The sequence below is a fragment of the Gossypium hirsutum genome, chromosome D03, assembly GCF_007990345.1.
Source record: "Gossypium hirsutum isolate 1008001.06 chromosome D03, Gossypium_hirsutum_v2.1, whole genome shotgun sequence".
In the NCBI taxonomy this organism is placed as follows: domain Eukaryota; kingdom Viridiplantae; phylum Streptophyta; class Magnoliopsida; order Malvales; family Malvaceae; genus Gossypium; species Gossypium hirsutum.
The window spans coordinates 3,335,757-3,391,944 of NC_053439.1; the positions used below are offsets into that span (position 1 = coordinate 3,335,757).

Below are 56,188 nucleotides of genomic sequence, written 5' to 3' on the forward strand. Positions count from 1 at the left end.
ATCCTATTATTAAAGGATTGATAATATTAAAACTTAGTAATAAAAGAATGTGTCACATTAGTCAACGAATAAGCTAATTAAGTGATGTCAATTCATGTTGGAAATGTTTTTATTTCAAATGGGTTAAATTTTTTTTTAATTTGAGGGTTATTTTTATATTGGTATCTGATTTTTTTTAAATTGGGTTGAATTTTTTTGTCTAAGTTAGTTCACGAACTTGGTAATTGTTCTCATATTAGGGTTATATTTATTTTGGTCCAAGTTAGTCCTTGATTTCCTAAAAACGTTACAGTTTAGGCTCCAATGTGGAAATACTTGTCAAGTTTAAGTCATAATATGGAAACAATTGTCAAGTTCAGGAACTAATTTAGACGAAAAAATTTCAAACCCTAATGTGGGAATAATTGTCTAATTCATGCCGCAATACGAGAACAATTACCAAGTTCAAAAATTAACTTGAATAAAAAAATTCAAACCCCAATATAAAAATTACTACCAAGTTCGCCCTAGAAGAATAATTTAACCCTTTTCAAAAAGGTTGGCTTATTTCATTTTGGAGCTAAGGACAATATACTAATAAGAAATTTTCATTTAATGAATATTAATGGCGATTTTTTTACTCTCTAATTTTATAAAAAAGTTATTTTAGTCATTTATTTAATTTTTCGTTTCTTTTAACTATTGAATTTATATTTTTTGTCAACTCATCCAAAAATGAATGGAAAAGTTAACATTTATTAACTTTGTCGACGTGGACATACCATGGATTGTCACGTAAATGATACATCAACATTTAATTAATTTTTTAAAATTTTAAAAATATTAAAAAATTATTTTTAAATAATTTTAATGATTTTTAATTTTTTTAAAATAGTTTTTTAAAATTTTTTAAAATTAATTAAATACTAATGTACCATCCACATGACAATTAACATGTATGCAATATCAATAAATTTAAAAGACGTTAACTTTCTCAACTTTTTTAGACAAAAAAAATGCAAGTTTAAGAAATAAAAATGATAAAAATTTAAATGAAAAACTAAAATAATTTTTTTAAAGTGGAAAGACTAAATAAATCATTGTACCTATATTTATTTATTAATTGGGTTTGAAATAGATTTAATACTCATTTGAAATAGATTCAAATTTAGGAATTCATCTTTTCGCTTTAAACCCAAATTTAATCTAACATAATATGACAATAAAAAGCTAATGAACTAAACTCAAACTTAAATTGTGTTGAATTCAAAATCTTTTAGTGTTGAATTGCTTGTCAATTATATGTTAAACTACAACAAAAAAAAAATTAAAAAGTATAAAAAAAGAAAAAAACAGAGATGGTAGCACAAATTTGTCATGCAATTCGGTACTCTTTTTAAGTTTATAAGAACTTATTTAGAGAGTCTTAACGATATAATATTTGATTTAATTTCGAACTTGGTCTTTTAAGAAAACATTATTCCTTCCTACATGGTAGTCGAATACATTAAAATTCTTGAAAAGTGGTAAAAAGTATCATAAAAATTTTTGTACTAAGAATCGAATTATATTTTGATATTTTATTTAAAAATAAATAAATTAATTTTTATACATTAGATCAAAGATTAAATTGATCTTTTAGTAAAAAATTTAGAAACTGGTATTTACATATTAACATGATGTATAAATAACATATTATATGTAATTATTTGATTATTCCTAGCTTAATTAATTTTTATCAATAAAAATAAATAAAATTTTAACAATACGGTGAACTTACTCTTTGATTCACCTTAATACTAATCCAAGTCAAATCAAATCACTATAAGAATTAGGCACCATAGTCTTTATCAAGCAAAAGTTCTTTGGCAGGCAATCTCAAAATCCCTCAATTCCTTACTCTTCACCCGCACCCCCACCAGGCCACCCCCACCGTTCCTTGAACGTATCAATCAATCCCTCGACGACAACACAACAACAAATGCCTGCGGACCTGCTGGTTCCCTATAACTCAATAGCTTCCCTCAACTCAAATCCCGTATAGTCACCATCCATCCTTACCCACCTAAACACACGCTTCTCTTTCTCTCTCTAGCCAAACCCCATTTGCCCCCTTTTTTCCCGTTACCTTTTTGTTTCTTTACATCTGCCTATAAGAAAAAAGTTTTCTTCTTCATAACCAAGACAACATCCAAAGAACCAAAGTTCAAACCTTTAATCTCAAAGATCCCCCCCCCCGGTTTCTTTTTTGTTCTTTCATGGGGTTTGTAATTCTTTTGCTGCTAACCTTTACTACACTTCCATTATCTTCCTCAGATCCAAACGACGAAGCTTGTTTAACTCAATTAAGCCAAACCTTGAAAGACCCTTTAAACAACTTACAAAACTGGACCAAATCCACCTTTGCAAACCCTTGTAGTGGTTTCACATCTTATCTCCCTGGTGCAACTTGTAACAATGGTCGAATCTACAAGCTTTCCCTCACCAACCTCTCTCTTCAAGGCTCTATTTCCCCATTTCTTTCCAATTGTACCAATCTTCAATCCCTTGATTTGTCTTCAAACTCCATTTCAGGTCCTATCCCTCAAGATTTACAATACTTAGTCAACTTAGCAGTACTCAACCTTTCATCTAATCGCCTTGAAGGAGAGATCCCTCAACAACTTGCATTATGTGCTTACTTAAACGTCATTGATCTTCATGATAATTTACTCACTGGTCAAATTCCTCAAGAATTAGGCCTATTAGCACGGTTGTCAGCTTTTGATGTTTCAAGCAACAAGCTGTCAGGTCCAATACCAGCATCATTAGGTAATAGGAGTGGGAATTTACCAAGGTTTAATGCCACATCTTTTGGTGGAAATAAGGATCTTTATGGATACCCTTTACCACCTATGAAAAGTAAAGGGCTATCAGTTTTGGCCATTGTTGGGATTGGATTAGGAAGTGGACTCGCGAGTTTGGTTATTAGTTTCACTGGGGTTTGTATTTGGTTGAAAATTACAGAAGAAAAAATGGCTGCTGCTGAAGAAGGAAAGATTGGTCAGTTCATGCCTGATTATTAAAAAAAAAAAGAAGAAGAACAAATATCATTGAAGATCATTGAGCTTAAATTCAAAAAAGAAAGAAAATCCCAGGTATGTTTTTCGACTGATTTTTTTCTTCTTCAACAATGTATATAAAGTAAATTCAAACATGATCCTTTTTTTCCCTGTACTGTTCAATTATGGTGCCAATGGCTTGAAAAAAAAATTTTGGTGGGGACTGAACTGTAAAAAAAATGAAAATGAAGAGTGAAACATGATTGCATTTATTAAAAAAAAATGTAGTTTTAACAAGTTGGGGTTACTTGTGGGAGTGTAAATGTGTGAGCTGGTGTGCATGGTGGGAGACCAGACCAGGCCAGACCAGCATTCTCTTTAATCACATGCCTATGTGAAAATTTGTCTCTATCTGTTATTTTTCTTGCAACAAAAGTTAACTACTATTATAGCTTTTGGTCAATGGCTTAAAGCCAACATTCTGGATATTGGTTCTTTATGAAATTCAATTGCTTCATGGGTTTGATCTTTGATGCTTCAACATTGATTCAAAATTGAAATATGGCAAAATATTTTTTATTATATTATTATATTATTATTAATTATTTTTTTTATCATTTGTCAAAATATGAAGTTGTCAAATGCCATCACATTATTGGTTGTTAATGCCACAATAGCATATTTTAATGGTGTTAGATAATTACCAAAAATACCAATAAAATCACAGGTACTAAATAGAAACAAATTCAATGTCCTACTATTGAAAAGAAACAAAAATGGAGACCCTTTTTTATTTTACATTTGCATAAAATTGGGAAATTCAACCTGAAGAAAGAGGGAAAGATATTATGGAAAATTCATATTCCAAGGCGTGTGAAAATTAAGTTATAAATTTTATTATTTTTTATAAGGATTAAATTATAATTTTATTATTCTAGTAGGGTTAAAGTATGAATTTACTACATGTTACTTAAAAATTTCAATTTTAAAAGACTTAAAAAGAAATAATTTCCCAAGGACCAAGCTTAAAATTTTAAATTTTTTAAAAAATATTAGGGGCGTGCGAAAAAAATACTGAATTGAAAAACTAAATCTTTTCGATTTAATTGATTTATTCTGTTAATTTTCGATTTTGACATTTTAAATAGAATAAACTGACCAAGGCCAAACCCGCAAGGTCATAAATTTATAACTTATTTATATATCTAAGCTCAAATTTAAATCTTAAACTCAAATATCTACTAAAACTTAATACTTTTAAAGTAGAAAGCCATTAAACCCAAACCAAATTGTATTTAATTCTTTTTATAATATTTATTTTAATTTTTATTAATTTATAGCCAATGGAAACACAAGTAAGGATATGTTGGACATATAAGAAAATAAATATTTTAAATATTTTTATAATGAATTTAAAATTAAAAAAATTAAAAGTGATACGATATAATAAATTGAATAAAGAAGATAATTATATAAAAAATTAAAAGAAATAAAATATAAGTAGCTCATTTAAAATTTATTTTTAATTCAAAAATAAAATTGAAAAATCGAATCAAATTAAAATTAAAATTTTGATTTTGATTTATTTGGTTTTACTCTCTAAATCGATTAGATTAATTTAATTTATTCAATTTTGAATATGAAAAAATTCAACCCATACAATGCACACCTCTAAAGAAGGCATGTATTGAGTGTATGTAGGAGTAAAATTTGTGTTTTCCAAGGATGAATCAAGAAAAAAAATGTTGAAATTAAAGTTAAATATACTTAATTATGGCTGCTTTTTAAATTTCTTTTTCTTAAGGTATTTGAAAGGAATTGATTGGGTTTCGAAAAAATTGCAGTGGCACCAAAAGCAGCAGAGGGATGGATTGGTCAAATTAGCTTTCAATCCTCTCATTAATGGGGTCTTCCAAGAATCGCATGCATCTCATCATCATTGCCTGGACCCCCTTCTTTGCTTTTGCTTTATGTTACTGTTGTTTGGAATCTGGAAAAAAGAAAAAAGATAAAAAGGAAAATTATTTGTTTGTTTTTCTCTTTGATTCATTTGAATCCATTGTTTCCCCATTTTAATTTTTAGTCCCATGAAAGTTTTTTTATTAAGAATTAGATTATATTTTGTTTTTTTATTAAAAAATAACATTAGATTAAAAAGTAAATTAATTATTTTTATTAACAATTTCATTCAATTCTACTGTTAAACTTCGACGTAGCTGATAACTACATAATCACGTGTACCTCATGCTAAGGTACTAACGGTAATAATAGATGAATTTTTTAACAGAAAGATCATTTTGCTCTTTAATCTGACGTATATAAACTAATTTACTCTTTTTTTAATAAAATAAAATGTAATCCTACTCCTAATATAAGGTCCTTCATGATAATTTTACCCTCGATATTATTTTCCAATCCAAAAGATTTTAATATTTGGTAACCACATTGGGTTAAAATCAATAAAATAATGAAATTGATTTTTTTTGTTTGATTAGTTTTATTTTTCTTTTTAAGATTTATTTATTTGTATAAAAAGTTACCATTGTAATTATAAAATTTCATGAGTTGATGATGCAACTATTTTCTATTTTTTTCCTATTTTTAATATTAATTGTAGTTTTTAATATTTTTATTGGGTATTTATTTATTTGAGCTTATATATTGAGTTTTTTTTTAAATGATATCATTATAGGTTTTGATCATAACTGTTTTTTTTTCCCTAGAACTACCCATAGCCCCTCCTCAACCCATAAATGGGAGGATAATGCATTTAAATGTACTCAAACTCACGTCTTCTTGCATTGACAACAATGCTCTTGTCAATCGAGTTAAGACTCAACCGGCAATTCATATATTGAGTTAAGTTGGGATTTATATGAGCATTGGATTTGGATTTAAAATTTATTAGTTAAAAAATAAGTTGATTTATTTAATTTAAAAATTCAAAAATTAAAAATTAATCAAATGATGTGAAAATTTATTATTTTAATCGAATAAAGTGAAAAATCAACTCACAACTTCGCTTAAATCAATTAACTAATTTTTTAGTCATCCCTAATAATATCCATATTCTTTCGTAATTTGTTAATTATTGTTTTTTTTAATTTAATTATTCAAACAATTACTATATTTTTTTGGGGCAGCATTTTAGAAGAACATGTTAAATTTTATATCAATTTTAAGTGTATGTAACAATCCTAAACCCAAAAACATTATTAAATTATTTTTAATTCAAAACATTGGACTATGTACCTCAGAAAAATTGATAACATTGGGCTGTCAAACTCAATAAAAATAAATGAGGCTAAGACCCTGAAACAAAGCCCTCATATTCTCAAGGATTAAATTGAACCAAGAACATAAATTAGGTTTGTTTTATTAGAATGCTTAAAAAATGATAATTTAAGTTGATTCAACTATAAATATAATGATAAAGTTAACATCAACTACGAGTAGGTCAATATCAAAGGGTGTTTGGTTCACAGAATTTAACTATCTTAATGGTAAAGTAAGATTTCGAGAATATGATTATCATGTTCGAATTTTAACTATTTTCATGAAGTAATAATCTCATATTTTTAATAGTGTCAAGATTATGGAATACAATGGGTGATTTCAATACCATACCTTCCTTAAATAATCTTATATTCCAATTGGAATTTTAGGTTGTAGATAATTTTTTCCTTTGCTTTTATTATTTTAATCAATTTAGTATTTTTTTTATGTAAGAAAAATATAAGTCTAATTAAAAACACAATTTTTAATGAGGGTTTCACTTTCATGCAGTGTTTTGTCTATTTATATATTATTAGTTATTATATTACTTAAAATTATTATTTTGAGTTTATAACAATATTATGTGTGAACTAACTAGTGAGACAATTACTTTTTATGAATTATTATAATTATTATTTATAAATTTATTTCAACATCATATATTTACTTATTAATATATAAATTGTAATAAAATAAGAATCATCATAATTTATCATAATTTTATGAAAATTGAAATTAAAAAATATTAAAGTAATTAAACTTGTTTAAAAAAATAAATTCATAATTTAGTAAAATGTATTTCTAAGTAATCTAACATTTCATCAACCAAACATTAATATTTTGTATTCCAACCAAATGAATCAAATAAAGTAAAGTAATATATTTGATAATATACTAAGAGTCTGTTTGGATAGCACAAATTAATTGAAACAAAATGTAATTGTTAGGGTAGTAATTACACTCTCTTGTAATTGCAAAGAATTGTAATTCCCTGGATATGTTTGATTGACAGAGTGTAATGATAAATTCTTTATGTCATGTTTGGTAGTATAAATTGTAATTACATAATTTAGCATAGTGTTTATTTTTCCTACAATTTATTGTTGTTCTTGTTGTTAGTTAAGTTAGTTATTACTGTAGCAAGGGTTAAATTGCACTTTCAATCCATTTCTTTACTTGTATTGACATTTTCATCTTTGCTTAATGTATTTTCAATTCTCTCTAGTTTTAGTTGTTAAAGCTTTTACCTTTCATGCTTCTTGCTCCATATTTTACTATTACATGTTCATATTTACTTTACTTTTAAGTTTTCGTCATTAAAAATCTCAACTTTTTTATTTTTCTTGAGCTTTCCTTTAATCGCTACCATGTTTGTTATTCTTATGCTGGTTCATTTAATTTTTAGCATGAGTAACTAAACTTCTATGTGGGTTGGTTGGTAGAGATGTGGGTAAGTTGATATTTGGTTAACAAACTAAATTGCAACAAATTAGACTAAATTGAATGAACATAAAAACTTAGGATTGACGACCCTAAGGGAAGATTTAGGCAAGTCAGACTGAGAGGTAATCTTATTGAGCATCAATTCTTGAGTCCCGGGTTAGCCGGCGAGGTTGAGAGATAAGTCAGGCTAATTTGTCTAATTTGGTAAAGTTGAGACCAAGAGGTAAAACAGAGCCACTTTAGGAGTTTAAGCAATTTGGAACATTAATTAAAAAATTAGTTAACCACATCAAAGTCAACCAACCACCATTTGTTAGTTAAATTGTGAATTTCATATCTTTGCATCCTTTTATGATTTAGTCATTTAGGTAGTTAATAGATAATTAGCTTAATCACTATTCGTTTCATGATTTGTCGTAATATAGCTTTTAGCGATTAGTTGTCTAGACTCCTTCTTTGCATGCGCTTGGCCAGGAACTGTTCAACCGCCTCCTCCTTTGGGTTCGATCTCTTGGAATACTCTATGTTCCATTGGAACTATAAATATTACAATTGACACTATACGCTTGTAGTTAAAACCGCTTTTCAAAAATAGTTCATCCAAAATCATTTGTTTTAACGCACATGCGCGATAACGGTCACTTACCTGCTTGTAGATGAATCTCCATTGGTTTTGTCATATATCTACTTATGAGACAAGTAACAAACATCACGTTAGACCTTATAACGGTGAGATACATCAAACTTCCAATTAGTTGTTTGTAATGAGTTTCATCAATAGAGATTTCATCTTCATCTTTGCTTACTTTAAAGCCTGGAACAATTGGACTCCCTACCAAATTACTTTCAACCATACAAAACTTCTTCAAAATTTCCACAACATATTTTCTTTGACATATAAAGATACAATTAGATTTTTGCAACACCTCAATTCCAAGAAAAAAAATTATCTTTCCCAAATCAGTCATATTAAATTCTCTCAACATAGAGTTTTTAAATTCAGACATCATAACTTCATCATCACCAGTAAAAATTAAATCATCAATGTGAACACTTACAATGATAACTTTTCCTTCGCTACTTTTCTTTGTGAATAGTGTTTGCTCACTGTTGTACATTTGAAAACCTTTTTTGATAAAGTGCGCTTCAATTCGACTAAACCAAGCTCGTGGAGCTTGTTTTAATCCATACAAAGCTTTGTGAAATTTGTAGACTAGATGTTCTTTACTTTTCTTTTCATATCCTCTTGGTTGTTCCATATAAACATCTTCACTCGGCTCACCATGGAAAAAAGCTGACTTAACATCTAGTTGAAAGATCTTGCAACTCTTCTGTGCAGCTAGAGCAATGATCATCCTTATTGTATCCATTATTGCAATTGGTACAAAAATTTCAGTGTAGTCTACTCAATGTTGTTGAGAGTACCCCTTTGCAACCAAATGTGTCTTGTGCTTGTCAATCTTTCCATGTTCATTTTACTTTGTTTGGAAAACCCACTTCACACCAATTTCTTTTGCTTCAGTTGGCAACTCAGTAAGCGTTCATGATGTGAGCATGACCACATCATGTTACGATGCAATTCGACAATGTTGAGATTGGCCTAAGCATAAGGGGCCCAAGTGCAAAATGAAACATCTCACAGGCCTAGTTGATTATTGGGCCAACAGTTTTAAAGACTTTTTAATTTAATTAAGTTTTATTGCATTTAATAAGTTTGCATATTTAATTATGACTTGCATTATGTGTTCTGCATTTAATTAAGTCATGCATTAAAGCATCTCATATGTTCATAAAGTTTGTGTTTTAATTATGTCATGTATTAAGTAACTCCTATATTAATTAAGTTGCATCTTAAATTATGTCATGCATTATGTAACTCATTTGTTCATTTAGTTTGCATTTCAATTAAACCATGCATTTCAGCATCTTATTTATTAATTATGTTTAAGCACGAGTTAGTTTCATAAGTGTGTAAAGTGTTTCATTTATTTTGGTTGTTACTTTTTAATGCATAAGTTAATAGTGTGTTTATTTTCATAAATAAATATGTGTGTCTCTAGTTAATTGACAAGTTGAATAAGAATGTGAAAAGTTTGCAATGTTTAATGTATCTTAAATAAATTAATTGTGTGTTCAATTGTTTGTCCTAGGAAAGTCCAAAAGGCTGGTCACATATTTTAAAGCTACAATAGGGTTGTTCGTTTGCAAAGAAGAATCAAATGTTGTCACATTCAAATTACTGTTCAGTTTTGGCATAAAAGTGTGCATTCGGTCACTTAATTGCTGGTGCATAAAAGGAACGTTTTTGGTGGATAATGAAGCACTTAAAGCTCATTATGGTGGTTGTTCAAATGGTGACTATTCATAAGACCAATGACTTTTCAAGTTTGGACGGTTTCAAGCATTCAAAAGTTTATTATGGTGGCTGTTCAAATGGATCAATGAAGACTTTTCAAATCTGATCGATTTTTGTGCCTTCAAAGCTCATTATTATGTCATTTTAAGAGGTCTTTGTACAAGTCTTTTTGACATTCGATTTTAAGGGAGATAAAGTGACACCAAACAATACATTAAGGGAACATTAAGTCATCAACAAGTGAAGTGACATGTCTTTTCAACTACACTTGAATCAAGTGAAAAGACATGACGCATCGGCTGCCCAACATGAGTTAAATCAAATTTAAATGCTTGTATTAACAGCTAGTTAAATGTTGAATTTGAAAGGTCCTTTATAGACATTTGAATAGTCATATTAGGCCTATAAATAACTTGTAAGATGACATTGTTTTGGTTAAACTAAGATGAATGAATATACATTTTGTGAGAATTTTCTTTTGAGTTCTTTAGAACATCCAAACTGAAGTTATCAAAGCTTATTGCTTTGTGATATTCTTCTTTCTTTTCTATACCTTCAGTTCCTTTTTTTAAACAATGGATTGGGGTCCATTAAAATCTATTCTTGTTTTCGATTATTTGTCATCTAGAAAATGGGTTACGTTCCAATAACACTGGTTCTTTTCTTAAACAAGTCGTTGATTCAAGATTCCTATCCTATTTCTTTTATTACAAGTACCTATTTAGAAACGATAGGGGCATTCGAATGACTTGTAATTCTAAATCGATTAGGAGCTCACATTAATCCATATTTTGTTCTTCTCAATGGATTTGATTTCACTTTCCATGGCCATTTTCCAATTTATGCTTTCACTGCTTCCTCAAAGTATAATGGATTATTTGATACTACTTGAGCCATATGAACCTCATCATTAAATAGGCCCAAAACCTTTGCACTAACATAATCACCCATTCAGATAGGAGGTCTCCTAATCCTCTTTTCACTCTCACTAGAGCTATCTTCCTCTTTTCACACTTCCTCACTGTCGAAACCATTTTTATTTTAAAAAACGGGGTCGACTTTTAAAATGAAAATAGAGTCGCCACCAATCTTTTTTCGAGGTGTGATCGGGTCACCTTGAGATTAATCATTTTGATAAAACATTTTGATTTGTTAAAATAATAATTTTGGTCTACAAAATTTGAGAAAACGGGCTCGAGAGTCGGTTACACACGAGGAAGGATTAGCACCCTCGTAACTCCCAAAAATTGATACCAAATTGTTTAATTAACATCCTAATGTTGAAAATTTGAAAAGATTTTAAAATACGATCCTCTTTAAAAACCTAAATAAATCGAATTGGATGTTAAGACCTCCTTGTCCCGAAGTAATAAGATGTCACATCTAGTAAGTTAGGATACGACATTTTAACCCTCGAAACTAAGCTTGTCTCATGCATTAAAGTTTAACAAGGATATTCGGTTATTTGGATAAAAAATCGAAACTCATTAAGTTAGGGAACGATCTTCTCAAAGCTCCAAAGTACCGAATATTGCCTTATTTTTAAGAGTTTTCTTTTTTTTTTAAATTGGGGAAAATTGACGCAATATTAAAAGGATGTGTTAAAACTTTGATAAAAAAACGACAATATGAAAATACAAATAAACAATTTATAAAACAGATAATGGAAATTATTTAAATACTAGCATCAATAATCAAAGACCAATGAATTTAAAACAAAGAGTATAAAATAAAAAATATAAGGCAAAATAAAATATAAAAAATTTAAAAATAATGAATTTGAAAATGAATAATAAGGGAAAAAGAAATTTGGAATCAACAATATACAAATCAATAAATAAATTATATATATATAAAAAGTAGGTAATATATGTAATAAGTTTGGAATAAATAATATATAAAAAATGAAAATAGGTAATATATAAAGTAATAATATATAAATGAGTTTAAAAATAAATATTGTGTAATAAAGAATTTAGAACAAGTTATACACAAAACATCTTAAAAATAAATGGTATATAAAATAGATAGTATAAAAAAAATTGCAATTGATAATATATGGAAAAAAAATTTAAAGCAAATAATCAAACAATTTAAAATGGATGATTTATAACACGAGTTTTTAAAAAATAAACAACATGTGTGACATAATATTAAAAAACAAATAAAGTATATAATTAATGGAAGAAAATAAAAGAATGATAAGAATGGTTAAATGAATGAACAATATGTAAATAAGAAAGTTGATGGATAAATAAACGAATAAAAGTATAAGAATAATTAATGGTTAAACAATTAAATGGATAAATAAAAAAGGTTAAAAAAACGCTTAAGTCAGCCTAACTCTCACAATATGAAGATTCAACGAAATTCCTCCACCAAAATCCAACTCAAATGAAAGCAACTTAAAAAGAAACGAAGATGAACGGAGAACAAAATAAGAACAAGCCATAGAAAATAAGAACGCAAGAGAGGACGAAATTTGAGTGAATGCTCTTAAGAATTATTATTGCTCCAAACTCCAGTGTTTTACAATGAAGGGAGAGGCCTCTATTTATAGTTGAGCCTCCCCAAATCCAACGGTACAGATCAATTACATCAACGGCTAAGATTAAAGGGTATCTACAAATTAAATCTCTAAGATTACAAAATCATATCTTCTAAGATTGCATATAATATCTAAGATTGCATATCCTTGAAGATTATGTTTCCATATGCGTCAAGCCAAGTAATGGGTCATTCCGGACGGGCCAAATGATATAATTTTGGACTGGACTTGGACTTTGTTTTATTATTTTGGGTTTTTTTTGTGAGCCCGGGCTAAATTGGCCTATTACACTTACCACTCACTTCTTCATCAGTACTAACTCTATTCTCATTTTCACTCACCCCTTCTTCATTCTCACCCCATTCTAAGTCTACTACTATGTGTTTTTTATGACTCTCATTCCAATCTCATTGTTTACCCTGGTCAAAAGTTACATCTCTACTCATAATGACTCTTTTAGTAATAAGATCAAATAATTTGTAACCTTTTAATACCTCACTAGCCCCCAATAGCACATAAGTAATGCTTCTATTGTCAAGTTTCTTCCTCATTGCTTTTGGAACATGATCATGTACTATGTAGTCGAAAACTTGAAAATGTTCTACTGGTGGCTTTAATACACTCTAGGCCTCCTTTGGTGTAACGTCTTTGACCGCCAATGTTGGACACCTATTAACGACATAGATAATCCAGTTTACTATTTCTAGCCAAAATTTTTTGGGAATACTTTTGTCAAATAACACCGATCGGACCATGTTCATGATGGTTTTATTATTTTGTTTAGCTATGTTGTTCTGTTGTGATGTACCAGCGATGGTCAATTGCCTCTTTACTCCATTTTTATTCACAAAAATCATTGAACTCATTTTAATTAAATTCACCTCATTTATCAATGTGTAAACACTTGATAAATAATCTTGTTTATTTCTCAACCGTGTTCTTAAAGCATTTAAAAGTATTAAAAGCCTTTGACTTCTCTACCAAAAAATACACCCAAGCTTTTTTACTGTAATCATCAATGAATAACAAGATGTACCTCTTATTGTTATTGGAAGTAAGAGTGATTGGACCGCAAATACTCGCATGAATGAGTGCCAATTTTTTAGTTGCTCTTCAATTACTTTTATTTGGGGTGGGATCACGCCATTGTTTTCTATTGATACAATCAGTACATGTCACCTTTAAGGTGGTGAATTGACGTAGTCCATGTACTATGGCTTTGTTTAGCAAAGTTCTCAAACCTTTGGAGCTTAGATGCTCATATCTTCTATGCTAAAGATAAGTCAAGTTTTCAGCTTCTGTGTGAAAGCACTGATCAACTCGTGTTGGAGAAGAAGTATGTGACTGAGTTAGTGGAATAAACATTCTATTGGTACTAATATTGGTTTGAATAATCAAACCCCTCTCTGGATGAAAAATCTTGCACATTCTATCTTTGATCAAAATAGCCAAGCCTATTTTCTGCAACTACCCTATGCTCAAAATATTATTTCTTAATTCAGGAATACAATATACCTCAGTAACATGACTAACTCCATTTAACAATAGTTTCACACTTCCTTTTTCCCATCACATTCATCTTTGTGTTATTCTAGAGTTTCACCAAATGTCGAAATCCTTCATCAAGTTCACTGATCATATCTCGATCACCACACATGTGATTAGAAAACCCGAATCAAGGAATCGTGTATCTTCTTTTCTAACCCCATTTGGCTTCAGAGAAGCCATTAGAAGCATTTCATCTTCATCACCAAATTTTGCATAGTTTGCTTCTTTATCCTCAGTGTACTTATATTGAAAATGTCCAAGTTTATGACATTTGTAACATTCCTCTGTTGCTTTTTTAAAACTTGCTCGACCTCTCTCTCTTCCTTTTCTATAAACATTGCAACCACGACCTCTTCCTCCATCATATGTCACTTTCAAAACCTACTCTTCTCCATGATTCCTCTGAAATTTATGTTAATGTACTATTAATGAGCTTTGTAATTCATCAATAGTGAGAGAATCAATGTATTTTGATTCCTAGATATAACAAATGACATAGTTAAACTTCTCAGTTAAAGAGCGTAGAACTTTTTCGGCCACTTTAGCATCCTGCATATCTTCTCCATAAGTTCGCATCTTGTTTACCACTGCCATGGCCCTTGAGAAGTACTCTGTCACTCCTTCATCATTCCTTATCTCAAGCATTTCAAATTCTTTGCGGAGAGCTTGAAGATGGGATCTCTTGACCCTTGCATTTCCTTTATATTTCTTTTTTATGGCCCAGTGGGGGCTCGAATACCAAACTATTTACCGAAAATAAAAACTATTCACTCAAATCAAATTAAAGATAAGAGATAATAGTAATATAGAATAATTCAAATACCAATATCCCTATAGAATAGGAACTTATTCTAGCAATAAAATCTGCAAAAGACTCCTTCCATATTCAACAAATAGAATTTTATTTTTTAATATTCATACATCAAATTATTCGCCGTGGTTGCTTTCCTTGATTGTGTCTTCAAGGACAAATCCCACCCAAGTTTCATCACTTTCGACTCTTGACTAAGCCTAATTGGGCAAAAATTATCATTATGACTTAAGTGCCCACACAAGAATCAAAATAGGGTTAATCTCTCATACGTAAAATTCACATCAGTGAACTTTAATGGTGAAATCATAATTTCCTTTCTTTGCTTCAAAGGCCTCCCAATATCCACTTGGACCCGTATACGTATATAATTCTTCAATCCCCTGCTTAATTGTTTCTTACCATATTCCAAGATTTACCTATAAAATTCCTCAATTGTATTGCCCCACTTTCCAAAAAAACCCCCAAGTGAAGGTTATGGACTTGAATTCAAAAAGGCGAAAAAAATCAGAGCGACCTACATCGGATCCTCATTTCCCCCACTCGATAAACGACCAGAAGATGATTATTGAAAGTCCATGGAGTCCCATTAATCACCCGTTCAATGTCAATCTCATGATAAAATTTGAAAAGATATCTCCTTTCTCTTATATCTGAGATCTGGACTCCCCCTAAAGGGTGCCACAAATTTGCCATTATATTTTTGATGGCTGAAAAATGAACCATATTAGCCGTAAAAAAACAACCCACCAAACACAACTCATATGTCATTGTGTGGGATCCAACATCAATCCGCAATGACAGCACCTCCTCTTTTCCATCATCAATATTCAAACCTGCCATCTCCTCCTCCATAGCCATAATATTCTCAAATAAAACCCCTACCTGCCCAATACCTATACCCAAAATGAGAGAAAACAAAAATTGCAAAAAAACTAAAAAAACCAAATAGAATAGAAACGCGCTACCTTGAGCAAACATACAGCCTGCTAAATAGAGCAGACTCACAACGTGAAAATGTTTATTCATGTGCTTGATTTTTTGTTAAAGTTTAAATTAAAAAATTTCAACCACAAAAACCAACTAATGAGTGCCACAAATGAATGGAACACGTCACTGAATCAATTCAGTGGTAATGGCTACGTCTAGTAATTCATTTTTTTTATATTTTAAAAACTATTGTTATTTATACACAAATGATAAGATAGTCCTCACTGCCAATCTTTTTAAATAAACTTTAGAGTTTAAATATTATAGATATAAAAACACAGTTTTGACTTTTGAGAGCTTTTTGATTCATCTTTTCTTAATTTCAAATTTCATCAAGATTTAATACGACTTTCACACATCAAAAGTAAGGTAGTCGTTGGATTCCTTACTTAATGCACGGTTGGCAGTCTTTGTCTTTAATCCAAATCTATTAAATACGTTTGATAATGAAATATAACATCTCTTTTTGTATGTTTCTTCTACGTTTAAATTAACATGCGAACTCATTTCTCCTTGTTTTCCAACTTACGTGTAAATAAAAAAAATTTATTACCCAATTGAGTTTTAATTCGATTGGTATAGATATTGTTGTCAATGTAGTAAGACGTAGGTTCGAGTGTGTTGTAGCGCATTTCCTCCTATTTATGGGACTATGAGTAATCCTAATCATTATGTCAAAAATAGCAAATATTATTAGAACTTATAATGAGGTTAACAACTTCTATAATAATCAATTTATCTCCGTTAACAACTATAATTTTCATTTGATAATTTCCTTTTGAAAATAAAGGAAATTGCTAAATTAATCTTTTTTGTAAAATGTAAAAATAAAATGGGTCTAATTATGGATTTAATTTTTCTACTTTTAATTTCGGAAATTTAATTTGTTAATTTATTTGCTTTCAAAAATCAAGATCCAGTTAATAATATTGTTGATTGACTTCTATTAAATTAGAATATACGTTATCAGTTAGACTACTTTTGAATTTGAAAATGATACGTTCAAATGTAAGTTAATAAATAACTAATTTTGAAATCAACTAAATTGATTTAATTGAGATAAAAATGATATGCACATAACCAGATTTAAGCTTGAACAAATCTAAACAAAATTTATATATAATACGAGACTCAAATCTAAATGGCTAAGTTGAAGTCATTGAAGTTTTGGCCGTGTTTATTGATTAGGTTAGATTTATACATGATATTAATATTAGTGTATTTTATATTTGTTTAAGCTTAATTAAGTTTAAAATATGAGTCTAAAATTTTATTCAAGCCCGTTTAAAATTGTTTTAGGCCCACTAATAAATTTTAATTTAATATGTAATATTTTTAATATTTTTTATTTTATTAGAATTTTAAATATAAACAACGTAACAAAAAATTAAACATATATTATAAAAGTATAAAATCAATTCAGCTTAGACTTTGAAATATATTATTTTAAATAAAATTAATTTTACTAAAATTCTACATATATTTTTATCTAAATCCTTCTATATTTCGGATGTAAGCAAAGAGAGAGGGATGGAGAGACAAGAGACCATCTTCTTCTGCTATTTGCTAGCAGCCAAAATCATGGTATTGGTCGTCGTCTTCCCACTTCAAAGACAAGAAGTTGAAAGCTGTAAATTTTAAGTAAATATATATATAAGTGAAAATGCGACCCTGTTTTTAAAAAAACTTTAAATATTATGATTCAATGTTCTTCAATGCTTTAGCTTAACTCTTTTAACTACCATATTAGTCGCTGGTCCCATACGTACAACACACCTCCATTCAGCACCACATATCATACTTTCTTCTACATTTATACTTCACAAAGCACCATTTCCAAAATCTACCACATTGTTGCATAAACCTACAACCTTCTATCTCTCTCTTCTCCTTCATTCCCAAATTTGAAAGAAAAAAAAAATGGAGATGTTTTTCGATAATTATATTGTCGGCACGTTCTTGGTTTCCCTTTTTGCCTTCCTTTTTCTTTTCATTTTGCGGCGCTATAATAATAATAATAATAATGATAATAACACCAGGAAGAAGAGATTCGAGACAGGGTATTCTAGGGAAATTAAGACCCAAACCGGCGCCGGCAAAGGAGAATGCTCGCCTGGAAATGGTTCCGGCGATGAAGTCATCATCGTCGGTGCCGGTGTTGCTGGTGCTGCTCTTGCTTATACCCTTGGCAAGGTAAAATTTCTAATTTTCGTACTATGTAATGTTGTAATTTTTTTCACAGGAAAAATGAGATTTCAGTGTTGATCAAAATCTGGGTTTTCATTCATTTTGCTTTTGCTTGAGATTTATTATTATTAGTTTTTTGCTTTCACGTAAACAAAACTGGTTTGGACTTTGACTTTGTTGACCTAGTTGCCGTGAAAAAGATAGTTTAGCATATATAATATATAGATTTTTCTTGGTGATGACTGCAAATTTGGATTTTCTGCTAAACAAACTATTAACAGATTGGTAGCTGAAAGAAGTTTTCGAAGTGTAATCCAGTCTTCAATAATATTACTTATTGTCCTTGTGGTTGTTCTCCGACTTTGTGGAGAGCTCGAGAGCCTTATGAAGTCTGTTGTGGGCTTAAGTTCAGTAATAAGCGCCTTGATTGATAGAGATATAACCTGCAAAGTTCAGAGGAGAAATCGGTATTGTGTGTAGTTAATTATGTAATCATTTATATGCAGGAAAAATTAAACCTAAGATATATATGTCATATATTTGTAAGTATAATACCACCTGAGTTACATCTTATAGGTTATATTTTCGTATCGCAATCAATCGAGGCACTCTTAGATATTAGTAACATATAAACGGTTTGTTATAGAGGTTGTTTAATACATAATTTCTGAAGCATTAGAATCATTAAAAGTGCTTGAACTTTTTGAGTTTATTTAATGCTATATCGAAAATAACAACCATTTCCAGGATGGAAGGCGAGTTCATGTGATCGAACGAGACTTGACCGAACCGGATCGGATCGTTGGAGAACTGTTGCAGCCAGGAGGGTACCTTAAACTAGTTGAATTAGGCCTTGAAGGTATATGCATATGGTTGAATCTGTTGCCCATGATTTCGAAATGCAACTTGTTAAGTTCATGTACTCTTGATTTACAGATTGCGTAGAGGACATCGATGCTCAGCGTGTGCTCGGGTACGCTCTCTTCAAAGACGGGAGAAACACGAAATTGTCATATCCCTTGGGGAAGTTTCAGGCAGATGTTTCAGGACGAAGCTTCCATAACGGCCGTTTCATACAAAGGATGAGAGAAAAAGCCGCTACTCTTCCGAAGTAAATCTTTTTTGGTTCCTCGGTTTAGTACTGCAGCATTGTCATATAAACTTAAAATTGATCTTCTTTCACCATTGTTATGTATAAATTTTCAGTGTAAAGCTAGAGCAAGGGACAGTGACATCTTTGCTTGAAGAAAAAGGGACAATTATAGGGGTGCAATACAAAACTAAAGATGGTGAAGAACTAAGAGCTTATGCTCCTCTTACGATTGTATGCGACGGTTGTTTTTCGAACCTCCGCCGGTCTCTTTGCAACCCTAAGGTGAAAGTTGTTGTCTTATAATTGTTCTATAAAGTAAAACAACCATGGCTAACATAACGGGTTCTTTTGAACTACAATCCAATATGCATATGCTTGTTTTGTTGGTGATGTTCTATAGGTGGATGTACCCTCTTGTTTTGTGGGTTTGGTCTTAGAGAACTGTGAACTCCCGTTTTCGAATCACGGCCACGTTATCCTAGGCGATCCTTCACCCATCTTGTTTTATCCGATTAGTAGCACAGAGGTTCGTTGCTTGGTCGATGTACCTGGGAAGAAAGTTCCTTCCGTTGCTAATGGGGAAATGGCGAATCATTTGAAGACCGTGGTGGCACAGCAGGTATCTTGCATTGATTGCCCACTGCAAACATTGTTTTATCATGGTTTAATGGAAGAGAGTGTTCTGTTTCAGGTTCCACCCGAGCTTCGCGATGCCTTCATAGCTGCAGTAGACAAAGGTAATATCCGAACCATGCCAAATAGAAGCATGCCGGCTGATCCTCATCCAACTCCAGGTGCACTTCTTATGGGAGATGCTTTCAACATGCGCCATCCTTTAACCGGCGGTGGTATGACCGTAGCATTGTCCGATATTGTTGTACTTCGAGATCTTCTTAGGCCTTTGCATAACCTTCATGATGCAGCCTCCTTAACCAGCTATCTCGAATCATTCTACACGTTACGCAAGGTCAGTTGGCTTCACAATATACTTTCAATATTTTCTTGCGGTTCGCTCATAACACAACGTCTTTTCGCAGCCTGTCGCATCTACAATAAATACTCTGGCCGGTGCTCTTTACAAGGTGTTTTCCGCTTCACCTGACGAAGCAAGGAAGGAAATGCGCCAAGCCTGTTTCGACTATTTGAGCCTTGGAGGTGTTTTTTCAACAGGACCAGTGGCTTTACTCTCCGGTCTAAACCCTCAGCCGTTGAGTTTAGTACTTCATTTCTTTGCCGTCGCGATTTACGGAGTCGGTCGTCTGCTCCTACCGTTTCCTTCGTTCCAACGCATGTGGATTGGAGCTAGGTTAATTTGGGTACGAAATTTCAACCCTCTAAGCTCTTGAATGTTATTCGAATCCGAAATGAATGCATAAAATCTGTATAAGCATATTGGATGTCGACACCTTGTGCTGAACATTGTTCCCTGTATATTGCAGAGTGCATCTGGAATTATTTTCCCCATAATCAAGGCAGAGGGAGTGAGGCAGATGTTCTTCCCAGCTACGGTTCCGGCGGTATATCGAGCTCCTCCTGTCGTCAACTGATGCAACCAAGATTAAAAGATTGAAACCGTTACCTCTTTGCTTTAGACCCCATGATTGATAAGTGTTACGTTGCATGTATGATGAGGACATTGTACAACTGTAAGATATGTTTTGATACCGTTCTTTCTATGAACAGAATTCTCCAAATGGAACCTTTGTTAAAAATTGAATTCTCCCTATCCCTTATATAATTTATATCAAATAAAAATTAATTTTATAATAATTATAATGCTATAATGTAAATATATTCAAAAATTGAGAAGTTTATGTATAAAATTTGGGGAAATTACGTATAAGGCCACTAAATTATTAGTAAGTTATAAAATGGGTATTGAACTAGTTTTCATTTAAGTCACCGGGTTGTTAAAATTGTTGTTGTATGTCTTTCTTAGTTCTCACCACCTACGCCAATCAAAAGTTCTCTTTCCCCTGCTCAGGTTTTTTTTTGTATGAAACAGCTTTGAATGTCACGAATCTATGAACCAAAATCTAAACAACTTTCTTCTTTGATTTTCGACACTAATTGTCAAATCAACTTGTATTTAAGGTATGTTCCGCTTGTAAATGGGTATTGATCTGTTGTACTGATTGTCAAATTGATGGTTGGAACTTGCTATCCGAAACTTTAAAAAAAAACTTAACAGTGTAATGACTTAAATAAAAACTTTCGAACAATTAAATGACCATTTTGTAACTTTTTAAAGTTGGATGAGTAAAACATTAAAAAAAACACTTTTATACAAAAAAAAAACAAGTTGGACACTTTTTTTTTGCACATCTAAAAAGGACACAAAAATTAAATAAAACATATAATATTTACCAAACCATATAAAATATATGGTAAAAAATCTCTCTAGTCTCTTTCAATTTCGAAATTGAGCAAATCAGTATGATAACAAATTTAGCTTTCAATGTTTACACATTTTGGCCTTAATTCTAAAAAATTCAACAAATTAAACCTCAACATTTACACAAATATTGCAAGATAAATTTGTTAACTTAGGACCAAATTGATATAATATGTTAACTTTGAAGGCTAAATTTATTATTATACTAATCAAAATCATGTACAATTGATGAAAAACAATAACATAATGATTAATTGTCCTTAGTTGCTCACTTCCAAAATTGACATACATTAAATTGTTATTATTTTTTCCAGAGGGACCAATTTGCTTATGTCGAAATTGAGAGGGAATGAAGAGATTTTTTACCAAAATATATCAAGAAGCATTATCACGGAATTAACGCAAAAAATAGAGGACCAAAAATAAAAATTATAGTAGGGACTAAATCGGAAAAAAAAACACATAATACAGACTTTTTATAAAATTTGACGTTTTAAATTTCCGTTCTTCACCCTTGTGAAAAGAACACTCATTTTCCGAGAAAATGCAAGAAAATGGTAACATCTGCTGAGAAAATAGGTTAAAGCTTTTCACCCTTTGCAAACAACATAAAAGCAATGCGAAGATTCTCTTCCAAATCATTCTCTCTTATCCCCAAACACCGTTTTCTTTCACTTTCCTCCTATCCAAACACCCACCACTTCATTCCCAGCAACAACGACGACGGCTTCTCGACCAGTTCCAAACCCCGGTTCGGTTTAGTTACCCTTAGAACCCCACAACCCGAATTTGAACCCGAAAACGACCGACGTGTCGACGACTTTGCTTCCGATGTCGAAAAGATTTACAGAATCCTCCGAAAGTTCCACACTCGGGCCCCAAAGTTGAACCTCGCTTTACAACAGTCCGGCGTCGTTTTTCGCCACGGTTTAACCGAACGCGTATTGAACCGCTGTGGCGACGCCGGTAATTTGGGTTACAAGTTCTTCACTTGGGCATCGAAACAACCTGGGTATCACCCAAGCTATGAAATTTACAAAGCGATGATTAAGATTTTAGGCAAGATGAGACAATTCGGTGCCGTTTGGGCATTACTTGAAGAAATCAGAAATGAAAATCCCCATTTCATTACGGCTGAATTGTTTGTTGTTTTGATAAGAAGGTTTGCTTCTTCACGGATGGTTAAAAAAGCCATTGAAGTGTTCGATGAAATGCCTAAGTACGGTTGTCCACAAGACGAGGCCGTGTTTGGGGCATTGTTAGATGCTTTATGTAAAAATGGGGATGTAAAAGAAGCAGCTTTAGTTTTTGAGGAAATGAAGGTGAGGTTTAAGCCGAATTTAAAAATTTTCACTTCTTTGTTATATGGTTGGTGTAAAGAAGGGAAGATTTTGGAAGCTAAACATGTGTTGATTCAAATGAAAGAAGCTGGTTTCGAGCCGGATATTGTGGTTTATAACAATTTGTTGAGTGGGTATGTTTTAGGAAACAAAATGGGGGATGCTTTTGATCTGTTGAAAGAAATGAGGAGGAAAGGGATCGACCCCAATGCATGTTCATATACCATTGTGATTCAGGGACTTTGTAAGGCTGATAGAATGGTGGAAGCAATGAGGGTTTTTGATGAAATGGAGAAGAATGGTTGTCAAGGTGATGTTTTGGCTTATACTACTTTGATAAGTGGGTTTTGTAAGTGGGGGAAGCTTGAGAGAGCTTATGAGCTTTTGGATAGGATGAAAACAGAAGGGCTTGTACCAAATTCGTTGACTTATTTGCATATTATGGTGGCTCATGAGAAGAAGGAAGAGTTAGAAAAGTGTTTGGAGTTGATAGAGGAGATGAGGAAGATTGGTTGTGTTCCAGATGCTGGTATTTATAATGTGGTTATTCGATTAGCTTGTAAGTTAGAGGAAGTTAAAGAAGCTGCTCGGGTTTGGGATGAGATGGAAAGAAGTGGATTTAGTCCTGGAGTTGATAGTTTCATTGTTATGATCCATGGTTTTATTGCACAAGGATGTTTGGTTGAGGCCTGTGAGCTTTTTAAAGAAATGGTTGGAAGAGGTCTGTTTTGTGTTCCTCAATATGGGGTTTTGAAGGATTTGTTGAATTCTTTGTTAAGGGCTGAGAAGCTTGAAATGGCTAAGGATTTATGGAGTTGTATCGTTAGTAAAGGATGCGAACTTAATGTGTTTGCATGGACAATATGGATTCATGCCCTTTTCTCGGAAGGGCTGGTGAAGGAAGCCTGTTCGTATTGTATGGAAATGATGGATGCGGATTTAATGCCACAGCCTGATACTTTTGCAAAGCTCATGAAGGGTTTGAGGAAACTGTATAACAGGCAGATCGCAGCTGAGATAACAGAAAGGGTGAGGAAGATGGCTGCAGACAGAGAGATCACTTTTAAGATGTATAAACGGCGAGGGGAGAGAGACTTGAAAGAAAAAATAAAGGAAAAGACAGATGGTAGAAAGAGAAGGGCTCGTCGACGGCGATGGGGTCCAGCCCGTAGTAGATCTGGCATTTAATAACTTCATCACAAGGTGGTCATGTGCCAAGTAATGAACCTAATAACAGAATTACTGATCAGATTGCTTTGGTATTGAGTAGAGAAATGGGGGAGCCTCTATATTCTTTAGAACCAGTCAGCTTGTTCTGCAGGTAGTCAGAACTAGAAAGAAGTCCATGGCCACTGCTTTTCGATGCCAAGCATCATTTTTCTTGCACATTATCACTCCTTTTTAGGTGTTCCATGTATTTATTATATCTGGCTTTCCTTCCTAAAAATACTTTTTTCATTCATGACTTGGCTGGTCTGCAATTTATTTCTAATCAGGCCTAGAATCCTTGGTTGATATGGTTGCCTATTAGGAGCATCTGAAATGCTTTGACTTTTGGTTGCCATACAACAACATTGTTAGTGGTAACTGTTTGTGAGGAAAATGATACATTTCTGATCATTAACTTTATAGTTCAACACAAGTATTCATTAAACATATCAAAATTCTCCAACTCCTGCATAACAGGTGTATATATACAACAGGTATATTAAACATGCCTTGCCAACTTTAGTAGTCATTATAAATTTATAATTGACAAACCATGATAAATAATTCAAAAATTCTTCCTGTATTCTATGCATTATCAAATCCTTCTTCTTTTCTGTAGGTTTGTGCTTCACTCTATGGAGATATCATTAATGTTCATGGCAATGATCTGTCTCGTCAAAGATCTCCTCCTGCATGTGCAAAAATAAAATAAAAAAGTTAATTGAGATATCCATTCATGAAAACAAAAGAAGAAATCATTTACTTGCAAAAGCTCTTCAATGACATCTTCCAGTGTTATAATGCCAGTAGCTTCCCCTTCTCCAGTGGTCGCTGGGAGCGAATCATCTTTGAATTGCAGTATCTCCGAGTGGAAGTTCCTTCCCCATTTCTTGCTTTTGGACGACACTCTCCCTGAATTTCCTTCTAAGCCTTTCCATATCTTGACTGATCTCTTGCTCGGTAAGCATTTTCCTTTTTGATGCTTTTTACCATTGATGTCCACCTTCACCTCTTTGTTTGACCGTTCACTGGTTGCATGCTCTGCTTTGTTGTTCTGCTTTACAACAACGGCCATATGATTGTGACCTTTTTGAAACTCATTTAGTATGTCATATAAAGGCATTGACTCAGGAACCCTGGAACACAAACAAACAACACACATATTAAACCAAATCTTAGTAGATAATAACAATCTGTATATGTTACTTTAATTTGGGTGAGCGTCAAATACGAGCATGTTAAACTTTTTCCAAGTATTCCGTACCCATATTCGAATATGTTGTGTACTTGGTGCAAGTAAAACTACCTTGAAATCCTGCGAATGGTGATGTTTTTAACAGGCACCTCAGATGCTGGATGGATGGTTAATAAGTTCTTCACCTAATATGAAAAACTAGAATATTAGTGGCCCTATCAAACAAAAATTGCAAAAACATTTTTAATGGTCTATTTTTGATTTTAGTCTCTTTGTTATGCTGAAATTTGGAACTTGACATAATGTCATAGTAGATCCAACTTGATAGCACTATTAGTTGCTTCAGACCAAAATAACTATTATCCCTATTTTTATTGGACTGACATTAAGAGAATTACCAAAATAAGCCCAATTATGTTCTCTATTCTCTCGTGGTAAACAGGTACCCTGCTATGCCCTTTCTCCAGGATCAACTTCATCAAATCTCTGCATGTTTTTGTATTGCATATACTGGTTAAATTTCATCCATGGAAATGTAACTTATAATGTTGTTTACCACATCTCTTCTTGCCTGTTTAACTTGGCATTAATATTAATTGCAAAAGTTTCTGATATAGGTGTCATTGCATCCATTGCTGTTTTCTTACTTAGCTCAAGTGCACCTGCTATGATTGTTGTCTCATCACGTGTCAATTCTCCACCTTTGCCAGCCTACACAAAAAGATTAGATTGTTTTTACTTTGCATTGCTGCTATTGATTTGTTAGATTTGTAGTTGAAAAGGGACATTATCATACCTCGTTGCCGTGCAAATCGACAAGTGTCCTCAACTCAGCACGGTGGAAAAGAGCCTCGTGTCCTTCTCCAAGGAGAAGGTCTAATAGCTAATGAAACAAACACAGAGCAGAGATAAGAGGTTCAGCTGAGATATAGTGAAATTGATTCAGTTTTCAGTTTTCACCTTGCTTATTGGATATGCAACTGGGAAACAAATCCAAATGAGGACTCGAACAAATGGAGCAACTTTTGCACCAATCGCCAATCCATACCGTGTACAAACCGCTTGCGGAGCGATCTGAATCGTAAAGAAAGAGAGCAAGACGAGCTTAAAACATGTGACCAAGAGCATGAAATGGAGCTTACAGCTTAGTAACTTACCTCACCAAACATAAGTATGAGGGTGACTGAAATAAGGATTGCACCCCAAGCTGACACCAAGCTGTCTAGAAAAATTGGAAGGGCCTATAAAATCACGTAACCTCACAAGTTAGAAGCTCTCAACTGTCGACAAAATACCTTAAAAAGTTGTCCAACGGTTTCATATTTCGCACCTCCATAGCTGCAGCATTGCAGATGAGCAAAGTGCAGAGGAGCAAATGTTGTCTCCTAACAACTGGAAGTATCTTTGCTGTAATGAATCAATGAAAAACACTGTAAATGGAACTCATTTGAAGAAGCAAGTTAGAGGGTGTCATGGGAACATTACATACCGGCATGTTTGCTATTGGTCAGTGTTCCAGATTCAGCGAGCACTTCGAGATCAACGAGGCTCAAAGACATGAGCCCCATTGTAAGACCAGACATCAATCCGGCAAACAAAACGAGACCAGCAACGATAGTGATCCTAATGAAGAGCCCTGTTTCGCAGCAATGATACTCAACTTCCATTGTTGCTCTATTTGTTTATCTTATGAGGTTTGGTTTATGTACTGTGAGCTTTGCATTAATGGTTCATGAAATTTTAACTTATATTCGACAGAATAAAAGTAGGATTCTGACCCTTTTTTCTTATCTGTATGGTTATGTCAAAGTGTTAAACGAAATGTCTGGAAAAGAAAACCTTTTCTTCTTTTGGATTCCTTCAAAAGGAAGGACTGGTTGAAAGGTGATGAAGGCAACAATGTGAAACAGGTGAACCAAAGATAATTTCAAATTTTTTAAATGAACTAAGACAATATTTTATCATCTTCAAGTCAAAAATGTAATTTTATCATTGCATCAATTTATAATTTCGAAATTTCTAAAGGGACTAGAATGAAATTTTACAATTTTAGAGAGCCAAGGCTCATCCTTTTAAGTATGATTGATCACATTTTAAAAATAATTGTGATACAATGTCTAACATTTATTCCTTTTGTTACTTTCCTCTTAAGTTTTTTTTTTCTTTTTTGGCTCTCAACACTAAAATTTTAATAAAATTGTGTTTTTAAACAAAAAGAAAATAGACTAAACCATTAAAATTTTAACGATATTGACAAGATAATTTATGTAGTAGTTCACATGTTAATCACAAAAAAAATTAAAGTTGAATGACTTAAACGAAAATTTTTAAATAATTTAATGATCATTTTGTAATTTTTTAAAATTAAAAGACTAAAACATAAATTTATTAATAGTTTAATAACCTTACTCTAAGCTCTTTTTGTAATTTATTAGGAAATTGTCGGCTGCCAAAGTCAGCTAGGAGATGCAACAATAAAAAGGTAAAGATTGTGGGAGGCTGGGAATATAACCCACAATTTGTATAGGATAGGATTGGGTTGGATTTGATTTAATCTTTTAAATAGTATTGATTCCTTTTTCAATTTTTATATTAATTTTAAGTTTTAAATCTTTAAAGTTTAAATTTTATTTGATAAAATAGTTTCCGTTTTATGAATTTTATTTTGACATTATTCGATAAATTTTCAAAAAATCATAAATAGAAATAAATTATTTTAAAATTATAAACTAAAAACATTCGAACACTATCTAATCGAACCGACTTTCGATTTTTTTGTCCTAAAATTGGACAATATTTATTCTGGCATCTTGTTCTCACACCTGATATTTTGAATTTGATGACATTATTCTAAGAATCAGATTATGTCACAAAATTGTACTTTAGAATATTTGAGAATGGTATAAGTTGAATAATCAAATAAATGTGAATATAATATTTATGATTTTTTTAAAAGTTTATTTGATTTGTTGGATGATTTAGTATCGAATTAAAAATATTTATAAATTTGATATTTTTATACTTTTAAATATATTATATTCAACCTTATTTTACATATAATGCAGGCATTATAGTCTCACAATTTATATAGTAATGGAAATTCACTCATTTTAATTTTTATAATTTCTCATATTAAAATGATTATATACATAGTTTAATTTATTTTAAAAATAAAATAAAATATTATTCTAAATGATTTAAGTTTTGGTGCATAAAATTTTAATATCTCGATCATACACAAACAAAATCTAATTAAAAACAAATTAAATTTTATTAATTTATCAATAATTATTGTTATAATTCTTTTGGTAGAAGAAAAATATTAGACTAAAACAAAACTAGTCTAATCTTCGTCGATTACATCAGACGTGGCGTGATAAACATTAGCTTCCAATAGACGTTGCACATAGATTAGATATTCATCAAGGATGATCAATTGGTTCAAGCTTCCTGAGATTTCCTTAGCCAAGCAGCCAATGGCTTTGTTGCTATCTCTCAATAAAAGTCTAAGCTTCACTTGCCAATCTTTAGCAATCCAAGTGTGGAGCAATCTGACTTCTGCTATATTGTTTACACAAGCAAAACCAGAACGCAAAATTTCCAATAAGAGAGCATTGTTAGTTTCCACTTCCACTTGTCAAATCCCCACTCCCAAGCTAGCTTCAACACTTCAAGCATCGCCTTAGCTTCTACCTGAAAGATATCAACCAAGTCTATCACCATGCCAAATCCCATAAGCCATCCCCCTTAGGGTCCTCTTATAACTCCTCAAATAGCCGCTCCACATTAATCTTGGTCCAATCGGTATCAAGGAAATGCCACCGCTTCCTCCAACTAGTAGAAATATCCCAACTAGGCGTCCCAGTTTTGTTGTTCAACGACTCGTCCACGCTTCTGTTGAGGCAATAAGCTCATGGTTATTACCACTATCGTTGTTAAAAATAAAATCATTCTTATTCTTCCAAATGAACCAGCAAACAATGGAAAAGAAGGTGCTCCATTCACCGTTTTGGATTGATAATTTCTTTACATTCCTAGTGTTCCACAAGATCCACTCAACAAGGGGAAGGTTAAAGAAAACCCCTAACTGGAGTTTGGAATAGCAACTTTCCAAACTACTTGGTCAAAGCCACAATCCCTAACTGCATGCAAAGCAAATTCAATAGATAAACTACAACGATCACAAAAAGGATAGTGAGACATACCTCACGTTGTGCATTCCTCGTTAGTCAAGATTCTCTCGTGAGCCAGCAACCAAAGAAACATATGAATTTTTTGTGGTGCCAAAAGTTTTCAAGTGTTCTTATCACTACTTTTGTTTTCTGATGGAGAAAATGCCCTATTGTAAGTTAATAATTATTGTTATTAAAAATAAATTATTGGTTAAATTTTATTTCTTTCACCCAAATAGTGGGTATACCATATGATTAGTATCAAGGAATGTACATGAGATTTGAATTGAAGATAACATTATTTTTAACATCTCAAGTTAATCCCTAAACTTAGCAATTGTTCCCACATTAAAGTTTGAACTTTATTTTGCTTAAAGTTAGTCCTTGAACTTGGCAATTGTTTCCATACGGGGATTAAACTTTATTTTTCAAGAAAGTATCAAGGACTAACTTAGACAAAAAAATGTCTAGGCCCCAAAAAGTGTATTAAACCCATTTAGTTTATTTAAATCAATGGCAAACTATACCCAATGTTAAAAAGTTACAAGATGCTCACTGAACTATTTGAAAGTTTTCATTTAAGTCATTGAACTATTTGAAATTTTTATTTAAGTCATTGGGATGTTAATTTTTTTTCCTAAAAAAAGCTTCCCTAGTGAGTTCTAAGCAATAATTCGTTGATCGATATGGTTGATCAATACCCATTGACAAGTAGAATAACATATCTTAGATCCAAATCGATCTGGCAACCAATATTAGAGATTAGAGAAAAAAACTGTTTGGATTTTGATTTGTAGATTTATAATGTTCAAACATATTTCATGAAAAAAAAACTTGAACTATAAAATAGAAAAAGAATAAGAGTTTTTTATTGGTGCAAGCGATATAAACAGAGAATGACATGCAATAACGATTTTAACAGCCCAGTGATTTAAATGCAAACTTTCGGCTAGTTCAGTGACCATTTTGTAAGTTTTTAAAGTTGAATAATTAAAACGTAAACTGACTAATAGTTTAATGACTTGGGTGTAGTTTACCCTTAAATCTATTAGGCACTACTGCTATTCGAGCTATCGATACGACGCCGTGTCATATCACCGACGCGCTAATAACTGTATATATCTGTATCACACAACTCACAAAGGCGCGCTCAAACACGGTGGATCTTAGTTTTAAGCAAAAACAAATTTAAATAAATAAATAAAAATAAAAACAGTGAAAAATAGAATAAAACTACTGCGTATCCAATCCAATCCAAAGTCCCTTTCAAACTCAGTATACTGTTCGAAGAAAAAACCCAGCAAAAACAAGTGTTTTTTTTCCTTCACAGATCTGAGATCCAAAAGCCTCTCATTCTTCCTCTAAGGTGAATTTTTAATTTTTATTTCATAATTTCTTCCATTTTATGTTAACATCTAAAAGCTTTCTCATATTTTTGGATCTGTTTTAAATGCTCAAATTTTGTGTAAATCTGTTGGATGTTTGGTATGTTTGGTACAGTGTAAAGAATTATATCAAGGATATTATTATAAGAGAGTAAAAGCAAGCAAACATGTCAAGGAGGCAAGTAAGTTCCACGCGCCGCTTTGTTGACAGCGGAAACTTCCCGTTCTCTGGTGCTTTACATTCTAAATCCCGCTCTTCTCCTATTTTATCTATCGCTCTTGTCGTTGTGGTAATATCTTTATCTTTTCCTTTCTTTTTTGTTTTTTGAATTTTTCAATTAGTGTTACATTTTGAAAAGGAAATTTTCGGGGGTAATATTTTTGAAAATGATTTACAGGGAGCTATCCTTCTCATTGGCTATGCCTATAGTGGTTCAGGTATTCTTCTTTTTTTTATTGGAATTTCTTATTTGTGTTTACTTGTTTTTGTTTGTTGGATATGCTGATCTTGTTAGTTCAATTAATTGTTCACACTGTTTATACTGTTCGAGAATATAGGTAAATTCCGAGGTGAAGCGGTTAGTCGGATCGAAGGTAAGTTATGCTTTTACTTTCTTCCTCATTGGATTTAATGTTCATAATGAAATTAACTCGTTAAGTTACTGATTTTTATTTGATTTTGATGTCATCATGTCTCTTTGGAACTACTTGAATATTTAGTGGATTCACTAATGCTTTGTTTGGTAGAGTAGATAAATTGGGAGGATGAGTTCACATGTTATATCAAATTTAGTTAAGATTCAATGCACATATGTATCCGAGAGCGTATATATAAGATATTTTTATTCATTGGAGAGAATATTTTGGACAAAAAAAATATTGATCTTAGAGGCCTTGCTTCTGCATCTCAAGGTTATGGGGCTTTCTTTCCTTTGATACTTATATCGTAAAATAATCTCTTACAATTTGTCATAATCTTCTTCTGAAGTGCTTTCTAGAGGGGTAAAAGTATCATGGAAGCCCCTGTACTAGAAGTCCAATTGCATTTTGGCCCGTATGCTCAAAAGCTGGGCAAATTAGTCCTTGTACGTTAAATTGGTCCTTTTATAAAAAAATTCATCTATTTTTACCTTTAAAAATTAGTTTTTGTACGTCAGCAAGACGTACGCGTACGTGTCACTATCTAGTTATTCTTTTAGCCATGTCAGTTTTTAACAATACAAAGGGATGGAGTTTTTAAAAGAAAGGACCAATTTGCTCTTTGATCTAATATGCAGTGACTAATTTGCCTATTTTTTCAGTAGAGGGAGCAAAATGTAATATTACTCCTATGATACTTTTAACTTTTTAGAGGAAAGAAAGTTGTAAGATATCAGAGGCGGTTATATTAGTTAGATATGGTTTGTGTCTTCCGTGATAACTGGAACATTTAAAGTCTATCATTATAATGGAATTGCCATGCTCTGGAAAGGGTGTATTACATTAAGTGTAATGTTCTGAAAATCAATTATTTTCTTGTTATCTTTGTAGGTGACTATACATGCAGTCTAGAAGTTCAGAGGGCAATACCATTTTTGAAGAAGGCATATGGGGACCGCATGCACAAGGTTTTGCATGTAGGCCCTGATACCTGTTCAGTTGTCTCCAAACTTTTGAAAGAAGAGGATACTGAAGCCTGGGGTGTGGAACCATATGATATAGAGGATGTTGAAGAAAGTTGCAAGAGTCTTGTGGGCAAAGGGATTGTACGTGTGGCAGATATCAAGTACCCTCTTCCCTATAGGCCAAAGTCTTTTTCTCTTGTTATTGTGTCGGATGCCCTTGATTACTTGTCTTCAAAATACCTGAACAAGACTCTGCCTGAGTTGGCCAGGGTTGCCTCGGATGGTCTCATTATTTTTGCAGGTAATCCCTTACTCTTTCAAGCTCTATATAAATTATAAAACAAGAGTAACTCAGGCCGAAAATGCTTATATCCAGATATATTTTCTTACAAAAAAAGCTGTACCATAACCATAACATGATATATTTTCATTTGTTGATCAGGTACCCCTGGTCATCAGAAGGCTAAAGTGGCAGAACTGTCGAAATTCGGTCGTCCAGTAAGTCTCCATCTACTATAACAACAGGATTTGGAATTTAAACGAACCATAGTATATATTTAACATTCATTTGAGCAAAAATCAGAACTGTTACTCAGCATTTTTGTTTTGGGGAATGTATCAAGATCAAATTTACCTTATCATTAACACATCTGTTTCGTTTCTGAAGGCTAAAATGCGGAGTTCCTCTTGGTGGATTCGTTTTTTCGACCAAAGTAGTTTAAAAGAAAACGAAACTGCCGTGAAGAAGTTTGAGCAGGCTACGTCAAAGAGTTCATACCTGCCAGCATGTCAAGTATTCCACCTAAATCCATACCACTGATACAAAGAGAAAAGTTATCAAGATCAAATTTCCATTATTTTTGTTGTCATATGCATTGAAGGTGAAGTAAAAATATCTTCAGCTCTCATACAACATGTACTCTGTTGGGGAACTAAATTTGGTAAAAGTGATGTTGGTATCAATGGGTTAATGCCCTTAACATTACAGGTTTGATATTTATTAATTCAATCGATGGGGAAAATTACACCTATTTGTTGTAGACATGCATTTATTTAGTTATATTGTTTTCTGAATGTGGAAGTAAATCTAGCTTCCCATTATGAGATTACCCATATTTCTATTTGTCTTCTCTTCAAACAACTTCTTGTAACATGAAATGAGACAAGGTAGTCTAAATTTCCAATCGGTATTGTAGTTGGCACTCATTGGCATATATTAACTTTTAGATTATTTTAAGATTGCTTTTAACTTTGATTTCAAAATGTTTTGCACATGATTCATTGATTTTTATTTCTTCATTTCAAGCTCAACATGCCATTGGGGCAACAAAATTTAGCTATCACTTTCAAGCCAGAATGCAGAAAATCGATCAAATCACAATGGACTAAAATCAATGTGGGCAAACCGCATGACCTACAATTCCTACTAGTATCTTACAAACAAATAACCCTTCAATCACACCTACTTTAAGCAGTAACTTGAACAAAAAAATATTTAGGTCTTGATAGTAATTGATCTATTCAAAAGTTTTTCTTTACGTCATTGGATTGTTAGTGAGTTCCAAACAACAATTCAATGATCGATGTAGTGGATTAATACTCATTGACGAGTAGAATATACTTTAGATTTAAATCGATCGGATGGCTAGTTTCAAAGATTGGAGAAAAAAATTGGTTGGATTTTGATTCTCAAATTCATGACGTTTAAAGTTATTTCATAAAAAGAAATTAAACTGTAGAAGAGAAGAGGAATAAGAGTTTTCAATTGGTGAATGTGATGCAAATAGAGAAGACCATACAACAAAGATTTTAACAATTCAGTGATTTAAACAAAAATTTTTAAATAATTCAATAACTATTTTATAACTTTTTGAAGTAAAATAACAAAATCTAATTTTACTTGTAATGTATTCTTAAATCTAATAGCCATTATTGCTATTCGATCTATTGATGCGGCGTCGTATCATATCACCGACGCGCTAATAACTGTATGTATATGTATCACACAACTCCGAAAGGCGCGCTCAAACACGTTGGATCTTAGCTTTAAGCAAAAATAAATTTAATTAAAAAAATAGTGAAAAATAAAAATACTGAGTATCCAATCCAACCCAAAGTCCCTTTCAAACTCGACTAGCTGTTAAATTCTCTTTTTTAGCCAAAAATGGTGTAAATTCAAACTAGTATACCGTTCGAAGAAAAAAAAAGAGCCAAATAAGCTTCTTTTTTCCTTCACAGATCTGGGATCCAAAATCCAAATCTAAGGCGAATTTTTAATTTTTATTTCATAATTTCTTCCATTTTATGTTAGCTTTCTCATGTTTTTGGATCTGTTTTGTTTTTTCAATGAAAATGCTAAAATTTTGTGTAAATCTGTTGTATGTTTGGTGCAGTGTAAGCAATTACATCAAATATATTATTATAAGAGTAAAAAGCAAAGTAAAAATGTCAAGGAGGCAAGTAAGTTCCACGCGCCGATTTGTTGACAGCGGAAACTTCCCGTTCTCTGGTGCTTTACATTCTAAATCCCGATCTTCTCCTATTTTATCTATCGCTCTTGTCGTTGTGGTAATATCTTTATCTTTTCCTTTCTTTTTTGTGTTTTTTGAATTTTTTCAATTAATGTTACATTTTGAAAAGGACATTAACTGGGGTAATATTTTTGAAAATGATTTACAGGGAGCTATCCTTCTCATTGGCTATGCCTATAGTGGTTCAGGTATTCTTCTTTTTTTATTGGAATTTCTTATTTGTGTTTACTTGTTTTTGTTTGTTGGATATGCTGGTCTTGTTAGTTCAATTAATTGTTCACACTGTTTATACTGTTCGTGAATATAGGTAAATTCCGAGGTGAAGCAGTTAGTCGGATCGAAGGTAAATTATTCTTTTACTTTCTTCCTCATTGGATTTAATGTTCATAATGAAATGAACTCGTGAAGTTACTGATTTTTATTTGATTTTGATGTCATCGTGTCTCTTTGGAACTACTTGAATATTTAGTGGATTCATTAATGCTTTGTTTGGTAGAGTAGATAAATTGGGAGGATGAGTTCACATGTTATATCAAATTTAGTTAAGATTCAATGCAGATATGTATCCGAGAGCGTATATATAAGATATTTTTATTCATTGGAGAGAATATTTTGGACAAAAAAAAAATATTGATCTTAGAGGCCTTACTTCTGCATCTCAAGGTAATGGAGCTTTCTTGCATTTGATACTTGTACCATAGAATAATCTCTTACAATTTGTCATAATCTTCTCCTTAAGTGCTTTCTAGAGGGGTAAAAGTATCATGGAAGCCCCTATACTAGAAGTCGGATTGCATTTTGGTCCCTATACTCAAAAAAGGGGCAAATTAGTCCTTGTACGTTAAATCAAAGAGCAAATTGGTCCTTTTATAAAAAAATTCATCTATTTTTACCTTTAAAAACTAGTTCTTGTACGTCAGCAGGACGTACGCGTACGTGTCACTATCTAGTTATTCTTTTAGCCATGTTAGTTTTTAACAATACAAAGGGATGAAATTTTTAAAAGAAAAGACCAATTTGCTCTTTGATCTAAAATATACAGTGACTAATTTGCCTATTTTTTAGTAGAGGGAGCAAAATGCAATATGACTCTTAGTATAGGGGTTTCCATGATACTTTTAACTTTTTAGAGGAAGGAAAGTTGAAAGATAAGGTGGGATTTTATTTAATTTTGGCCCGAGGAATAAAAGGGATTATCAGAGGTGGTTATATTAGTTAGATATGGTTTGCATCTTCTGTGATAACTGGAAGACTGAAAGTTAATGGTTATAATGGATTTGCCATGCTCTGTTAAGGGTGTGTTTTCATTGAGTGTAATGTTCTGAAAATCAATTATTTTCTTGTTATCTTTGTAGGTGACTATACATGCAGTCTAGAAGTTCAGAGGGCAATACCATTTTTGAAGAAGGCATATGGGGACAGCATGCACAAGGTTTTGCATGTAGGACCTGATACCTGTTCAGTTGTCTCTAAACTTTTGAAAGAAGAGGATACTGAAGCCTGGGGTGTGGAACCATATGATATAGAGGATGTTGAAGAAAGTTGCAAGAGTCTTGTGGGCAAAGGGATTGTACGTGTGGCAGATATCAAGTACCCTCTTCCCTATAAGCCAAAGTCTTTTTCTCTTGTTATTGTGTCGGATGCCCTTGATTACTTGTCTCCAAAATACCTGAACAAGACTCTGCTTGAGTTGGCCAGGGTTGCCTCTGATGGTCTCATTATTTTTGCAGGTAATCCCTTACTCTTTCAAGTTCTATATAAATTATAAAACAAGAGTTACTCAGGCCAAAAATGCTTATATCCAGATATATTTTCTTACAAAAAAGCTGTACCATAACTATAACATGATATATTTTCATTTGTCGATCAGGTACCCCTGGTCATCAGAAGGCTAAAGTGGCAGAACTATCGAAATTCGGCCGGCCAGTAAGTCCCTATATGCTAATTGAAATCAACCATAGTATATATTTAACATTCATTTGATCAAAAATCAGAACTGTTACTCAGCATTTTTGTTTTGGGGAATGTATCAAGATCAAATTTACCTTATCATTAACACATCTGTTTCGTTTCTGAAGGCTAAAATGCGGAGTTCCTCTTGGTGGATTCGTTTTTTCGACCAAATCAGTTTAAAAGAAAATGAAACTGCCGTGAAGAAGTCTGAGCAGGCTGCATCAAAGAGTTCATACCTGCCAGCATGTCAAGTATTCCACCTAAATCCATACCACTGATACAAAGAGAAAAGTCATCAAGATCAAATTTCCATTATTTTTGTTGTCATATGCATTGAAGGTGAAGTGAAAATATCTTCAGCTCTCATACAACATGTACTCTGTTGGGGAACTAAATTTGGTAAAAGAGATGTTGGTATCAATGGTTTAATGCCCTTAACATTACAGGTTTGATATTTATTAATTCAATCGATGGGGAAAATTACATCTATTTGTTGTAGACATGCATTTATTTAGTTATATTGTTTTCTGAATGTGGAAGTAAATCTAGCTTCCCATTATGAGATTACCCATATTTCTATTTATGGCATGCTTTTTTTAATTTGATCTTGAATATGCTACTATACTTATTTGTCACTATTGTAGGAATAAAAACCCATGTTGGCCAGTTGGATTGATCCAGTGACTATAAGAATTGGGTCCTACACAAACTGGTCAAAATCGGTTGATATTGATAATAGGTCTCTTCCTTACTGTAATCGAGTTGAGCCGCCAAGCTCGAGTTCAAGTTTATTTGAAATTCAGAGTCTCCAAAGGTTATTTCATTTGAGACCCATACCATCGCATAACGGGTATCAAAATTTAACAATCACTTTAAGTTAGGATGGACACAATCGAGTCACAATGAACTAAAATTAATGGGGCAAATCGCATGGTCTGGTTGTCATTATTTTAATATGAACCACTGCGACCAATAATTAAAAAAAAAAGAAAAAAAGAACAAGCTCATAAAGGTGAGAGACTCCTTTGATGTATTTTTTTAAAACATTAATTTTATTATATGTTCTTATTATATTTGCTTTTTTTTTATAGAATGACTAGAATTATCCATGGTCCTTTCCCAATCCTTAAATAGGAGGATAATACACTTCCATACGCTCAAACCCACATCCTCTTACATTGATAATAATGTCGATGCCAATTAATTTAAAACTCAATCGACCACTCCTTTAATATATTAGGATAAAGTGCACTGGTTGCTCATAATTTACTAACATCTAGACCCACTTTGGATATATAACACTAGACTAAATGAAATTATTGTGGGTACATGTCTATAAATTCTAGTCACTTGAAATTTGTTATGCCAGCCCATGATAAATAGGGTTTAGATTTTTATGTTTCGTGAAGCTCAAAACATTGCTAGTGGTAACAAATCAGAGATTAGTGTTGTAAATTTAAAAATAATCGTCTTGAGATTAATTACAATTAAATGTGTTTGAATTTTGAGATAAAAATAAAAATAAAGTTACGATTTAAAAATTTAGATTAAAAGTGATTTAGAATATAAGTTTTAAATTATTTTATATTTAAGAAGTGTTGTGAATATGTGAAATTATAATTTTATTGATGCGTATAGTTTATTTTAAGAGTTATTTAAATTAATCTAAGTTTATTAATAAATATTTTATAAATGTTTTTAATGATATTTACCAAATAGAGTTTTAATAATTTTAAATAAATATTTTAATTAATTAATGTTGGGGTTGGATATTAGTGTAATAATACAAGGAAAAAAATTATTTAATACAAATGTGTTAAAATAATTAGACATAAAATAAAAAATAATTAGTTCAAATTTAAACTTGAAATTAAAAGATAAATAAAAACACTTGTCAAAAATAAATCATCTTCAAAATAAGTAAAAAGGTTTTCTTTCTCTACCACAAGCAAGTCATATGAGTGGCTAAAAATGAACAATTGCGATTAGTTTATAGCTAATACATGACTAAAATATGTGCAAAAATCAACTTCCAAGTACAATATAATTAGCGCGACTAGAAATCCAGCTCAAATCTGAAGCGGTGAACACCTTAACCATCATATTAACACGAGATTAAACCATAACTCAGTTTTCTCACTATCCAAATTAAGATTTAAAACCCAACAATGAAATAAGATTTTAGATAGGTTTAAGTTGAATTGATATTAAAATGAAATTAAAAGAGATGTTTGATTAATGTTTAATATGTTAATTAATAATATTTGATTAATATCCAACCAAGCCTAGAGAAAAATAAACATGAACATCATATCACTTGAACACTAAGGTTTTCGTAAATCAATTTAAGAACCGTCCAAAAGCCATTTTTAAGCTTCAAGAAAACGAATTTGACCTAATACAAAGTTACAAATTTGAACTATCATTCCTACTAATCTCCTCAACCCTTCAATCACACACGAAAAAACCCTACATCCCATCTTTGAATTTTATGTAGTTCAATGTTTCCACGACTTATATTCCTTGTTTTTCCTTTCATATATATATTCCATGTAAAGTCTTTCATTAAAATAGACTTTTAAAAGAGAAAGTAGGTAAACTCGATTCAGATATAAATATCAGATATAAGTATGTGCCTGAAACAGGTATAATTAAGTTTTTCTTTTATAAGTTTTTTCATGTATTTGGAGGGTTATTAAAGGTTATGTTATGGGAGATAATCAAAGATAAACAGGGGCCTTAACCCCTTTAGTTAGGTCGGAAAATTTTATTTTAAGCCCTCCTATAAATTAAAACATTAAATTTAAGTCTTTTTTAGCTTTTCATTAAGTAAAATTTGCATTTTTGGTCTTATAAAAAGTAAATAATTTAATCTAATTTTTTAACACAATATCCCTAATTATATTCCTAAATATAGGTCAGATACAAATATTAATATTGAGCGGTTTAAAAAATTTAAAAGTCCAAGCAACATTTTCGATAACCTTTCTTTGGGTATTGAATTAGGTTTTTAGCCACGACAAGGCATCAATGTCATAAAGAAGAAACAAAGGGATCATTTCATGGAGGGTTGGAGAGGGGGCTACGTTACTGAAGAAAAGGTTACATTAATGGTGGGATGGGTCCATTGATGTCTCCCCTAAGAAGATTGAGGAATAGACGCTTTAGATTAAGATAGTCTATTGGAGCTGCCCCCATATGACGGTGAAATCGAAAATTTTGAATTAAAAGATGGAAATAAAATTATAAATTTCTAAATATCAAATTACAATTTCATTATATAAATAAAGGAGTCAAGACTCCTACTTATTTTTATAATTCTGACTGTAGTCTTCGATTCGACTCATCCAGACAAGGGTTTCACATTCACATGTCTACAACAAAACCACGTGGCCTTCTTCAAGTCCTAACAATGGAAAAGGGGAAAACCCTAATTGAAAATAAAATGAAGGAATTTCAGAGAAATGCTAAGCATGACAGAAAAGGAAGATGAGACAAAGTTGAATTTGCCTTTGTATATATGCAACTTGTCATGTCGGTTTCATTTACAGCCAAACCTTTCTATATATATTTACTTTTGTTAGTTTCCAAAACATGTGAAATCTACATCATAGACTAGTCGAATATACGATTTCAACACTCAACACACTAAAAAGAGGGTTCATCTCAAATTAATACATAAATAAGACTATAAAGACAAAGGGTTTCCCCGTAATGAATGATCCTTCAATGTAGGTTATGAATAAGCTTTAATATATTCATCCACGTAATTGGGTAAAAATAATTATTTCTTTATCACAGTTAAGGATTGTTAGCATCTCCTAACAAGATCATTGAACACTTGTAGGTCTTCTTTTCCGTTTGAGATCATTTTAGCTATACGGTCAGTAGATCTGTTCATGAGTCAGGTTGGAACTTTGAGAGGGTTCGAGCAAAAATATTAATTCTGTTTAAAATATGGGTCAGACTCGGGCTTGAATATTCAGGGCTCGAGCCCGACCTGGCCCAATCCATTTTAAGTTTATAATATTTTTATACATTATGTAATTTAGAATACATTATAAAAAATAAACCTATACTAAATATATAATACTACTCTAATGTAAATATTAAAATAATTTTAGAATGACTATATAAAAATTTGTAATAAATAAAAAAATGTATAAAATTATTAAATATCAAAATAATATAATATAAATATTTTTTTAAAAAATTTGAAAAATAATATGGATGGGCCTAAAATGAGTTTGGAATAGTCTTTTGTAAATATGGACAGGTTTGAGGAAAATTTTAGCCCCGACCCGAACACGACCTGACCCGACCCACGAACACCTCTAATGGTCAACAACTTATTTATTATACATGTATTATCGAATATTGAATTGGATAAACATATATTATAATAGAATTTAAGGAATCTAAGCCTATCTCTTTTCTTTTCTTTTATTTTGCTTTATCATTGAGGAACAAAGATTTACCAAACTCCACCGTCCACGTGGTAGATAATACCTTGAATTTATGAGCTTATCATAAAAAAGGAACGAGGGACATTAAACAAAGTGGCCGACATGGATTTTATGGGGTAAGACATAAAAGGGAACATAAGGGCCACAGTTTCAAACATCAGAGTCCAAGTCAGCATGGACTTAATAGGTTGGTCAAGTATTTTATTTATGAATTTTTATTATTGAATAATAAATGTGTGTATATATACCCAATAGCAATAGCTGAATCCAATCGATCTCCATTAACAACAATCAAAGCTTTTTTTTTTCCCTTTTATCAAACAACAATCACAAGATTGCAATAAAAGTATCATATCATATTTGGTGGCATCAAATAAGATCAAAAATGGGGTTATTGTCAAGAAAAGCCACGTGCAACTCACATGGCCAAGATTCTTCTTACTTCTTAGGATGGCTTGAATATGAGAAAAACCCTTACCATCATCTCCATAACCCTAATGGTATCATTCAAATGGGTCTTGCAGAGAATCAGGTAACTCACAATAATTCAAAAAAAAAACCCAGAAAAAATGGGGATTCTTTATATATATATATATAGCTTATTAAAGATGCAGTTGTTATTATTATTATTATTTGCAGCTGTCGTTTGATCTTTTAGAGACATGGTTGGCTAAAAACCCAGAAGCTGTAGGGTGCAAGAGAGATGGGCAATCCATTTTTAGAGAGCTTGCTCTTTTCCAAGATTATCATGGCCTTCCTGCATTTAAAAAGGTATAAGCTTTATAAAGCTTATAAAAATAAAGACTTCCATTTTATTTTAATGATAGAAATGAAATAAAGATGATGATATTTGTTATGAACAGGCATTGGTTGATTTCATGGCTGAAATCAGAGGAAACAAAGTGAGTTTTGAGCCAAATAACATAGTCCTCACCGCCGGTGCAACTTCCGCCAATGAAACTCTCATGTTCTGTCTTGCTGAACATGGCGATGCTTTTCTTCTTCCTACGCCGTATTACCCAGGGTATATTTTGTTAAGGACAATATTATGATTTTGGTCCCCTTATGATCAAATTGGATTTAATCTTTTATATTTTAATTTCACATGATTTAATTATTTTAGATTTAGGATAACATTAATATTTAACTATTTTGGTTGAAATATTAATGTATATTTTTTTCTTAAAAACACCTTTTCCAGCACAAAAGATTTATGTCAACCTGATACAAGAGCGAAACTAAAAAACTTCTTAGAGGTGAAATTTAGTTGTAAATTTTTGGGAGATCAAACTGAAATTTTATCATGCATGAATTTACAATTTCATCATTTTTTAAGAAAATATATATAAATTTTTTCATTTTTAAGAGGCCAAAGTATAATTTTTGCCATATAGTAACTTTTGATTTTAAATTTTTTGAGAGGACTAAAAGGTAGATATACCATTTTGGGGGGTTAGGGTCATTACCTATCTTTAATTTCACCCTTAAAATGATGAGTTAAAAGCAGTGTTTTTAAGAAAAAAATCCATATACATATTTTACTCGAAATAGTTAACAATGGACTAATTAATGGGATTGTAAAAGTAGAGGATTAAGCTACTTCAAATTAATATATAGGGACTAAATGTCAAATCTTAACATTGTAGAAGGACTAAAATAAAAATTTTACCTGTAACTTTATGCATGAAATCATCAAATACGTGCTGACAAACTATATGAATTATTTTCTTCCGCCATTGTTTCACAGATTCGACAGAGATCTCAAATGGAGAACCGGTGTTCAGATAGTACCGATCCACTGTACCAGCTCCAATTGTTTTCGAATCACAGCATCCGCCATTGAAGAAGCTTATCAACAAGCACAAAAAAAAAACTTAACAGTGAAAGGAATCTTAATCACCAACCCATCAAATCCATTAGGCACAACAATGACAAGACCCGAACTAAACCTGCTCATCAACTTCATCACCGACAAACAAATCCATTTAATCAGTGACGAAATATACTCCGGCACCGTGTTTAATTCCCCAAGCTTCATAAGCATAATGGAAGCTTTAAAAGACATGAACATGGAGAAGAACAACAGAGTTCATATTGTTTATAGCCTTTCTAAAGATCTGGGTCTCCCTGGTTTTCGTGTCGGTGCAATTTATTCCAACGATCCCACCGTCGTGTCCGCCGCCGTGAAAATGTCGAGTTTCGGTCTTGTTTCTTCACAAACTCAGTACCTTCTTTCAGTCATGTTATCCGACAAGAAATTCAGGAACCATTACATTGTTAAAAACCAAAACAGGCTTTTAAAGAGACAGAGGAAACTGGTTTCCGGCCTGGAAAAATCCGGCATTCGTTGCTTAGAAAGCAATGCTGGGTTGTTTTGTTGGGTTGATATGAGACATCTTTTAAGCTCCGACACGTTTGAAGCTGAAATGGAGCTTTGGGAAAGGATAATTTACGATGTTAAACTCAACATTTCTCCTGGTTCTTCGTGCCATTGTAATGAACCAGGGTGGTTTAGGGTTTGTTTCGCTAACATGTCGGAAGATGCACTTGAACTCGCCATGCAAAGGTTAAAATCCTTCGTTGGTTCCATTAAAAAACATAATCACCAAGAGTCGGAAAAGTTAAGGAAAGAATCCCACATTGGGAAATGGATTTTCAGGTTATCGTTTCAGTCCTTCAATGAACAAGATCAACGATAAAGTCATTCAAGCCATAACTTTTACCTAGTGTGGACATGCATATATGTATTTGATAGGAGAGCTTAGAGATCCAACCCAGACTGGTGTCAACTGCATTCGGTGTGAACATATTATGGATTTAAATATATATAAGACGAAAGGGGTAGAAGCTGTTTAGAGATCCAACCGGTACTGGGATCAACTGTGTTCGGTGTCAACATTTTATTGAACTGAGAAGGAAGGGTAGGAGTTGTTTAGAGATTTGAAGACGCCTATTCTTTATAAGTTATTTCTTAATTTGTAAACAGAGAAACTGCACTCAACCCATATGGGATTCGTAGTGTGTTTGTGCTATATCCACCATGGATGATCAAATATAGAAATAATTTATTATACTTATATAAATAGCTGTCTTCTTTCTTCTTCTTTTTTCTTTTAGGGTTCATAGTTCTCCTCTCTTAACAATGTCATATTCAAGTTTTAACACTCAATAATGTGGTTTCTTTTTCTTTATTCTAAGTGTGCAACATATTTCGTCAACAAAAAGTAAGATTTTGTGGAGATTTAGATTATGAAAATAAAGGTAAAAACAGTTTTTCGATTTTGTTTCCTAGTCGATCCACCAACTCTACGAAAGCTTTGGGGAGTTGCTTGCAAGAAATCTATAAATGCTTGATAGAGGTTTAGAGTTATAACGCGGTTTTGAAGCAATAAAAAAGGTATAATCGCTTTTTTTAACTAAATTTGATGTTAATTTTTTTTAAAAAAAGTAAAATTTCGCTATAATGTTTTTTTAACAAAAGTATTTACTAAAATTTTAAATTTGGCAATGGACATGGCAATTTGTGTGTGGTTCATGCTTATTTTTTTTATGAATTTTTATTTTTATCTTTTGAATTTTTTAAAATATTTTTATAATTTTAAAATTTTTGTTGATATAACATATACAATAAATAGTATCCTGTCAACATAAAATATACGTGAAGTGTCACGTGATTTTCATTAAAAAATGTGATTTGATTATTTCTAAAAATTAATGATCAAATTTAATTAAAAGAACTAAATTGATAAAATACATTTATTATTATATAGATATCGTAGGTTTTAGTCATCAGGCTCTGGAATTAAGAAAGCAAAAGCATGTCAATATCGTATAGTTTGGAGATTTCGCTGTCGACGACTTAGAGGAAAATAAGGACAAAATTATAATAACTAAAAAAGTATGGAGAAAATACTAGAAAGATTCTTTTTCCTTGTAAAGATAACTGAAAAAGATAATTTTGTTGAAGGAGATACTTCTATTGGCTGTGGATCCTGATCCACAACTGACTATGTCGTGGAAAAACAAACTCTTGCAAGGACATACTGTAGTCTCCGACTCGGATCGTTCTGTGCTTTCTGCGGGGAGTGATAATGGTTTTGAGTTGCTAGAAGGAGATGCGAGTACGACCATCATTGACGGTGTTCCTACTATCGCCTTCTTGGATCGTATTAAGGATATTCTCTTCAGAGAAATGGAAATTGACGGTTGTAATAAGTCAATTTAGCTCGGGCTCACAAAAAAATAATAAACCCAAAATAATAAAGTAAAGTCTAAGTCCAGTCCAAAATTATATCATTTGGCCCGATCGGAATGACCCATTACTTGAAAAGGTTGAAAGTCTATCTACAAGCTTGACACATATGGAAACATAATCTTCAAGGATATGCAATGATATGCAATCTTAGATAAGATATGCAATCTTAGAAGATAAGATTTTGTAATCTTAGAGATTTAATTTGCAGGTACCCTTTAATCTTAGCCGTTGATGTAATTGATCTATACCGTTGGATTGGGGGAGGCTTAACTATAAATAGAGGCCTCTCCCTTCATTGTAAAACACTGGAGTTTGGAGCAATAATAATTCTTAAGAGCATTCACTCAAATTTCTCCCTCTTACGTACTTATTTTATGTGGCTTGTTCTTATTTTGTTCTTCGTTCATCTTCGTTTCTTTTTAAGTTGCTTTCATTTGAGTTGGATTTTGGTGGAGGAATTTCGTTGAATCTTCATATTGTGAGAGTTAGGCTGACTTAAGCATTTTTTTAACCTTTTTTATTTATCCATTTAATTGTTTAATCATTAATTATTCTTTTATTTTTATTCGTTTATTTATCCATCAACTTTCTTATTTACATATTGTTCATTCATTTAACCATTCTTATCATTCTTTTATTTTTTTCATTAATTATATACTTTATTTGTTTTTAATATTATGTCACACATGTTGTTTATTTTTTAAAAACTCGTGTTATAAACCATCCATTTTAAATTGTTTGATTATTTGCTTTAAATTTTTTTCATATATTATCAATTGCAATTTATTTTTTATACTATCTATGTTTTCCATATTCTGGCCCTCAGTTTTGTTTTATTCTTATTTTTTCCTTTTAATTCTGTTTTAAATTCAATTTAATCCTCACTAGTTTGATTTAATTTGCTTGTGTTTTATTTATTTAAGTATTGATTATTATGTTTTTTTAAATTTTAAATTGGATATGATTTGAATGTTTAAACTTATTATTAAATTTATCATTAATATTATCTAAGTTAATTTATTGTATATTATTAATTTAGATTTATCACGTTTTATTATTTGTAATTTATCAATATCATTATTTTAAATTCATCGTAACATTATTTTAAATTTATCATGTATATTTATTTTAAAATTTATCATTAATATTTTAAAATTATTATGTACTATTATTTTGGATTTATCACATATGTTTACTCTAGAATTATCATAAAAAAATTTTAAATTTTATATGTATTATTATTTCAAATTTATTATATTTTGTAAATTATCCAATTCATTTCAAATTGTAGATATTATTTGTATTAAATTGTACACTCATATATATATTATTTGTTTTAATTCATGTATTGTTTTAAACTCCATCCATCCATACTATTTATTTTGAATTATACACGTTACTTTTTTTTAAAAAAAAATTATTATTTTTCTATATAATGTATATTCTAATTTTTCTTCATTCTTTATTTGCTTAAATATTTTTGTATATCGTGTTTTATTAGTTGTTTTAAACAATTTACTAAATGATTTATTTCAATTCATTTCATGTCTTTGTTTTACCTTAAATTGATTTGCATAATAATTTTTTAGCCTATTACTTACTTCACGTTGTTTTATTTATGTACCTTTTCTTTGGAATTAAGTTTGTTTTATATATTATTTCGAGTCCGATAATTATTATGTGTGTTTGGAGTTTGTACGCACATATTGTTTAGTACCCTGCCCATGTATGTTATTCCATGTTCATACATTTGCTTTTCAATTCTGAACATTACATCATAGTTAAAATTTCCGATTTATTTTCCAAAAGTTGATTATTTCATTTCTTTTCATTTCAAATAAGTCAAATTTATATCATTGTTAATATTGCATTAAACTTTCGCTTTGATCCAATTTCGTAAAAAAGGGAAAATGAAGTTTGCAATATGTCGTCTTTGGAACAATGAGAAATCGTGCTCTAACTTACGGGGTTTCAATTTCCTCATCTCATTGAAGCAAGACATTAGACCCAATCTTCTGAAAATAATAATTTTCAATAAATATTTTTAAAAGGGGAATCACTTTTCAATCTTTTTTCGACATTCGACTTTAAGACATTAAACAAATAATCGAATATCTTTTTTAAACTTTAATGCATGACACAAGTTTAGTTTCGAGGGTTAAAATCTCATATCCTAACTTACTGGATGTGACATCTTATTACTTCGGGACAATGAGGTCTTAACATCAAATTCAATTTATTCAGGTTTTTAAAGAGGATCGTATTTTAAAATCTTTTCAAATTTTCGACATTAGGACGTTAATTAATCAATTAGGTACCAATTTTTGGGCGTTACGAGGGTGCTAATCCTTCCTCGTGCGTAACCGACTCCCGAGCCCATTTTCTCGAATTTTGTAGACCAAAATCATTATTTTAATAAATCAAAATGTTTTATTAAAATGATTAATCTCAAAGAGACCCGATCACACCTCGAAAAAAGATCGGTGGCGACTTTATTTTTGTTTTAAAAGTCGACTCCATTTTTTAAAATAAAATTGGTTTCGACAACGGTCATCGTCAAACTTCTAGGGCGTAACATCGATTACAACGCCATGCATAATCGTATTCTTTTTCTTTGGAAACCAGTGAATTCTATTCGTTTAATGGACATTAGTAATGGCTTTTTTGGGTTAAATTTCAGGTTGCTGATGATTACAACAGAGTTTTGACACAGGGCCTTTGGATCATCTATGGACAATACCTGACTGTTCAACCATAGACTAAACACTTTAGTCCTTTTCAACCTTACCCTAGTGTGGTGTTGGCCTAGATTCATCTGCCGAGTCTCCCGGGATAGCTCTATAAACGGAAAATAATTGAAGCCATTGGGGGTCTCATCGGAAAGGTGGTTAAACTTGATGTCCAGACTGATAATCAGACCAGAGGCCAGTTTGCTCGTTTAGCTGTTTACTTTAATCTGGAAAAGCCGTTGATTTTGCAGGTTATTGTTGACGGTGCTGTCCATATTCGACAGTGTGTTTCTCTTGTGGTAAGTATGGGCATGTTAAAGAAACGTGCCCATCGGTTGGGACGGATAAAAACCCGGTGCTGAATCGTGATGAATCGTCGATCGGGGTGGCCCTTCCTAACGGGGGCAGCATAGACGATGAAACAACTGGTTCTAGAAGTAGAGAGAAGGAACCGGAGTTTGGGCCGTGGATGTTGGTGGAAAGAAAATCTTCACGGTGGGGGAAACAGGATCTTTTGGCGGACGGTTTGGCGAAACAAACTAAAAACCCGTTAGGGTCCTGATTTTTAGCATTGATGGTGGAGAAGGATTTAAGTGATGATGCGGGGCTATCTGTTGGAGAAATTTTAAGGGAAAAAGCTAATATGGAGGTGGCTACTAATTCAAGGAGTTTTAAAACTAAGGTTAATAAAAAAGGTGTTGGGGGTTCTTTAGTTGATGCAGGTCATAGGGGTAATGTGGGGTTGGGCTCATCTAGGGGGCCTGTTATGAATGATAATTTGGGCAGTGTTGCTGTGGAAAGCTTGCGCCAAAATTCCAAAGATTCTTTGGATAAATCTTTGGGGAAAAGGCCTATGGGGTTGGGTGGTTTTATTAATAATAATGGGGGGTTTACGGCTAAATTACCTGATTCTATTTTTTTCTATTCTTCTTCTGCAGGTTCGAAGCATGCAGGTTTACAAAATAATATTCCAATTGATGACGCAAGCGTCAAGGCAATTTGGATTCTAGAAATCAGGCTAATATTGAAGTCGAAGATTTGGATAAAATTAAAGCACATTACAATCTCATGTTTGATGAATCCAAAGGATTCATTGTTCCTATATTCGATAATACACTTAATCCAAGTAAGCATTCAGCAGTTACTTTTAAAAAAAATGTTCAATCTAATCAAAAGGTTAAATCGGGTTCGTGATTAGTGGAGGTCCTGGATTCGGCTTTGGGTTCGAATTTAACTAGTCCTAAAGACCGAAGAAGCGATGCTAGAGACAGTGGTAGTTGAAGTAATCGAAAGACCTCTTTTGCTTTACGGGTTCGAGAGAATCGTTTTAAACCTTCTAGGAACACGCGCATTCCTTTAGCTGAGTCTATAGAGGCAATGGCGGAGCTCTTATCTCCTCAAATTCTCAGCAAGAATTTGAATGCCGAGCTAGATAGAGTAGGTTCAAATTCGGAAGACAATATTGGCCTCGAAAGCTAGGTATGATCTCCTATTTTTTAATTTTATTTAATAAATATTACTATCTTTTCGTGGAATTTCTAAGGTTGTGCAAATGTTAAATTTCCTAGAATTTTTCTAAAATTCGATATGGAGTACAAACCTGATATTGTTAGTTTGCTCAAACCGAGGGTAAGTGGGGCCAAGGCTGACAACATTATTGCTAAGTTGGGTTTCCAGTATTCTTATCATGTGGAGGCGATTGGCTTCTTTGAGGGTATTTAGCTAGGATGGAAAGATTCCGTTTGCCTTGAGGTGGTCCGTAGCCATCCGCAATTCATTTTGACTCGGGTTTGGCAAATGCCCTCGTCACATCCTATTTTTATCTCTTTTGTTTATGGTAGTCCCAATAGGCAAATGCGTCAATTTCTTTGGAATGAATTGAGGTCTACAAATCCATTTGGTTAGATCCCTTGGATTGCTATTTATGATTTCAACACAATCCTCTCCTCTTCTGAAAACCTGAGGGCCTCTCTAGGGGTAGGAGATTCCTACATTTTGGTGACTTTGTTGATTCAGATGAGCTTCATGATTTAAGGTTCAGAGGGCCTCTCTTCACTTGGCATAGGGGATCTTTGTTCGAGATATTAGACTGTTTTTTGGGAAATGAGGCCTGGATATGTAATTTTCCTAATTGCATGGTTTCTCACCTTTTAAAGATTAAGTCAGACCATCGTCCTCTCCTTTTGGTTCTGAATCCGAGTATTTCTCTCCCTCGGGGAAAACCTTTTAGATTTTTGATGGATTTTTTAAGGAAAATTGGGATTTCTCTGGTAATATATCTAATTCTCTTGGTAAGCTCACTCATAAACTTAAGGAGTGGAATAAACATGTTTATGGTAATATTACCACGCGCAAGATAGATCTTATCAAAAGAATTACCAACATCCAGAGGATAAGGGATTACTCTGGTCTTACCGCTTAAATCAGGAGGATTTGTCTCTTCGGCAAGAACTTGAGAGTGTTCTTCACCACGAAAAACTTCTTTGAAAGCAAAAAGCAAAGTGTGACTAGTTGAATTGGATGACCGAAACACCAAGTTTTTCTATACTCGTACTTTGCAAAGGAGGAAAAATAATCGTATTTCTGTTATTCGCAATTCTGATGGTAATTGGATCTACGACCTTGAGGACATTGAAGGAGAGGTGAACGAGTTCTTTCAAAGATTGTATAGAGAAATTCTTGCGCCTTTGGGTATTTTACCTCCTAGCGATTTTCCTCAGCTTGATCCAGTTGATATTAATTTTTTGGGGAAATCAGTGTCAAATATGGAAATTAAGGAGGCTCTTTTTGATATGGCTCCTCTTAAAGCACCAGGTAGTGATGGTTTTCAAGCCCTTTTCTTCCAATAGCAGTGGGACACTATTGGGGGAGCGGTTTGTGATTGGGTCAGGAAGGTCTTCGATGGAAATTCTATTGATCCTGATCTGAATAATACCTTGATCATTCTTATTCTGAAGGTTTAAAATCCTGAAGTTTTTGGTCAATTCCGGCTAATAAGCCTTTGCTCAGTTCTATACAAGTTGATGATGAAGGTAATTGCTAATCATTTTAAGCATATCTTGCCTAGAATTATTACGTAGAAACAGGCTGGCTTTATTGCGGGAAAAAATATCAATGAGAACATTATTTTAGCTCAAGAGGTAATTCATACTATAAGATGTTAGAAAAAAAGGGAAATAAATGGTGATTAAAATTGACTTGGAGAAGGCCTATAATAGAGTTAGTTGGGAATTCATTGACACTTCTCTCCAAGCGGCAGGTATCCCCGATTATCTTATTAATGTTATTATGTCCTCTATCTCTAATTCTACTATGCAAGTTATGTGGAATGGAGCATCGTTATCTAAATTCAGACCTGTTAAAGGTATCCGTTAAGGGTGTCCTCTTTCTCCCTATCATTTTGTGCTTTGTATAGAGTGGTTTGGTCATTTGATTCAGTCTGCTATTTCGGAAGGAAAGTGGAGCCCTATTCGTCTTTCTAGAAACGGGCCTACTATTTCGCATTTGTTTTTTACTGATAATTTGGTTATCTTCAGTAAAGCAGATTTGAAGCATGATAGAGTCTTAAAAAATATTCTAGATAGATTTTGTGCATTATCTGGGCATAAAATTAACGCTAGGAAGACCAACATTTTTTTCTAAAGGTGTGGATGAATTTACAATGGATACATTCAGCACTACGTTTGGTTTTCAGCAAGTTCATAATCGTGGCCATTATCTTGGAGTTCCTCTTTCTCACCAGAGGGTCACTAGTAGCACTCTTTAGTTCGTGGTGGAAAAAGTGCGTGGTAAGCTTCAAAGCTAAGAAGTCAAAAATCTCTCTTTAACAGGACGCATCACTTTAGCCCAATCAGGTCTCTTATCTATTCCTAGCTACTTCATGCAGTCCATGATGATACCTAGGAAATTTCACGATGAGATTGAAAGTTTGGTGAAATAGTTTATCTGGAGGTCTTCCGAGAGGAAAAAGAAGATGTCTCTGGTAGGTTGGGAATCCATTTGTCAACAAAAAGTGTGCGGCAGTCTTGGTTTGAGGAAACTCTGATATTATAATATTTTTTGTTAAAGTTGGGGTTTAAATTGGTGCCTGACAATGAAGCTTTTTGGGTTCGTGTGCTTAGATCGAAGTACCAAATGAAAGATGAGTTACCAATTTGCATTGATAGGAATAAGAGTTCTTTTCTCTGGAAGTCTCTTTCCAAAATTTGGGCGTTACTTAGTGAAAACTTACATTGGTCTGTTGGAGATGGTCACAAAATTAAGTGTTGGAAAGACAATTGGATTCCCGATATTGGGCCTCTGTTTAGACACACTTCTTCTAATGTAAATATGAATTCTGATTGTTTTTTGCATAAGATGATTACTGAAGATGGCTTGTGGAACTTAGATATTTTTCGAGTTTGGTTATCAGAAGATGTGATCCAGGCTATTAAGGGTATCCCTCCTCCTCATCCTTTTGAAGGTCCCGATAAAATTTCTTGGAGTTACACTTTGCCTGGTGCTTTTTCTGTTAAAACTACTTATAAGGCTCTTAAGGAAGGAGACCAGAATCCGAGAGATGAGAAATGGAAGAATGTTTGGAAGTTTCCTTGTCCTCAACGAGTTCTTATCTTTATTTGGACGATTTTACAAGGAAGAATTCTTAGCAATGTAAAAAGATTTAGGAGAGGTCTTTCGGATAATTCCTCCTATCTCATTTGTGGGTATCATTAGGAACATATTTTACACATTCTACGAGACTGTCCGACTGCTAAGGATGTTTGGGCTCAGGTTAATCCAGGTAAGTACCTTTTAAATTTGTTCTCTTTTCTTTCTCGAGATTGGTTTCTTCTTAATATGCAGGTTAATAGGTTGATTTACGAGGGGGAGCTAGTTGGGCCTTTTTTTTGGATTGCTTATTTGGCGTATATGGAAAAATCAAAATTTATACATCTTTCAAGGCAAACCTTGAAGCTCAAAAGTAATAGTTCAAGGATCTTATAGTTGGGCGATCCATTTCTTCTTTTCATCTCAAGAAGTCCCTTTTGGATGCCTTGAGCGCTCTTTTGAAGCACATACCACTGAGGAACGGGTCTATCTTAATACTGATGGGTCAGTGCAACTGGATTCTAGACTTGCTGCAGCTGGGGGCGTTGTTCGTGATAAGGAGGGAAATTAGATTGTTGGATATCATCGATTCCTTGGTAAATGTTCAGTTTTTTATGTGAAAATCTGGGGCAGTCTTAACGGTCTCAAACTTGTTCAACGAAGGGGTTATGACCAAGTTATCATTCATTCTGATAGCTTGGAAGTTGTTAAAGGCATTCTCGGAAGCTCTTCCACTGTTTCAAATTCCGCTTTAATTAGGCGAATCCATAATTTTTTATCTCAGGAAAATCAATGGTTTCTGCGGTATATTCCTTGGAAACAAAATCAAGTTGCGGATTGTTTAGCTAAGCAAGCTTTGATCAAGAAAGTCAATTTGTAAATTCTTGACGTTCCCCCCGAGATGGTTCGTACCTTTATTGATAAGGATAAGCCTACGGGTGTTACTTTCGCTCAAACGTTGGTTTTGTAATTATTTAGTGTTTTCTTTTCTCACCCAAAAAAAAAACTTTCATTCGCATGTTACATAGATAATCAACTCGATTTTCATGCGGTGGTTTTTAAACAAATCAACAAATTGTTCTCTTATCTTCGTATAGCTAGTAGAAATTAAATTGCTCAGAAAATTTTCATGAATGAAATGACAATCAATTTTCATGGGTTTGGTTTTTTTTGTCAAAAACTGGGTTGGGTAATATAAAGAGCATTAATCCTCCTACTATAATTAAATTAATTGACTTTTATAGGTTTAATTGATTTAATCGGATCAACTTAACATTGATCGGTTCGATAGGTTAAATCACTTAATTGGAATATATTATATAAATATATTTAAAATGATTAAAATGTATTATGTATGTCAATTAAGTCGATTAATCTTTGCATGCTTGACTTCTTGATAGGCCATTGTTAGACTTGTTTAAAGGCTTAGGTGTTCGTCTAAGCTTAAACTCACATCCAATATTTCAGAGGGTTTGGGCAAAAATATTGGACCCAAAAAAATGAGTTGGATAAAAAAGTATACTCATTTGTAATATAAGCCAAACTTAAGCAATGATATCCCTATGTATGATATAGATACTATACATGGGCGTAATCTAAACATAACCCGACCTATCTAATAAACACATGTAATAATCATATTGTGTTTTCAATTAATAAAAAGTTTTGTGCATAATAACTCACAAAAGCTTGGGCAATTCTTTTAGGCTACAATAGGAATAGCAAAATCCAAATGGAACGAATATTTTATTTAGGTTACAATATTAAATAACTTGATCCGTTCTGAATGGAGTAGATTTTTTTTTTTTGAAAAGTGGATGTAAGATAAAACAAGCTGATATTTTTTTACAATGGATATGAAACTATTATGGCAATTGCTTACCTTGTCCCACCCTACTTCACTATATAAAATTATTATTTTACTCTTATATATATAATTATTAAAAAGGTAAAAATGTGTTATAACATAAAATAAAATAAAAGCTCATGCTTTATGTTTTTTTTTTTTTTTTTTGAAGAACTTGCCTTCAAAAGAACCAAAAATATTAAAAATAATTAACAAAAATTAAATTTAAACAGGGCAGAATAGGGATGGTTGCATCTAACATTTATAGAAGTAATGCTGATTTTTTAAATTACACAGGTCAGATGGTAAGATAGAGTGCGCCAACTATGAAGCCACAATGGATTTGGCAGTATTACTCCTTGCTTTGCTCCATTGCCACTCCTAATTACAAATATAAGTACAGGCACAGCTACAAATACATGTTTGAATAAGTGTAACCAAAATAAAATATTAGAAAACACAACCAATGAACATAACTACAATAAATATCATCAAAACTGAATGCTTCTTTTTTCTATGGAGTTATTATTATAAAATTATGTTATTGTTCTTGTCGTTACTTTCTGTTTCATGCATATATATCGCAATTGTACTAGAGGAAGGAAATTTAGTTTCTGTAAATAAATAAATAAAAGCCCTTCAAAGGGATATCAGGATTACCTGATTATTTTAGTGAAGTATTTGCATTGAAATTTAAAATAAAGCACCTAAGGTGAGGGGCTAATCGCTACTACTAAAACAAATTGAACTCTAAAGCATATTACATCAATAGAAGTATTTGAATGAAAATTGAAACCTTGGCCTTGGATTAGTGTATGTCATTAACAATTTCATTTTAAAAGTCAACAAAATAGGATTTTTGGTTGAATCCATTGTAGGTGATGGAGAAAAGCTGTTTGTCTGTGAAAAGCATGTTTTCATGTTGGGTCGTCAAATGAACAGCTAATACCCATTTTCAAAAAGTTGGTTCTAATCCTCCTGCCTCCTCCTGATAAATCCAACCAAGCTTTGCTTAATTGAAAAAGTGTAATGAAAATTCGCAGCCGACACCACCCACAGTTAAGTATCTTCTAGGAAAGCTACAGAGCTGACATAAGAATATATATATTTTTTGAAGGTAAAATAAATAATATATACTAAATTGGTTTAATGACCAACTTAATCGAGACCATAACCGAACCAATAAAACCGACTTGAACAACACAAACTTCACTAATTTTACTTACCCCTAACTATAACTCATACTTTT

General features: G+C 32.3%; 8 protein-coding genes across 18 annotated transcripts; 6 read left to right on the forward strand and 2 right to left on the reverse strand.

The window, feature by feature from the left end:
• The first annotated feature begins 1,877 nt into the window (after positions 1-1,877).
• On the forward strand, positions 1,878-5,077 carry LOC121203117 (receptor-like protein 44). Of its 2 annotated transcripts, XR_005911030.1 has the most exons (2): positions 1,878-3,116; positions 4,865-5,077. XR_005911030.1 is itself a non-coding variant. In XM_041089613.1 (1 exon), exon 1 carries the CDS (start codon positions 2,238-2,240, stop codon positions 3,042-3,044), a length of 807 nt encoding a protein of 268 aa, XP_040945547.1. In that variant the 5' UTR covers positions 1,878-2,237; the 3' UTR covers positions 3,045-3,548. The 2 variants fall into 2 exon arrangements, 1 of the variants encoding a protein (XP_040945547.1); XM_041089613.1 differs by lacking the exon at positions 4,865-5,077 and having other exon boundaries at positions 1,878-3,548.
• Positions 5,078-17,714: 12,637 nt separating this feature from the next.
• LOC107950526 (squalene epoxidase 3) lies at positions 17,715-21,042 on the forward strand. Its single transcript, XM_016885394.2, has 8 exons — positions 17,715-18,185; positions 18,927-19,038; positions 19,116-19,290; positions 19,386-19,554; positions 19,673-19,891; positions 19,964-20,239; positions 20,310-20,588; positions 20,712-21,042. Exons 1-8 carry the CDS (start codon positions 17,913-17,915, stop codon positions 20,817-20,819), a joined length of 1,611 nt encoding a protein of 536 aa, XP_016740883.2. The 5' UTR covers positions 17,715-17,912; the 3' UTR covers positions 20,820-21,042.
• A 1,094-nt stretch (positions 21,043-22,136) lies between these two features.
• Positions 22,137-27,201, forward strand: LOC107950525 (putative pentatricopeptide repeat-containing protein At5g65820). Of its 9 annotated transcripts, none has more exons than XM_041089616.1 (3): positions 22,137-24,328; positions 24,836-25,176; positions 26,029-27,201. In XM_041089616.1, exon 1 carries the CDS (start codon positions 22,285-22,287, stop codon positions 24,193-24,195), a length of 1,911 nt encoding a protein of 636 aa, XP_040945550.1. In that variant the 5' UTR covers positions 22,137-22,284; the 3' UTR covers positions 24,196-24,328; positions 24,836-25,176; positions 26,029-27,201. The 9 variants fall into 9 exon arrangements, with proteins under 9 accessions (XP_040945550.1, XP_040945552.1, XP_040945551.1 ...); XM_041089618.1 differs by having other exon boundaries at positions 26,178-27,201; XM_041089617.1 differs by having other exon boundaries at positions 26,186-27,201.
• Positions 24,750-25,894, reverse strand: LOC121215299 (DUF21 domain-containing protein At2g14520). Of its 2 annotated transcripts, XM_041089620.1 has the most exons (4): positions 25,810-25,894; positions 25,523-25,596; positions 24,980-25,352; positions 24,750-24,905 (listed from the first exon to the last, which is right to left on the reverse strand). In XM_041089620.1, exons 1-4 carry the CDS (start codon positions 25,888-25,890, stop codon positions 24,864-24,866), a joined length of 570 nt encoding a protein of 189 aa, XP_040945554.1. In that variant the 5' UTR covers positions 25,891-25,894; the 3' UTR covers positions 24,750-24,863. The 2 variants fall into 2 exon arrangements, with proteins under 2 accessions (XP_040945554.1, XP_040945553.1); XM_041089619.1 differs by having other exon boundaries at positions 24,750-25,352.
• On the reverse strand, positions 25,964-27,078 carry LOC107950527 (DUF21 domain-containing protein At2g14520-like). Its single transcript, XM_016885395.2, has 6 exons — positions 26,901-27,078; positions 26,742-26,818; positions 26,569-26,652; positions 26,372-26,485; positions 26,208-26,294; positions 25,964-26,122 (listed from the first exon to the last, which is right to left on the reverse strand). Exons 1-6 carry the CDS (start codon positions 27,076-27,078, stop codon positions 25,964-25,966), a joined length of 699 nt encoding a protein of 232 aa, XP_016740884.2.
• Positions 27,202-30,712: 3,511 nt separating the features above from the next.
• Positions 30,713-33,603, forward strand: LOC107950523 (probable pectin methylesterase CGR2). The gene is made up of 7 exons (XM_016885387.2): positions 30,713-30,949; positions 31,084-31,258; positions 31,367-31,406; positions 31,527-31,562; positions 32,499-32,873; positions 33,015-33,070; positions 33,240-33,603. Exons 2-7 carry the CDS (start codon positions 31,136-31,138, stop codon positions 33,390-33,392), a joined length of 783 nt encoding a protein of 260 aa, XP_016740876.1. The 5' UTR covers positions 30,713-30,949; positions 31,084-31,135; the 3' UTR covers positions 33,393-33,603.
• A 981-nt stretch (positions 33,604-34,584) lies between these two features.
• Positions 34,585-37,545, forward strand: LOC107950524 (probable pectin methylesterase CGR2). Its single transcript, XM_016885388.2, has 7 exons — positions 34,585-34,837; positions 34,966-35,140; positions 35,252-35,291; positions 35,411-35,446; positions 36,459-36,833; positions 36,974-37,029; positions 37,182-37,545. The coding sequence occupies exons 2-7, from the start codon at positions 35,018-35,020 to the stop codon at positions 37,332-37,334; spliced, it is 783 nt and encodes a 260-aa protein (XP_016740877.1). The 5' UTR covers positions 34,585-34,837; positions 34,966-35,017; the 3' UTR covers positions 37,335-37,545.
• Positions 37,546-41,849: 4,304 nt separating this feature from the next.
• LOC107950911 (1-aminocyclopropane-1-carboxylate synthase CMA101) lies at positions 41,850-44,513 on the forward strand. The gene is made up of 4 exons (XM_016885822.2): positions 41,850-42,054; positions 42,162-42,293; positions 42,386-42,546; positions 43,270-44,513. Exons 1-4 carry the CDS (start codon positions 41,908-41,910, stop codon positions 44,219-44,221), a joined length of 1,392 nt encoding a protein of 463 aa, XP_016741311.2. The 5' UTR covers positions 41,850-41,907; the 3' UTR covers positions 44,222-44,513.
• Positions 44,514-56,188: the final 11,675 nt, after the last annotated feature.

Coding starts and splice junctions, on each gene's coding strand:
- LOC121203117 (XM_041089613.1), top strand. CDS start 2,238: ATGGGGTTTGTAATTCTTTTGCTGCTAACCTTTACTACACTTCCATTA.
- LOC107950526 (XM_016885394.2), top strand. CDS start 17,913: ATGGAGATGTTTTTCGATAATTATATTGTCGGCACGTTCTTGGTTTCC. Junction 19,039..19,115: donor AGTTGAATTAGGCCTTGAAG/GTATATGCATAT, acceptor CTTGATTTACAG/ATTGCGTAGAGGACATCGAT. Junction 19,291..19,385: donor AAAGCCGCTACTCTTCCGAA/GTAAATCTTTTT, acceptor ATAAATTTTCAG/TGTAAAGCTAGAGCAAGGGA.
- LOC107950525 (XM_016885391.2), top strand. CDS start 22,285: ATGCGAAGATTCTCTTCCAAATCATTCTCTCTTATCCCCAAACACCGT.
- LOC121215299 (XM_041089619.1), bottom strand. CDS start 25,890: ATGAAGTTGATCCTGGAGAAAGGGCATAGCAGGGTACCTGTTTACCAC. Junction 25,597..25,809: donor ACATAATTGGGCTTATTTTG/GTAATTCTCTTA, acceptor TTTTCATATTAG/GTGAAGAACTTATTAACCAT. Junction 25,353..25,522: donor ACCATTCGCAGGATTTCAAG/GTAGTTTTACTT, acceptor TTTGTGTTCCAG/GGTTCCTGAGTCAATGCCTT.
- LOC107950527 (XM_016885395.2), bottom strand. CDS start 27,078: ATGGAAGTTGAGTATCATTGCTGCGAAACAGGGCTCTTCATTAGGATC. Junction 26,653..26,741: donor GCAATGCTGCAGCTATGGAG/GTGCGAAATATG, acceptor GTGATTTTATAG/GCCCTTCCAATTTTTCTAGA. Junction 26,295..26,371: donor TTGCATATCCAATAAGCAAG/GTGAAAACTGAA, acceptor TTGTTTCATTAG/CTATTAGACCTTCTCCTTGG.
- LOC107950523 (XM_016885387.2), top strand. CDS start 31,136: ATGTCAAGGAGGCAAGTAAGTTCCACGCGCCGCTTTGTTGACAGCGGA. Junction 31,563..32,498: donor AGCGGTTAGTCGGATCGAAG/GTAAGTTATGCT, acceptor TTATCTTTGTAG/GTGACTATACATGCAGTCTA. Junction 32,874..33,014: donor TGGTCTCATTATTTTTGCAG/GTAATCCCTTAC, acceptor TTTGTTGATCAG/GTACCCCTGGTCATCAGAAG.
- LOC107950524 (XM_016885388.2), top strand. CDS start 35,018: ATGTCAAGGAGGCAAGTAAGTTCCACGCGCCGATTTGTTGACAGCGGA. Junction 36,834..36,973: donor TGGTCTCATTATTTTTGCAG/GTAATCCCTTAC, acceptor TTTGTCGATCAG/GTACCCCTGGTCATCAGAAG. Junction 37,030..37,181: donor TATCGAAATTCGGCCGGCCA/GTAAGTCCCTAT, acceptor TCGTTTCTGAAG/GCTAAAATGCGGAGTTCCTC.
- LOC107950911 (XM_016885822.2), top strand. CDS start 41,908: ATGGGGTTATTGTCAAGAAAAGCCACGTGCAACTCACATGGCCAAGAT. Junction 42,055..42,161: donor TGGGTCTTGCAGAGAATCAG/GTAACTCACAAT, acceptor TATTATTTGCAG/CTGTCGTTTGATCTTTTAGA. Junction 42,294..42,385: donor GCCTTCCTGCATTTAAAAAG/GTATAAGCTTTA, acceptor TGTTATGAACAG/GCATTGGTTGATTTCATGGC.